The sequence below is a fragment of the Cetorhinus maximus genome, chromosome 11, assembly GCF_964194155.1.
Source record: "Cetorhinus maximus chromosome 11, sCetMax3.hap1.1, whole genome shotgun sequence".
In the NCBI taxonomy this organism is placed as follows: Eukaryota; Metazoa; Chordata; class Chondrichthyes; order Lamniformes; family Cetorhinidae; genus Cetorhinus; species Cetorhinus maximus.
The window spans coordinates 117,735,646-117,807,734 of record NC_135889.1 but is presented as its reverse complement, the minus strand read 5'-3'; the positions used below and the strand labels follow the sequence as shown (position 1 = coordinate 117,807,734).

Below are 72,089 nucleotides of genomic sequence, written 5' to 3'. Positions count from 1 at the left end.
CCAGGGATCGGTACCATGAATATAATGTACTTAAAGGGGTAGTAACACTAGGGGTATGTTCAATAAATAAATATCACATACTTAAAAGGAATGATAACTCCAGGGTTATGCTTTTTTTTTAAGTTCATTATCACAACATGGGAGTTGCTGGCAAAGCAGTCATTTACCACCCATTAGTAGTTGCCCCTCGAGATGGTGGAGATGAGCCACCCCTTGAACCACGACAGTCCGTGTGGTGAAGGTGCTCCCTCTCACAGTTGCTGTGAGGTCATGAGTTGCAGAATATTGACCCAATGAGGATGAAGGAACAGCTGATACACGTCGACATTGGGGTGGTGTGTGATTTGGAGGGAAATTTGCAAGCGGTGGTGTTCCCATGCACCTGCTGCCCTTATCCTTCTAATTGGAGGAAGATATCACCACATAATATTCATGGAACATGGAAAGCATTAAATCATTAAAGGTGAAGATAAAGTTAGCATCACTGAATTATAATTCTCAGAATGTTGTAGTATGTAATGTACAATGAACCTTAAATACTTAGAAGGCCAGATAACTCTTGGGGAATATAATGTACCTTTTTGTTTGATGAAGAGCAGTTAGCAATATTTCTTTAGGACCTACATATTCTTTTAAAAAGATATGGTGATGATATTTGCTCACTCATACTCCATTTAGGATGGATTAAATCTGCAAATTCGCTTTTAGACAGGCACTTTCTCCCTTTGGCTGAGATCGCATCTGCCCCCTCAGGTGGACATAAAAGACCCAATGGCCCTATTTCGAAGGAGAGCAGAGAGGTGATCCCCGGCATCCTGGCCAATATTCATTCCTCATTTGACATCACAAAAACAGGTGATCTGATCATTATCATATTGCTGCTTGTGGGAGCTTGCTGTGCACAAATGTGTTCCAATGTTTCCTACATTACAACCATTTTTCCCTATGTTTTTACGGTAAACTAACAAATTGTTCGGGGAACTTTTAAAATCCGATTTTTTAAATGCCCCTATGATCTTTCACCTGTGTCTATTATGCGCAATGTCCTGGAGATTAATCTTCAATTCCTGGAGACTCCAGAGCAATCCCTGGAGGGTTGGCAACCCCAGTGGGCACCCTTTAAATATAATCTTTTAATATAGTCTCTCCTTGGCTCGCCAATATGCTGTTGGGTACTGCCCTCTGGTGTTTTACAAGTGTCATGTCACCCAGCTAGTAAACTTGTCAAAGTAAGGAGACACAGTCTGTCTCTTTCTCTCTCTCTCCCTCTCAATCTGGGAAATCAAGACAAAAGACCATGCTTAGCCTGGATGACGTGCAGCAGAATCACTCCCTCAACAAACCTCCCTTCATTCATCCATCACACTTGCGAGTGTAGTAAATGCGACTGTCGCTGGGTTACACACTTTACAGATTGTCTCAGGATGGCGACATCCTGCCAGTTTAGAGAGCCTTCACAACAGAGCATAGCAGTTCATGGTACACATGTGGAAATAGGAAAAACTATTAACCCTCGCTGGAATTCTCCACTCACACTCTCTCTCTCTTCGGTCACTTTTCCAACCTTTTCCCTTTCTTTTCTGCAGGGAGTTGTTTCAGAGAATGGGGAAGTTTGTCACAAGAGGCAGTGGAGGCAATGATCTCTGCATCTTTTAAAGGGAGACTAGATACACTTTTGTTGCGACGACTTGCATTTACATAGCGCCTTTGACGTAGTAAAATGTCCTGACGGACTGCTCAGAAGCGTAATCAAACAGAGCTCGTCACCAAGCCCCACAAGGAGATAGTGGGACAGGTGACCAAAAGCTTGGTCAAAGAAGTAGGTTTTAAAGAGCCTCTTAGAGCACGGAGAGATGAAGAGGTTTAGGGAGGGTGTTCCAGAGCTTAGGGACCAAGCAGTTGAGAGCACGGTCGCCAGTGATGGAACGATTGAAATCAGGGATGCCATAGATGCCAGAAATGGAGGAGCGCAGAGATTTCAGAGTGTTGCAGGGTTGGAGATTACACAGATAGGGTGAGGATGAGGCCAGGGATTAGGGAAATCTGAAAACAAGAATGAGAGTTTTAATTTTGACTGGGTGCTTTCTTTTCTTAAATGTGGAGACCAAATCTGCACACAGTATTCCAGATGTTGGCCCAGATTTTCACCATGACGCAGAGGCTCTCCGTCATGGCAAAAATCCCAGATATGGCTAAAAACTCTAAGTCCCATCCTCAAACCTGGCATTTCCCATCTTCGCTGGTGGGGGGGGGGGGGGGGGGGGGTCCTAACCGGAGTCGGACCGAGATTCGCTCATCCACGATTCCAGCTGGCCATTTAACTCACCAGCTGCCACCACTGAAGTGGAATTTCGGAAAAACAGGAATGTGGAATCCAGAGAGTGCAGATTAGATCAGGTAAGGGGAGGTCTGAACTTGGTGGTTTCGTTTAGGTACTCCTTTGGATAAAGTGCCGGGACACCTTTGGAAGAGGTAAGGCACCCTTAGTGATTGTTAAAAGTGAACATGATTATGCATTTTTTACACATAAACTCATTGGAGCTGTCCAGCTGTCAAGGAGCTGTTATGGTTATGGGGGAAATGGGGGTGGGTGGAGGGGTGCTAAGTTGCCATAGGTAGCGTGGGGGCAATCGGGGTGGGTAGATGGGTATGGGTTGGCACAGAGGTGTGAGGAGCCATGGGGGTTGGTTGGGGAGCTTGGGTGGGCATCGATGGGCAGAGGGAGTTTGTGGGGGAGTGAGAGGTGGAGGAATTTTTTTTATTACTTTTTGTTTAAACACAGTTCGGGTGCACAGAGGCAGATCTTGCGTCCGGCCTACCTCCACATCCGACAGCCTGTGCATTCGTTTCGGGTCACCCATCTCAACTCCTATTTCGGGCCCGCCCCATCCGACCGAAAACCCAACTTGCGGGCAGCCATTTTTAAAGGTCAGCTTCCCCGAGCCTGGAAATCTACTGACTCTGCAAACCTGACCTGGTGACAGATATCTGGGCCCATGGTCTCACCAAAACCCTGTACAAGTGTAGCAGGACTTCTCTATTCTGTACTCCAATACTCTTGCAAAAAAGGCCAACTTGTCATTTGCATTCCTAATTGCTTTCTGTACCTGCACGCTAAATTTCCGCATTCCTTGTGCTAGCAGACCCAAGTCTCTTTGACCGTCAACACTTACAAGTTTCTCACCTTTTAAAAAAATACACTGCTTTACTCTCCTCTTTGCTAACTCTTTGGGGGAGACAGTGGTGTAGTGGTCATCCATCTGGTTCACTAATGCCCTTGAGGGAAGGAAATCTGCCATCCTTACCCGGTCTGACCTACATGTGACTCCAGACCCACAGCCATGTGGTTGACTCTTAACTGCCCTCTGAAATGGCCTAGCAAGGCATTCAGTTCAAGGGCAGTTAGGAACGGGCAACAAATGCTGGCCTCCAGCGACGCCCACACCCCATGAAAGAATATAAAAACTCTCTGGTGAAGTGCCTTGGGAAGTTTTACTTCATTGAAGGCACTATATAAAATGTAAGCCGTTATTGGTACCTGACTGGTCTGTGCAGCTCAACTATACACTGAGTGAGACCAATGAATCGGACAGAGCTCTGGGAAAAGTAATTATTAATGGTTTATTTAATGGACGTTTAGTCATACTGGAAAAACAAATTGGAAAGAGAATAACTGGCCATAACCTCCAACTAGCGTCGGAAATGCTGGCCCACAGAAATTAGAAGAAATAAATACCCACTTACCTGGTCTTGAAAATTAAGTTTCCACTTCCGTTCACTGAAGCTGCTTGGGGCCTGCATCATAACACTCCTCAAAGGCCGCAGTGAAGGCTAGCTCCGGCGTATTCAAGGAGGCCATGTCCCCTTTTTTACAGCACTTGATGCCGTAAAGCAGGTAAGTTTAAAGGGCCAGGAAAATTGACAGGCCAGGGGAAGGTAAGTGTCTAAGGTAAGTGGATAGGATTTGGGAGGTGGTCCAGGGGCAGTCTGCGTCGGGGGGGGGGGGGGGGGGTGTTAGTCGGAGGTTAAGGGGGCCGGCAGTCAGAAATCCGTGGGGGGTGTCGGGGTGGGTGGGGATGTCAGGGGTCGGAGGGGGGGGTGTCGGGGGTCAGGGAGTAGGGGGGTGTCAGGGTGGGGTTGGAGGGGGCTTCCGAGGTTGGAGGGGGTTTGGGGCGGTCCGAGGTCGGGTGAGGTGGAGGGGTGTCGGGGAGTGTCTGGAGTGAGGGGGGTCTGAGGTCGGTAGGGGGGTGTTTGGGGGTCTGATGTTTTGGCTGGGGGGTGGGGGAGGTCGGTGGTCTGGGGTGGGGAGGTCATGGGGAGGAACCCCAAGGTCCAGGGGGTTCGTGGCTCGAGGTCCGAGATCCAGGCCGGTCATGAGGGGGGTCTGAGGTCCAGAAGGAGCGTGGGAGTTGGAGGTCAGGGGGAGGGTTCGGAGTTTGGAGGGGTGGGGGTTGTCAGGGGGTGTGGGCGAGTCTGGTGGGGTTGGTCAGGGTCTTTAAAATAGTTACTCAGGAGTTAGAAGAGGCTTTAATTCTTCTAACTTTTTCTGAGCAACTATTGGTATAACCCCAGCAGGGCTGTCCAAAGTTTGGGATTTAAATCACATTTCAGATGGTTCCCAGTGCAGCGCAATTGTCCAGAGGAAGTGGGTAATTGCCGTGCAAACCCTTAACTGGGAACTTCCCAGAGGGATTCCCCAGCGCATCTTTGGGGTACCTCCCCAAATCCGACACTGGGGAGCTCAGAAGTTACAGGCCAACATGTCCTATTTGTGCAAATAAATAAGCACAGGCAAAGGGTCTGACACAAGCAGCAGCCCCTTAAGACTCAGGGAGCATAGACAGTAAAGAGGCACTGCTGGCCTTTAATTTTAGTAAGTTCTACCAATCAGCATTCAGAGAAGCAGACAGCAGTACCATTTCTTAGCCTGAGTGCTGGAGATGTTTATACAAAGAGATACCTGAGAGATTAGAAGCAAAAGAAAGGTGGTGAAGGGGAAGAAAAAGCAGCTGCAAGGTGATGGGGGGCCCAGGTGAAATTACTCTGAGGCTGGAGAGAGAAATGAAAGGGAGAATGGGCTCACTAACTGAAACTCTCTGTAGCTCTCTGGAGACTGGGCTGATGTATTGAAGCCTGAAAATAATGAACCTGATTTCCAGTGATCGAGAGAAGACAGCAGTATAACTATAAGCAAAGCCAGTTAGTTCAATATTAGATTGATTTATTGGAAAGTGAAGGAGGTGGAATGCAGCAATTTGGGGCCATACTGTAAAAAAGAAAAAAAAATAATTTATAGAAAGGTTGCTCTCACCAATTTATTACCCACATCTGTATTCTGTGGAAAGCAGATATGCAAAATAGCAAAAATTATATTCAGGGATGACTGGACCATAATGGGACAAATCTCTTTCTCCTCGCACACACAAACACTCAGCCGTCAGCAACTGGGACTGTTATTTATGTGCTTTGGTATTCATCACAAAGAAATTGCTGCACTTTATACATAAAGATGGATCTGTATAATTAATATGGAGTTAACCATCGCTTATCAAATTCTCACCTTCATTTTTAACCAAGCTATCTTTAGCCTTCCACATCTTGCTTGATCGTCCAAAAGCAGCATAAGTCCAATCCTGCTGTGGATGTCTTCATCCCATCCTCTGAAACTAACCTACAAGGGTGGACCAACTTTGCCAATTGTTCAACCGCATTGTCTCCAATTCCTATTTTGATAGAGTGACTCGGGGAAGTGCAGGGGGTGTCTGCTTATTCTGGTTGGAGAGTCTGTGACAAGGGAACAGCGTGTCATTAATTAAATATTGACCGTGGTTACAGTGTGTACCTTCTACAAGATCTACTGCAGTAACTCACCAAGGCTCCTTCAAGAGCACTTTCCAAACCCGCGACCTCTGCCACCTAGAAAGACAAAGGCAGCAGACATAAGGAAACCCCACCACCTGCAAGTTCCCCTCCAAATCTCACACCGTCCTGACATGGAAACATATCGCTGTCCTTTCACTGTCGCTGGGTCAAATTCCTAGTACTCCCACAGTAATAGCACTGTGGATGTACCTACACATAAGAATTCAAGAAGGCGGCTCACCACCTTTTCTCAAACGCAGTAAGGGGTGGACAATCCCAAGTACAAACTTTAAAAAAATTAGTTTAAGGGACTGCGTCTTTCTTTTAAGGGAAATCCATGTTTAAGCAAGAAAGATGCAGGACTATGTGAAACGAGCTGGGCTGTGGCATTAGTTTTGGATTTTCCTGACAAAGAGACAAATTACCTCTTTCTGTGCCATATGGTTCCATATTGAAATGGCCATTATCTGCTGTCAGCCTTGATGCTGACCATCAGCATACCCTTCAGGCAGGTATGGGGGTTGGGGGTAGGGGGGTTGGTGCGGTGTTGTGGTGAAGGGGCCAGGGTGATAGCAGGATTGATTTTGTGCATAATTTGAATTATAAGGGATGCATCTTATTGAATTACAGGACAGTAACTACCTTAGGAAACAAGATGACATTAGGGTCAAGCCTGTAATTGCCGAACACCCAGCCACAAGCATTTTCTGAAAGTCTGCACTGGATACACTGCTTCATCAATGACCTTCCTTCCATCATAAAAAGTGGGGAAGTTCGCTGATGATAGCACAATGTTCAGCATTGATAGGAATCAGGGGGAAAACTCTCCACTGGTTGGAGTCATACTTAGCACAAAGGAAAATGGCTGTGGTTGTTGGAGGTCAATCATTTCAGTTCCAGGGCATCACTACAGGGGTTCCTCAGGGAAGTGTCCTAGGCCCAACCATCTTACACTGCTTCATCAATGACCTTCCTTCCATCATAAGGTCAGAAGTGGGGATGTTCGCTGATGATTGCACAATGTTCAGCACCATTTGCGACTCCTCAGATACTGAAGCAGTCCATTTCCAAATGCAGCAAGACCTGGACAATATCCAAGCTTGGCTGACAAGTGACAGGCAACATTTGCGCCACACAAGTGCCAAGCAATGACCAACTCCAACAAGAGAGAATATAGCCATCTCCCCTTGACATTCAATGGCATTACCGTCACTGAATCCCCCACTATCAACATCCTGGGGGTACCATGAACCGGAAGCTGAACTGAACTAGCCATATAAATACTGTGGCTACAAGAGCAGGTCAAAGGCAGCAACTAACTCACCTTCTGACTCCCCAAAGCCCGCACATCATCTAAAATGCACAAGTCAGGAATGCGATGGAATACTCTCCACATGCCTGGTTGACTGCAGCTCCAACAACACTTAAGAACACTCGACATCATTCAGAACAAAGCAGTTTGCTTGATCAGCATCCCATCCACAAACATTCACTCCTTCCACCACCAACGCACAATGGCAGCAGTGTGTACCATTTACAAGATGCACTGCAGAAACTCACCAAGGCTCCTTAGGCAGCACCTTCCGAACCCACGACCTCTGCCATCTAGAAGGATGAGGACAGCAGACACGTGGAACACCACCACCTGCAAGTTCCCTTCCAAGCCACACACCATCCTGACTTGGAAATATATCACCGTTCCTTCACTGTCACTGGGTCAAAATCCTGGAACTCCCTCCCTAACAGCACTGTGGGTGCACCTACACCACATGGACTGCAGAGGGTTAAAGAAGGCAGCTCATCACCACCTTCTCAAGGGCAATTAGGGATAGGCAATAAATGCTGGCCTAGCCAGCAACGCTCACATCTCGTGAATGAATTTTTAAAAAAGCAAACCATCAGGAACAGGACCACTGGCTGATTTTTCCTCTCCCTAACCCTGGGCACTAAGCACAACTACAATATCCTCACGGCTGCTCCAACTGAGATCAAGATAACTCTTGGAAATGTGCTGGCCTGTATATAAGTCAGTCCCATTACATTTATCTACTGAGCAGTCATGTAGCACACGCACATTTTAATTACACAACTAATACATAATGCCAGTTTAACAAATTGCCATAGGAAATGATTCATACACCCAAAATAGAGAGCTGAAACCACGATTTCCTCAGCAATCACTGTGCCCTCCTCTCCCTCCCCTTTCCCCTTCCTTCTGTCTCTCTTTCCTTCATCATCCTTTTTATCTCCAACTCTTCTACCTTCCTCCCCTCTTCAGTCCTCCTCCTGTTTTGCTCCTTCCAAGTCCTTTTCAGTCTTCATTCATCCTCTTGATCCAAATCTTTTTTCTCTTCACCTTCTCCATTTCCCCTCCCTTCGAAGCCCCCCTCCTACTTTTCTTATTTCCCAGTCTTTCCCTCTTGCTTTCCCTCCCTTCTCATCATCCAATTTGTTCCTCTTTATTCCTGTGCTCCTCTATTCCTCCTCCAAGTGCTTCTCCCTAATCGCCATTTCTCTTCACCTTCTTCATTCTTCTTCCTCATCCCAAAGTTTTTTTCCAATGCTTCCTTTGCCATTTCTCCATCATTAATCCACAATCGTAGAATCAGAATGGTTACAGCACAGGAGGCGGCCATTTGGTTCATTGTCTCCGTGCCGGCTCTGCAAGAGCAGCTCAGCTAACCCGACTCCCTTGTCTTTTCCCCGCAGCTCTGCAAATTTCTCTTCAGATGCTTATCCAATTTCCTTGTAAAAAGCGCCAATAGAATCTGCCACCCTCACTCTCAGGCAAATCCAAACTACTCACTGTGTCACCCTTGGTTCTTCTGCAATTCACCTTAAATCAGTGTACTCTGATTCACGACTCTTCTGCCAATAGGGAGAGTTTGTCACTATCGATGCTGTCTGGACCCTTCATCATTTTGAACACCTCCATCATCTCGACTCAATCTTTTCTAGACTAAGGAGAACAGTCCCAGCTCCTCCAATCAGTCCATGTAACTGAAGTTCCTCATCTTTGGAACTAGTCCCATCAATATTTTCTGTACCCTCTCTAAACTTTTCAAACCTCTTCCCACATTCCCCTTCCAAATGCTTTTTCCTAGTCTTCCTTTAACATTCTTCATCCAAGTGCTTCTCACTGATTTTAATCCTTCCTCCCCCCGCCAAGCTACACTTCCCCAAATCCCCTCTGCCGTGTAAAGTCCCTCTTCCAAACCCCTCCTTCCCTATTAAAATCACTTTTCAGAACCTACTCCCCCTGTATCTCCATCAAATCCCTCTCCCTACAATCACCCTCCTCTATCTCTGTAAGGTCCCGATCCCTCAATCCCCCTCCTCCGTCTCTAGAATCTCCCTCAATCCCCCCCTCTGTCTCTAGAATCTCCCTCAACCCCCTCCTCTGTCTTTAGAATCTCCCTCAACCCTCCTCCTCTGTCTCTAGAATCTCCCTCAACCCCCCTCCTCTGTCTCTAGAATCTCCCTCAACCCCCCTCCTCTGTCTCTAGAATCTCCCTCAATCCCCCTCCTGTCTCTAGAATCTCCCTCAATCCCCCTCCTGTTTCTAGAATCTCGCTCAATCCCCCTCCTCTGTCTCTAGAATCCTCCTCAATCCCCCTCCTCTGTCCCTAGAATCTCCCTCAATCTCCCTGTCTCTAGAATCTCCCTCAATCCCCCTCCGCTGTTTCTAGAATTTCCCTCAATCCCCCTCCTCTATCTCTAGAATCTCCCTCAATCCCCCTCCTCTGCCATTCCCCCACCTTCTCCCCTTAACCCTGCACTTTCTTCCTTTTCAGATAATAATCCAATTACCTCTTGAATGCCTCAATTGAACCTGCCTTCACCATACTCTCTGACAGTGCATTCCAAATCCAAATCCCTCGTGTGAAAAAGTTCTTTCTCATATTGCTTTTGCTCCTTTCATCAATTACTTTAAATCTGCACCGTCTCGTTCTCGGTCCTTTTTGAAGCGTGGTCACTGTTGTAATGTAGGAACCACGGCAGCCAATTTGTGCACAGCAAGATCCCACAAACAGCAATGTGATAATCAGGGTGACCAACTACTATGTGTTCTTGTTGCCTTTTGAATCCCTGGAGTTAGTAATAATCAGTGTTTAAGCAGTTTAAGCAGAAAGATGAGAGCTCTTTACGTTTAATATCTGATATGCTGCCTTGTAAAAAGGAATGGCCATTTTGAACTGGTTTTGTCACAAACACGAGTCTCCAATTCAGCTGTGAAATATGGCCCCCGGAACACTTACCCATAACAATTAGTTCCTAGCTCTTTTCAGATATCTACAGATAATGCAACAATATATAACACCAGCCGTTCCAGGTTTTACAGGACCATCCTGTATTTGAGATGGTTGTCCCATGTCCTTGACTGTTTGCTGCTGGGAGGCTTTGGTCCCATATTTTTCATATTTGGCTTTTGCACAAGTGCTTTTGCACCGAGTCCCGTTCTGGTGGGCCATCCTCACAGGCTCATCAACAACCAACTCCCTCCACCGTTCTCACAGGCTCGGCAGCACCACCTACCCACTAACCCTGGTTGTACAATCCCTCATACCCAAACTGACCCTTCCAGGTTGTGGTGTTCCCATCTATCTGCTGCCCTTGTCCTTCTAGGTGGTAGTGGTCATGGGTTTGGAAGGTGCTGTCTAAGGAGCCTTGGTGAATTCCTGCAGTGCATCTTGTAGATGGTACACACTGTTGCTACTGTGTATCAGTGGTGGAGGGAGTGAATGTTTGTGGATGTGGTGCCAGTCAAGCGGGGCTGTTTTGTCCTGGATGGTGTCAAGCTTCTTGAGTGTTGTGGGAGCTGCACTCATCCAGGCAAGTGGAGAGTATTCCATCACATTCCTGACTTGTGCCTTGTAGATGGTGGACAAGCTTTGGGGAGTCAGGAGGTGAGTTACTCATCGCAGGACTCCTAGCCTCTGACCTGCTGTTGCAGCCACAGTATTTATATGGCTAGTCCAGTTCAGTTTCTGGTCAATGGTAACCCCCAGAATGTTGATAGTGGGGGGTTCAGAGATGGTAATGCCACTGAACATCAAGAATTGCACTATTGATCAAGGAGTCAATTACTGCAGTAAGGAAGGATGGTATCTTCGAAGGTTCCTCAAAGGAGGCCATATGGGTAGAACTTAAAAACAAAAAGAGGGTAATCACTTTGCTGGGAGTGTACTATAGGCCTGCAAATAGTCAGGGGGAGATAGATGAGCAGATATGTAGGCAAATCTCAAAGAACTGTAAAAATAATAGGATAATAATAGTAGGGAATTTCAACTTCCATAATATTAACTGGGATAATCTTAGTGTGAAAAGCTTAGAGGGGGCGGAATTCTTAAAGTGCATTCAGGAGGGTTTTTTGAGCCAACACGTAGAAAGTCCTACAAGAGAAGGGGTGGTATTGGAACTAATCTTAGGGAATGAAGCCAGGCAAGTGGTAGAAGTGTCAGTAGGGGAGCATTTCAGAGATAGTGACCATAACTCTAAGATTTAAGGTATTTATGGAAAAGGACAAAGATGGACCGGAAATAAAGGTCCTAAATTGGGGGAAGACCAATTTCCATATGATAAGACAGGATCTGGCCAAAGTGGACTGGGAGCAGCTACTTGTAGGAAAGTCTACATCAGACCAGTGGGAGTCATTCAAAAAGGAAATAGGGCCAATATGTTCCAATAAAGGTGAAGGTAGGACCAACAAGTCCAGGGAACCCTGGATGTCAAGGGATAAAGAGGATTGGATAAGGAAAAAAAAGGAGGCTTATGGCAGATACAGAGGGCTGAAAACAGCAGAAGCCCTAGTGAAGTATAGAAAGTGTGGGGGAGTACTTAAAAAAAGATAAAGGAAAATCCCAAGGCATTTTATAAATATACAAAGGTCAAGAGGATAACCAGGGAAAGAATAGGGCCCATTAGGGACCAAAGTGGCAATCTGTGCATGGAGCCAGAGGACGTGAGTGAGGGTTAGAATAATTACTTTTCATCTCTGTTCACTATGGAGAAGGACAATTTAGGTGTAAAAATCAGAGAGGTGGACTGTGATATACTTGAACAAATTAGTATTGAAAGGGAGGAGGTATTAGCGGTTTTAGTGGGCTTAAGAGTGGATAAATCCCCAAGCCCAGATGAGATGTATCCCAGGCTGCTATGTGAGGCAAGTGAGGAGATTGCAGGGGTTCTGACACGAATTTTCAAATCCTCTCTGGCCACAGGAGAGGTGCCAGAGGACTGGAGGACAGTGAATGTGGTACCATTATTCAAGAAGAGTAGTAGGGATAAACCAGGTAATTACAGGCCAGTGAGTCTAACACCAGTGGTAGGGAAACTATTGGAAAAAATTCTGAGGGACAGGATTAATCTCCACTTGTAGAGACAGGGATTAATCAGGGATAGTCAGCATGGCTTTGTCAGGGGGAGATCATGTCTAACAAATTTGATTGAATTTTTCAAGGAAGTGATTAGCTGTGTAGATGAGGGTAGGGCAGTTGTTGTAGTCTACATGGACTTCAGTAAGGCTTTTGACAAGGTCCCGCATGGGAGAATGGTCAAGAAGGTAAGAAACCATGGGATCCAGGGCAATTTGGCAAATTGGATCCATAACTGACTTAGTGGCAGGAGGCAGAGGGTGATGGTCGAAGGTTGTTTTTTGTGATTGGAGGCCTGTGACCAGTGGTGTATCACAGGGATTAGTACTGGGACCCTTGCTGTTTGTAGTGTACATTAATGATTTAGACATGAATATAGGAGGTATGATCAGTAAGTTTGCAGATGACACGAAAATTGGTGGTGTCATAAATAGTGAGGAGGAAAGCCTTAGATTACAGGACGATATAGATGGGCTGGTAAGATGGGCAGAGCAGTGGCAAATAGAATTTAATCCAGAGAAGTGTGAGGTGATGCATTTTGGGAGAACTAACACGGCAAAGGAATACACAATGAACGGTAGGACCCTAGGAAGTACAGAGGATCAGAGGGACCTTCATGTACATGACCATAGACCCCTGAAGGCAGCAGCACAGGTAGATAAGGTGGTTAAGAAGGCATGTGGGATACTTTGTCTTTATTAGCCGAGGCATAGAATATAAAAGAAGGGAGGTTATGTCGGAGCTGTATAAAACGCTGGTTAGGCCACACCTGGAGTACCGTGTGCAGTTCTGGTCGCCACTCTATAAGAAGGATGTGATTGCACTGGAGAGGGTGCAGAGGAGATTCACTAGGATGTTGCCTGGGCTGGAGCGTTTCAGCTATGAAGAGGGACTGGATAGGCTAGGGTTTGTTTTCCTTAGAGCAGAGAAGGCTGAGGGGGGACCTGATAGAGGTGTACAAAATTATGAGGGGCACAGATAGGAAGAAACTTTTCCCCTTAGCGGAGGTGTCAATAACCAGGGGGCATAAATTTAAGGTAGGGGGCAGGAAGTTTAGAGGGAAGATTTTTTTCACTCAGAAGGTGGTGGGAATCTGGAACACGCTGCCTGAGGGGGTGGTAGAGGCAGGAACCCTCACAACATTTAAGAAGTATTTAGATGAGCACTTGAAACGCCGTAGCATACGGGCCCAGTGCTTGAAAATGGGATTAGAGTAGACAGGTGCTTGATGGCCGCCATGGACACGATGGGCCGAAGGACCAGTTTCTGTGCTGTATAACTCTCTGACTCTATAATTACTACAAACCTCTCCTTGGTATGATCCAGCTCACTTCAATAACTCGGCTTTCAAAATCCCCGCCGCCGATTCGTCAGTCGCTCAGCCTTCTTTTGTAATCAGTAATCTATTAGCCTAGTTTTATATATAAAAAAAATAAAGTGTCAATAGCTTACCTCGGAGGGTGTGTTTATGTTTTGGCTGTCGGCGGGTGGAGGATGTGTCGAATGTGCTGATGTGAAGCCGAGGGTTTGGCGTTGCCCTGGGAAACCGGCTGCGGTTCTCGAGGGGCCTGGGGGAAGGATGGCTGGAGCGGGCCGGCGGTCAGACCCCGGCCTGGACACCGGGTAGGGCAAGGGAGAGGGTTTCCCAGGCTCGTTCGCCGCGGGATGATTTTTATCCCCCCCACCCCTCCGCCTCTAGGACCGTCTGGCCCGAGTTTCACTGCGAATTTCGGGCGTTTCTTTTAGGCGGGATTATCATCTCCTCCTCCTCCTCCTCCTCCTGTGTTGATAGAAACAAATCCGGCTTTTTCCCTTTGCAAATCTACCCCGCAAATATTTAACACTTTGCTGTTATGTTTATGGTGGAGGCGGATTCAACCTTGGTTTTCAAATTAAGGGTATTGGATAAGCCCCTGCCTAAATAAAGAGAGAAGAATCTGGCAGGGTCAGAGGAAGAGTGCGACCAGCTAATTTGGTCTTCGGGTGGAGCTGGAATGGGCTCGATGGCCCAAATGGCCTGCTGGACCTCTATTATTGTACATAGTACATCCTCAGCATGCCCCAAAACATCCAGCCTGTGTGGGAAGGTCATACGTTCCCTCCGTGATCTCAGTGCGGAATCTGGAAGGGGAGACTTGCATTAGTATGACCACAGGATGTCCCAAGGAGCTTTACAGCCAATTAAGTACTTTTTGAAGTGTAGTCACTGTTGTAATGTAGGAAACACGTCAGCCAATATGTACACAGCGGGCTCCCATTATCACATGATGTTGATAATGGCCAGATAATCTATTTTTTTGTTGTGTTGATTGAGGGATAAATATTGCTCAGGCGAGTGGAGATAATTCCCCTGCTCTTCTTTGAAATAGTATCATGAGATCTGAGAGGACAGACAGCATCTCAATGCAATGTTTCATCCAAAAGATAGCTCCTCAGACCGTGCAGCACCCCCTCCAGTACTGCACGGGAGTGTCAGTATAGATTTTGTTCTCAAGTTTTGGGACTCAGACAAGAGCCTGCCTACTGAGTCTACTCCTGACTCCGAGAAGAGAGTCTACCCTCAGAGCTAAGGATAGGCATTCCAGCCAATTATCCATGGCGTTGCTGGAGGCGAGCCCAAGTCCAAGAAGGAAAGGATTTGCATTTATATAGAGCCTTTCACATCCTCAAGAAATCCTCAAGACGATTCGTGCCTAAACGGGAAGATCATAGGTTTGATGCCTTTTGAGCATGGTTGGCATCAGAAGTCCTTGCAAAATGCAAATGTTAAATTACCTGGGAAATTATTTTGCTTTAGGTGGTTCAACCAGAACCCATGAGGAGAATGTTTAGTGCTGTCCAATGTCACCCCCACTGGCCTATGTCAAATGGATTAGAGACATAGGGCTTTTAGAACACAGAAGGAGGTCATTTGGCCCATCGAGTCCATGCCAGCTCTCTAGAGCAATCCAGTCTATCCCAATCCCTCGCTCTTTCCCCATAATCCTGCAAGTTCATTTCCCTCAAGTGCTCATCCAATTTCCTTTTCAAATCAAGAATTGTCTGTGCTTCCACCAACCTTGTAGGCTGTCTATTCCTGGCCATTAGTACTTGTTGTGATTAAAAAAGAAACGGTTCTTTTTCACATACCCCCTGCATCTCTTGCCCAAAACTTTAAATCTATGTCCCCAGTAGAATATATAGTTTGGAATGACCAGGAATCAAACCCAGGTCTCCCATGTGGTGGGAGGGAGGGTGAGAATTCTAACCCCAAACCACTAATTCTTCCAGCTCATATGATGGATAAGGAATCATTAAGTATTATGTTTTGGATTTTATGCTGTGAACATTTATACTGAATTTTTCACTGAACATAGTATCTCTCTTATTTTGTGCTAAATGATTAGGGGTGCAGCCACAGATAGTTTGGATGAAGGAGTGAATTCCCAAATTTTTAACTTGGCAGCTGAAGTTGCAGAAAGCTCAAATGATAAGATCCCAACCCTGCTGCTCAAGTTGAAAGGTAGGAAATTGTTTAAATTATTACAGAATCAAGCATCCTTGGGTCTTCTTATATCTTTAACCCTTCAATTGCCCTTCCTTCAGCTCTCCAGGAATTGCTGCCTCTAGCTGGAGTAAGGTGAAGACCTTGACATTACCTTCCAGTGTGGTATCCAAGTATGGCAGCTTTCATTCATATGTGAGTGCAAATAGTGGGTGTAGTCCTATCTATTTAGTAGGATAATGATAGATTTTAAGAGGACATTACAGGCTGGTGGAATGGGCGGACACATGGCAGATGAAAGTTAATACAGAGAAGTGGTACATTTTGGAAGTTTGAGGGGAAGCAATATAAAATAAAGGATGCAATTCTAAAAGGTGTGCATGAACAGAAAGACCTGGGGATAAATGTGCACAAATCATTGAAGTTGGCAGGGCAGTTTGAGAAAGTGGTTAAAAAAGGCACACAGGATCCTGAGCTTCATAAATAAAGGCATAGAGTACAAAAACGGGGAAGTTATGCTAAACCTTTATCCTCCATTGAAATCTTGTGTCCAATTCTGGGAACAGGACAGGTTTGGAGGCAGGTTAGGAGAAGTGGCAGATGGAATACAACATGGGGAAGTGTGAGGTCATGCACTTTGGTAGGAAGAATAGAGGAATAGACTATTTTCTAAATGGGGAGAGAATTCAGAAATCTGGAGTGCAAAGGGACTTGGGAGTCCTAGTCCAGGATTCTCTTAAGGTTAACTTGCAGGTGGAATTGGTAGTTAGGAAGGCAAATGCAATGTTGGCATTTATTTCGTGAGGACTAGAATATAAAAGCAGGGATGTGCTGCTGAGGCTTTATAAGGCTCTGGTCAGACCACATTTAGAATATCGTGAGCAATTTTGGGCCCCGTATCTCAGGAAGGATGTGCTGGCCCTGGAGAGGGTCCAGAGGAGGTTCACGAGAACGATCCCAGGAATGAAAGGCTTAACATATGAGGAACGTTTGAGGACTCTGGGTCTATACTCGATGGAGTTTAGAAGGATGAGAGGGGATCTGATTGAAAGTTACAGAATACTGAAAGGCCTGGATAGAGTGGACGTGGGGAAGATGTTTCCATTAGTAGGAGAAACTAGGTCCTTTAGAGTAAAGGGAAGACCTTTTAGAACAGAGATGAGGAGAAACTTCTTTAGCCAGAGAGTGGTGAATCTATGGAATTCATTGCCACAGAAGGCTGTGGAGGCCAGGTCATTGAGTGTATTTAAGACCGAGATAGATAGGTTCTTGATTGGGAAGGGGATCAAAGGTTACGGGGAGAAGGCGGGAGAATGGGGTTGAGAAACTTATCAGCCATGATTGAATGGCGGAGCAGACTCGATGGGCTGAATGGCCTAATTTCTGTTCCTATGTCTTATGGTCTAACTGCACTTGAGAACATGAAGGCTTCAGAGGGGGTGCGGAAAAGATTTACAAGAATGGTTCCAGGGATGAGGGGCTTTAGTTATGTGGATAGATTGGAGAAGTTGGGGTTGCTCTCGTTGGAGAAGAGAAGACTGAGAGGAAATTTGATAGAGGTGTTCAAAATCATGAGGGTAGATAGGGAGAAACTGTTCTCACTGACGGAAGTTTTTGTAGCAGTAAAACAGGTACGGTGTCAATCAGCCTCCAGGCCATTTTGTAGTTAGGATGATGTCATAGTCTGTGTAGTTGAAGCCTTATTTGAAATTAAAAACTGAAAAATGCTGGATCTATTCAGAATCTGCCAAACATCAACCTGTCTTTTTACTCTGCAGGTGTAATTTAAGCATTTGCATGTTTTGCAATGTATTCTTGCCTCAACCCAATGCTAATTTGGAACATACTCTACCATATATGATTAAAATGAAATGCTGGAGATTCAAAATTTAAAAAAAGAGAAAATGCTGCAAATGTAAAGCTGGGCCATCAGCAACAATAAAGACAAAAGGCAATAACTTGCATTTATATAATGCCTTTAAAGCAGTGCTATGTTCCAAAAATGCTTCACAGGAGCATTATCAAACAAAATTTTGACACTGAGTCACCTTTTTCAGCTCAAAGAGTCATATGAGCTCAAAACATTAGCTCTGTTTCTCTCTCCACAGATGCTGCCAGTGTTATGACACAGCAGTTTGTAAAGGCTGAGTTATTTAAAATCCCAGAGGGAAGCTTTAAACAACTGTCATAACCTATATTTTCAATTGGTATGTTTGAGGTGCAACTCTGAATTCAAAAATGAACCCACCAAGCCTCCAGAGGTTTTTATATCAAACTAAATGAGACATTTATTAATTTACAACAAATTAAACACATATAGATGGCTACAAATTACTACTATCATAACTTTTTAACAAATTTCTAGATTAATCTCTGCTAAGGCAACAATAACCAATAGACTTAAACAGACACCAGGCAAAGCATTTTTCACCTTACGAACTCAAAACGAGGTTCCTTTCAATTTGTTCCTTTGCAGACAGTTGTAAGCTTACAGGCATAGATCTTACATGCCTCTGACCTGTACACACAAAACTCACACCCCTTCCACCTTTTGTTTATGATGTCTTTTGCGATCTCTCCTTTGCCTCCACCTATCACTGGCCTTCTATCCAGCTTCATCTGTCCCACGCCCCTTAAACAGTATATATTTCAACACATTTCTACTTCTCTTTAGTTCTTAAGAAGAGTCATCTGGACTCAAAACGTTAACTCTGTCCTTCTCTCCACAGATGCTGTCAGACCTGCAGAGTTTTTCCAGCAATTTTTGTTTTTGTTTCAGATATCCAGCATCCACAGTATTTAGCTTTTATCCTTTCTGTTATACCTAGCCTTCCCTTTGAATGCAAATTCTCACTGTATCACCAGGCCCTTTAAACTCCATCTCTTCTAACAATAAAACCCCTTTCAATTTTATCAGTAATGTAAACATCTTGCTTGGTGCAAGATTTCACCCCCAGTCTTTGAATGCTCTATTTAAAAATGCAAATTGCCTCCATGTTATCTAATTACCATTTCAAACCTACTTCTTTCTATGCCTCAAAGCACCCAGACTAACTGGCTTTAATCCAATTAATACACCACACACACTAAACCTCTATTAAAAAAATATTCCAATAACATTATATATATTAATATAATTTCTTGACAGCAGACCTGCTGAATTTTTCCAGCATTTTCTGTTTTTATTTCAGATTTCCAGCATCCGCAGTATTTTGCTTTTATTCCAGAGCTCAAGGTCTAGGCAACCATAAACACAGCCGCCAATAGTGCAGTAATGAAAATCGGGTGCACAAGAGGCCAAAATTGGAGCAGCATAAAGATGTCAAAGCGTTGTCGGGCTAGAGGAGGTTACAGAAATAAGGAGGAATGAGGCCATTGCAGGGAAGAGAATTTTAGGATTGAGGCATTGCTCGAGCGGAATGGGAACCAAGTAAGTGAATAAACACAGGGGATGATGGGTAAACAGGACTTGGTGTGAGTTTGGCTAGCAGCAGAATTTTGATGAGCTCAAGTTTATGATAGGTGGAATGCTTACATCTGGAGATAATAGAGGCATGAGTGAAAGTTTCAGCAGCAGATGGGCTGAGACAATGTTATGGAGGTGGAAGTCAATGGCCTTGGTGATGGAAGGGATATGTGGATGAAAGTTTAATTTAGGTGTATTGATGCTGTGCCTGAACTCATCTTTCCTATGATAATTTGTCATAATTTCTCATCATGAAGTGAAAGGTGTGCTGTTTTAAAACAGGCAGCAGGTACACCATCATACATGGCCATTTTCTGTATCTAGTGCCAGCAGTCCAGGGAGGTGTCAGCTGTGGCTCAGTTCATAGCACCTTCGCCTTTGAATCAGAGGGTTGTGGGTTCATGTCCCACTCCTGGAAACCAAGAACTGCGATTGTACTCGAAAAGAGTTGCAATCTGTGACTCAGAAGAGTTTCTAATGCAGCAATGCCAGCTGCATAGTAAAGCCTTTTCTACTGTGCTTATTTAAGGTCCTGTCAGAATGACTCACCCTTACCATCATAAAACTGCCTTGCCCTGTAGCAACATGACATTTTCTTTATCCTCACCAGCCATTCATGTGGCTTCTCAGATTGCCAGTTTACATCCAATTTGTGTCAGATGAGTGGCAACTTCCTGCCAGACACTCGGGTTACTAAAAGGTTGACTGGGACCATTCAGGCTCATTTCACTTACAATTGCTGCGGCCGACAGAAAGAGGAGAGCTTTCAACACTTGAGTCTAAATTGAAACTGAGACCTGCGCTCTATTCCTAAATTTCTAATCCTTCAGCTTCCCTGAACCGGAATTTTCCAGCCCCTCATGCCAATGGGATCTTCCGGTTCCACCGATGTGAACGGAGATTTCAATGGCTCACCGGCCCTGCCACAGGGGATTGGAAAATTCCGGCCTATGTCTTTGAACTTTGTCTATAGCTGTATTTATTGGGTTTTCAAGGGAGTTAATTCATTTTTCCAATGCTCTCTGACTGGCCTCTCACCTTGCACCTGTGGTAAACTTAAGCTTATTCAATCTAATGCAGACGGAGTCCTGTTCATCCATTGCCTGTTGTGCTTGCTGGCATATTTGCTCCCCGTCTGGCAGTTTTTAAAATTCTCCTTGTTTTAAATTCCCTCCATCACCTTACCCTTTCCATTTCTTTGTAGCCTTCTCCAGCCCTACATCCCTCTGAGATCTCTTCGCTGCTTCAATTGTGGCCTCTTGTACATCCCAAATTTTCATCCGTCCATCATTGCTGGCTGTGCAACCAGCTGCTGAGGTCCCAAGCTTTGAAATTCCCTCTCTGCCTCTCTCAACCTCTCTATACTCCTTTGAGATACCCCTTTCAATCTGCCTCTTTGACCAAAAGCTTTTGGTCACCTCTCCAGACGTATATAGTGTATAGAGACTTCAGTGCAACAAACCAACTGAAGTGCGGATGAAATCAGTATTGCAGGAACCTTAAATTTTGGGGTCCAATTAGTATTAGTTCAGAACTAAGACCAGATTACTAAGTACAGTGCAGTTTCAAATATAAATCTTTATTGCAGGTAGCACTGATGGAAGGCTTACTGCAGCTTTTTTTTCAAGTTACAGCAAGATATTGAGACAAATTCTACTGGATAAATGCTACTTTTGAAAGTATTTTAATAATTTGATGTGGCTTAGAGATAAATATATTTTATTTCAATCCTGCGATGTTTTACTATGTTAAAGGTGCTATATAAATGCTAGTTTTGATGTTTATTTGAAATGCCACTTAGCACATTTACATACATATTTTATGAAGCCATTGTATGTCTAACTGCATTTGTTATACTTAATGAGTCAATTGTCTTTTCTGGAATGCATTCAGGTTTTTACTTGAAATGTGCATTTCCAGAATATTTTAGGCAGTCATTATACCTTTGAATTTCAGTGCTGGCGGGAATATGCATTCAGGGGCTGGATTTTCCCCAGCTGCCATGTTTGAAGGCAGGAAGGGGCTCATAAAATGCATCATGAGCTTCCCACTGCCTTCCCGTCCGCCACCGACCTGCCTGCCATTTTACGGGGAGCAGTGGAGGTGTCAGATGGCCAGCCCGTCCTTGGGCCTATTGAGCCCTTGTGGCCACTTAAATGCCTCACCCGCCCCCACTGCTATTTTATCAGCAACCGGGGGAGGCTCACACCACATGGGAAGCCTGGCAGCTTTTACTAGGTGAGCTAGTGTCGGACAAAGTGGGGGAGGAGGAACCTCCCTGTGCCCATTGGAGCCACCCCTGCCCCTGCACCACAAGTTCATACCCTCCCCCTTTAACCCTCTACTCCTGGCCCTCTCAAACCCAGCCCACCACCCACCTTGCTGGGGTCTGCCAGCCAGGGCCTGCAGATACACTTACCGGCCTCCATAACCTCCTCTTCTTTGGGGACTGGCCCCTTCTTTGCGTGGCTATTCTTGGACAGGGAGCAATGCATGTCAGGAAGGTTTGAGGCAGTTTTGACCTTGGATTCTAGACATCACAAAGACCTGGAATGGGTGGTGAGAAGGCCCTGCTAATGAGTTGTCAGGTCAGTTGAGGTTGATGGAGATGAGTACAAGTAAAGTATAGACTTCAAGGTTTTGCTGTGAAAGCTGCAATAATAGTGCTCAGGGCAACAAACTTATTTTTAATAGCCTTCTGAATCTGTTAAGATCAAATCAAAGTTAAGATGTTTTTTAAATTGTGTTGAGATATTGTTTCTGGTGTTACATTTAACCCATTCTCCTTTCAACTTTGTCATGTGTCTTTTACAGAAATCCTGAACGGACCTCCCTTAGGGAGCAAAGAGTTACAGAAGTTAAAAGAGGATATTTATTATTATGACCTAATTCAATATTGTGTACTCGTGCTTAGACAGGACTACAACAACATCCCAGGAAGCTGGTCCACGGCTGTAGAGTTGGCGGAGATAGTCAGGTAAAGCCACAATCGCTATTCCGCTCAACATTGCTTTTGTCGTTCTGGTTCAGAAGAAGGTAATTCTGTTCCAACACGTTTCCACAGAAAGAATTTAAGAGAATGTTTCAGATAAATGTTTAAACCAAAGTGCTTTCTTTCAAAAAAAAAATCACTGAAACGTAAGATCTTTTCAAATACAAAGGAGGTAAAAATTAGCACCTCACCAAAGACTGAAAACTGTAATAAAAACAGAAAATGCTGGAAAAACTCAGCAGGCCTGGCAGCATCTGTGGAAAGAGGAACAGAGTTAACGTTTCGAGTCCGTATGGCTCTTCTTCAGAACTGAAAACTGTCAGTGATTTATTGGATTCAGTAACCATTGAATACCTCACACCCATTATGTCAGGAAGTCTTGGATGTTTTGCAGTGGGTGTCTTTTTTTCATTCTATCATGGGTTGTGGGCATCTCTGTCAATGCCAGCATTTGTTGCCCATCCCTAATTGCCATTGAGAAAGTGGTGAGCCACCTTCTTGAACCGCTGCAGTCCATGTGGTGCAGGTACAATCCACAGTGCTGCTGAGAAGGGAGTTCCAGGAGTTTGATGCCATGACAGCGAAGGAACGACGATATGTTTCCAAGTCAGGATGGTGAGTGACTTGGAGGGTAACGTCCAGGTGTTGGTGTTCTCATGTATCTGCTGCCCTTGTCCTTCTCGATGGTAGTGGTCATGAGTTTGGAAGGTACTGTCGAAAGAGGCATAGTGAATTCCAGCAGTTCACCTTGTAAATGGTACACACCGCTGCCACTGTGCGTCAGTGGGGAAGGGAGTGAATGTTTGTGGATGGGATGCTAATCAAGCAGGCTGCTTTGTTCTGGATGGTGCCGAGCTTCTTGAGTGTTGTTGGAGCTGCAGTCTTCCAGGCAAGTGGAGAGTATTCCATCGCACTCCTGACTTGTGCCTTTTTGATGATGGGCGGGCTTTGGGGAGTCAGGAGATGAGTTACTCGCTGAGGATCCCTAGCCTCCGACCTGCTCTTGTAGCTACCGTATTTATATGGCTAGTCCAGTTCAATTTCTGGTTCATATTATCCCCAGGATGTTGATAGTGGGGGATTCAGTGATGGTAATGCCATTGAATATCATGGGGAGATGGTTAGATTCTCTCTTGTCGGAGTTGGTCATTGCCTGGCACTTGTATGGCACGAATGTTACTTGCCACTTGTCAACCCAAGCCTGGATATTGTCCAGGTCTTGCTGCATTTGGAAATGGACTGCTTCAGTTTCTGAGGAGTCGCGAATGATGCTGAACATTGTGCAATCATCAGCGAACATCCCCACTTCTGACCTTATGATGGAAGGAAGGTCACTGATGAAGCAATGGAAAATAATTGGGTCTAGAACACTACCATGAGGAACTCCTATAGCGATGTCCTGGAACTGAGATGATTGACCTCCAACAACCACAACCATTTTCCTTTGTGCTAGGTATGACTCCAACCAGCGGAGAGTTTTCCCCCGATTCCCGTTGACTCCAGTTTTGCTAGGGCTCTTTGATGCCACACTCGGTCAAATCTGCCTTGATGTCCAAGGCAGTCACCCTCACCTCACCTCTGGAGTTCAGCTCTTTTGTCTGTATTTGAACCAAGGCTATAATGTGGTCAGGAGCTAAGTGACCCTGGCAGAACCCAGGCTGAGCATCAGTGAGCAGATTATTGCTAAGCAAGTGCCGCTTGATAGCACTGTTGATGATCCCTTCTGTTACTTTACTGATGACCGAAAGTAGACTAATGGGGTGGTAAGTTGCTGAGTTGGACTTGTCCTGCTTTTCGTCTACAGGACATACCTGGACAATTTACCACATTGCTATTGTTGTAGCTGCACTGGAACAGCTTGGTTAGGGGCGCGGCAAGTTCTGAAGCACAAGTTTTCAGTATTATTGCTGGAATAGTGTCAGGGCCAATAGCCTATGCAGCATCCAGTGCCTTCAGCCATTTCCTGACATCACATGGAGTGAATCTAATTGGCTGAAGACTGGCACCTGTGATGCTGGGGATCTCTGGAGGAGGCCGAGATGGATCATCCACTGAGTTTCCATTAAGCTTCATAGGTACAATGTAGTAGGCCATAGTGGGAGTGGGGCAGTGAATTAAAATGACAAGCAACAGAAGCTCAGGGTCACACTTGCACAGAGGTGTTTAGTAGAAAAGGTCACTCAACTTGTGTTTAGTCCCCCAACGTAGGAGCACAGGTGGTTTTCTTGCTACTTGTCAAGTTACCTCAGCCAGTGGTTGTAAAGAGCTTTAACTTATATTCTTTTGATTTATAATATTGCTTGAAACTCTCTGATAGATTCATCAGCTAAACCCCTAGCTCTTAATGCTCACAGATAACCACTTGTACCATCTGAACTCTTCATTTCTGGGTCTACATTATTTCATGTAAAAAACTTGAGACTTTTGACGATAGATTACATTGTTTTTATCATTGTTAACTATCCAACTTGTCAACCTATCTGATTGCCAGAGCTAAAGATTCTTATTTGGCATAAATATCTAGTTGGATATCTAGGTTTTGCTGGATAGACACGATGCAGTGTTAAGAGCATCTATTGGAATATTTTGTAGTTTAGAGCTAACAGTAAATTGACTTGCTCCCTTTCAGCACCGCCTGTGTGGATCTGGATCCAAAGGAAGATGCTGAAGAGTTTTATGACAAAGTGCTGCCATCAGCTGCAGACAATCTGATGCTGCTGGCACGACGTCTGCAGGCTCGTTTCCTCAAGGCTGTTGAGGTAATTTATGCATATAGATTCTCTCTGTCTGCCATATTTGCATGAACTCTATTTATAAACATTCCCCACTAGTGTACAAGCTAAAGGTTTTGCTTCTGATAACGGTTTATAAGATGTGGAGCATGTAGATTGGCTGAAATTTTGTATTCACTTAGAAACAACTACAAGACAAAAAGCAGGACAAGTCCAACAACAGCACACACACACACACATCTGTCAGAAAATTCACATTCTCAAACAGAATCACACCTCTCAAGAAATATTTTACAACATCTTTTCAGTGGTTAGGAGTTTCTCCAACCTTCCTACAGCAGAGAAGGCTGAGGGGTGCCCTTATGAAAGGTTTGATAGATTAGACACAGAGCAAATGTTTCCACTTGTGGGGAAGTGTCAAACTAGAGGCCATCAATATAAGATGGTCATCAAGAAATCAAATATGGAATTCAGAAGAAACTTCTTTATCCGGAGAGTGTTGAGAATGTGGAAATCACTGCCATGTAGAGTTATTAAGGCAAATAGTATAGTTGCTTCTAAGGGGAAACCAGATAAGCATGTGAGGGAGCAGTGAATTGAGGTTTATGCTGAAAGAATTAGATAAGGAAGGATGGGAGCGGGCTCAAATGGAACATAAATGCTGGCATGGACTTGTTCGGCTGAATGACCTATTTCTGTCCTGTGTATTAGGAACATAGGAACAGGAGAAGGCCACTCAGCCTGTCGAGCCTGCTCCGCCATGCAATACGATCATGGCTGATCGAACACTTCAATCAATGGTAGCCTTTTACCTACACTATCCCCATAACCCTTTATGTTATTGTTAATCAGAAGTCTATCAACCTCTACCTTAAACATACTCAATGACTGAGCTTCCACGGCCCTCTGGGGTAGAGAATTCCAAAGATTCACAACCCACTGAGTAAAGAAATTTCTCCTCGTCTCGGTCCTAAGTGGCTTCCCTCTTATTTTGAAATTGTGTCCCCTGGTTCTAGAATCCCCAACCAGGGGAAACATTTTACCTGCGTGTACCCTGTCTATTCCTTTAAGGATTTTGTAGACTTCAATGCAATCACCTCTCATTCTTCAAAACTCTGGAGAATACAGGCCCAGTTTGGCCAATCTCTCTTCATAAGACAGTCCTGCCATCCCCGGAACAAGTCTGGTGAACCTTTGTTGCTATTCTGCATGAGCATCTTATTACTCGTTGATACTGAACTGCAATGTATGATCTGAAACAACGTTATAGAGATCACATGGAAGGAGAATGTTTTTGAGAAGTTGAATGCATCTTTCAGTGCTTGAAAAGGTTTAAAAAATTGTTCTTAATTCAAGGATAACAGCAAACAAGATTTTCTGTACTATTTCCACAATGTGACTAACTCCCTTTCCTGGCTTCTTGGTGGCCACATTCAGCTAATTCAACATGGTAAGTCAACCAGAGGTTTTGTTTTAATTGTCTTTGTAAATTGTTACTAACAGTTAAAACTTGCATATGTATAGTACTCTTAACGTAGAAAAATGTCCCAATGGATATTGTAGAAGCTTAATTGGACAAAAATGAAAAAGAGACAATAAAGGAGATATTAGGAAGAAAAATCATTTTTAGCAGTTAACGAAAGTGCAAGTTTCAAAAGATGTTTGGTACTCAAAAAGACCAATCTGCTCTGCTCCACCTCAGAGACCTGAGGCAAAACACATGCCCTGGCTGTCGCCCTTACTGCAGTTCACTGCTGTTGTGCCTGGTTTACTAATTTGGTTCATAGTGTGTTTTCATAGAATGGTTACAGCACAGAAAGAGGCAATTCAGCCCATTGTGTCTGTGCCAAATCTCTCCAAGAGCAGTTCATTCAGTGCCACTCCCCCTGCATTTTCCCCTGTAGCCCTGTAAATGTTTACACTTCAGATAATAATCCAATTCTCTTTTGGACTGAATCTGTCTCCACCATACTATCAGAATGGGGTTCAGCACTGTGCCCTTTTCTGTTTTGTGGGAAATTATGTATTAACAATTTGGACTTAAATGTAGGCATATGATTAAGATGTTTGCAGGTGATATGACAATTGGCCAAATGGTTGATAGTGAAGGAGGAAACTAGACTTCAAGAAAATATCAATGAACTGAGCAGAATTGTCAATTCAATCTGGAGATGTGTGAGTTAATGCAGCTGGGGAGGACAAAGAAGGCAAGGGAATACACAATAGATTTTTTTTCATTCATTCATGGGATGTGGGCATCGCTGGCTAGGCAAGCATTTATTGCCCATCCCCAATTGTCCTTGTTCAGAGGGCATTGCTGTGGGTCTGGAGCCAAATGTAGGCCAGACCAGGTAAGGATGGCAGATTTTCCTTCCTTAAAGGACATTAGTGAACCAGATGGATTTTTATGACAATTGGCAATGGTTTCATGGTCATCAATAGACTTAATTCCAGATTTTTATTGAATTCAAATTTCACCATTTGAACCCAGGTCCCCAGAACATTACCCTGGGTCTCTGGAATACCAGTCTAGTGATAATACCACTGTGCCTCCACCTCCCCTGAATAGGATTATAAAAGGTGAAGAGAAACAGAGGTTCAAGAAATGCATATCTATACATTTCTGAAGGTAGCAGGAGAGGTAGGTTAGGCCTTCAAGAAAGTATACGAGATATTTCCCTTTATTTGGCTGAGGCCTACAATATAAGATCAGGAAGGTTATGCTCGAGCGGTATAAAAGACTAGTTCGGCCACAGCTAGAGTACTGAATATGGTTCTGATCATCCCATTACAGGAAGGGTGTGATCACATGAGAGAGGTTACAGAAGTATGAACTATAGTGGAGTCAAGGGTTATGCGAGATAGGCAGGAAAGTGGAATTGAGGCCAAGATCAGATTTGCAATGATCTTATTGAATTGCAGAGCAGGCTTGAGGGGCCTATTCCTATTTCTTATGTTCTCATAAGAAATTTGTAATGATGGAGCCAGGATTGGAGAATTTTAGCTATGGGGAAAGAGTGGATAGACTGCATTTGTTTTCTTTGGAACAAAGGACATGGAACAGAGATTTAGGGCAGGATTTTTCAGATGGTAGGGTTTCCCCCATCGCCCAAAAATGTCAGCAGAGAGTACGTTCCTGCTGATACCGGCTGCCCCACAGCAGGTTAATGTTTGGCGGGGCATTAATTGGCTAAGGGCGAGTCTTCCACCCCCTTCTGGGGACGAGGTCCTGCCTCTATAGTCCCAGATGTGCCAGGTTCGAGGAAGAGGAGATTTTGGAAATTGGTCCTGAGTATCAGCAGGGCCTGGCTGACAGGCCCCAGGGAGGGGAGAACTGAAGGGATGGGAGTCTGTGTTTGAGAGGCCAAGGTGGGTGTTATAGGGCAGGTATGACCTGGGGGTAGGTGATTGGTGAAGTGGGATCCCGCTGATGGGTACAGGGGCCCCCAAGAGGACATCCTCCTCCCCACCCCCACTTGCCTCACACTAGCACACTGGCAGATTTGAGTGAGAGTCCTGGCCAGATTTTGACTGAAACTACCTGGGCAAGACTTTAACCTGTAGGCAATGGGTCAGAGCTTGATTGGAAAAACAATGTCTATACCCATCCTTACCTGGTCTAGCCTACATGTGACTCCAGACCCACCACAATGTCCTTAAAAATGCCCTCTAAACGAGGGCAATTAGGGATGGGCAACAAATGCTGGCCGAGCCAGTGACGCCCATATCCCATGAACAAATTTTTTTAAAAAACATATGTTTGAATAGTGCCTAAAACCTAAAAAATACGCCCCAAGTCACTTCACAGGAGCATTATAAAACAAAATACAACAGTGGCCACATAAGGAGATATTAGGTCAGATGACCAAAAGCTTGGTCAGTGAGGTAGGTTTGAAGTAGTGTCTTAAAGGCGGAAAGTGAGATAAAGAGGTGTAGAGCGTGTAAACCAAAGCTTGGAGCCTAGGCAACTGAAGGTACAACCACTAATAGCGGAGCGATTAAAATCAAAATTGCTCAATATTCCAGAATTAGAGGAGTGCAGATACCTCGGACATTGTGGGGCTGAAGGGCATTACACATAGGTTTGAGTGAGGCCATGGAGGGATTTCAAAATAAGGATGAGAATGTTGAAATCAATATGTTGCTTGACCAGGATGTTGACATTAAAATACTGGCAGCAGAGTTTCAGATGACCTCAAGTTTATGGAGGGTGCAATGTGGGTGAGTGGCCAGGAGTACATTGGCATAGTCAAGTCTGGATGTAACAAAGGCGTGAATGGGAGTTTCAGCTGCAGATGAGCTGAGAACATAAGAAATAGGAGCAGGAATAGGACATTCAGCCCATCGAGCCTGCTCCGCCATTCAATAAGATCATGATTGATCTGATTGTGGCCTTAACTGCACTTTCCTGCCTACACCCCATAACCTTTAACTTCCTTGTATATCAAAAGCCTGTCTAAATCAGCCTTGAGTATATTTAATGATCCAGCCTCCACAACTCTCGTTGGAAAAGAATTCCAAAGACTAATGACCCTCTGAGAGAAGAAATTCCTCCTCAATTCCATCTTATATGGGAGATCCTTTATTTTGAAACTATGCCCCTTAGTTCTAGATTCTCCCACTTGGGGAAACATCCTTTCAGCACCACCCTGTCAAGTCCCTTCAGAATCTTATATGTTTCAATCACATCACGACTCATTCTTCTAAACTCCAATCAGTGTAAGCCCAACCTGATCAACCTTTCCTTATAAGACAGCTCATTAAAAGAAGTAGCTACAGAGATAGTGCATGCACTGGTAGTAATCTTCCAGGAATCCTCATATTCTGGAAAGGTCCCAAACGATTGGAGAATGGCCAATGTAACAGCCTTATTCAAAAAGGGAGGGAAACAAAAAGCAAGTAACTATAGGCCAGTTAGCTTAACATCTGTCATTGGAGTCTATTATAAAGGATGTAATAGCAGAGCATTTAGAAATACATAATCTAATCAGAGTCAGCATGGCTTCATGAAGGAGAATGCCTAACAAATTTATTAGAATTCTTTGAGGAGGTAGCAAGCAGGATAGATAAAGGGGAACCAGTAGATATAATATATTTGGATTTCCAAAAGGCGTTCGATAAGGTACCATACATAAGGCTACTTAATAAGATAAGAGCCCATGGTGTTGGGGGTAGTATATTAGCATGGATAGAGGATTGGCTAACTAATAGAAGACAGAGAGTTGGGATAAGAGAGGGTACTTTCAGGATGGCAACCTGTAACTAGTGGAGTGCCACAGGGATCAGTGCTGGGGCTTCAATTATTTACAATATATATTAATGACTTGGATGAGGGAAGCGAATGTACTATCGCCAAGTTTGCGGATGACACATAAATAGGTGGGAAGGCAAGTGGTGAGGATGAAGCAAGAAGTCTACAGAGGGATATAAACAGGTTAAGTGAGTGGGCAAAAACTTGGCAGATGGAATATAATGTGGGGAAATGTGAGGTTATGCACTTTGGCAGGAAGAATAGAGGAGCTGAGTATTATTTAAATAGAAAAAGACTGCAGAAAGCCGTAGCACAGAGGGATTTGGGAGTCCTTATGCATGAATCCCAAAAAGCTAACATAGAAGTTCAGCAGGTAATAGGGAAGGCAAATGGAATGTTGACCTTTATTTCAAAGGGAATGGAGTATAAAGACAGGGAAGTCTTGCTAAAACTATACAAGGCACTAGTTAGACCACTCCTAGAATACTGTGAACAATTTTGGTCCCCTTATCTAAGGAAAGATATACTGGCATTGGAGGCAGTCCAGAGAAGGTTCACTAGGTTGATCCTGGGGATGGAGGGATTTTATGAAGAGAGGTTGAGTAGGTTGGGTCTGTACTCATTAGAGTTTAGAAGAATGAGAGGCGCCCTTATTGAAACACATAAGGTTCTTAGGGGGCTTGACAGGGTAGATGCTGAGAGATTGTTTCTCCTTGTGGGAGAGTCTAGGACTAGAGGACATAATCTCAGAGTAAGGGATCGCCCATTCAAAACAAATGGGGAGGAATTTCTTCTCTCAGAGGGCAGTGAATCGGTGGAATTCTTTACCGCAGAGGGTTGTAGAGTCTGGGTTGTTAAGTATATTCAAGGCTGAGATAGACAGATTTTTAATCAGTAAGGGAATCAAGGGAAAAGGCAGGAAAGTGGAGTTGAGGGTTATCAGATCAGCCATGATCTCATTGAATGGCGGAGCAGACTCAATGGGCCAAATAGCCTACTTCTGCTCCTGCGTCTTATGGTCATCCCAGGAATCAGCCTAGTGAACCTTCCCTGGAACTGCTTCCAATGCAAGTATATCCTTCCTTAAGTAAGGAGACCAAAACTATACACAGTACTCTAGGGGAGGTCTTACCAATACCCTGTATACTTGTAGCAAGACTTCCCTACTTTTATACTCAATACGCTTTTCAATAAAGGCCAATATTCTATTTGCCTTCCTAATTACTTGATATACCTGCATGTTAACTTTCTGTGATTCATGTACAAGGACACCCAGATCCCTCTGTACCACAGCATTCTGTAGTCTCCATTTCAATAATATTCTGATTTTCTATTCTTCCTGCCATAGTGGACAACCTCACATTTTCCCACACTATACTCCATCTGCCAAATTGTTGCCCGCTTACTTAACCTATCTAATCTCTCTGTAGACTCTTTGTATCCTCCTCACAACTTGCTTTCTTACCTATCTTTGTATCATCTGCAAATTTGGCTACAATACTTACCTTTCATCCAAGTTATTAATATAGATTGTAAGTAGCTGAGGCCCTAGCACTGATCACTGTAGCACTCTATACAATACAGCTTGCCAAAGTGAAGACGATCCATTTATCCCAACTCTCTGAGGTGAGACAGAGAGAAGTTGGGCGATGTTACCGGGGTGGAAATAGGCGGTCTTAGTGTTGGTGCAAATATGTGGTCGGAAACTCATCTTGGGGTCAAATATGACATCAAGATTGCGAACAGACTGGTTTAGTTTTAGACTGTGGCCAGGGATAGGGATGGAGTCAGCAGCTAGGGAACAGAGCTTTTTTTTTAGGAAATTGCAGCTCATCCAGTATTAAATGCCAGAGAAGCTTGATAATTTGGCAACAGTGGAGGAGTCAAGAGAGGCGATGGTGGGTAGATCTGGACATTGTCAGCATACATGATACCAGGACTTAAAGTTGTATTCCCCTGAGTTTAGGTTGAGAGATAATAGAGATTCAGTAGGCTGGGGACAGGTACTATAGCTTGGATTTTCATCCTCAAGGTGGGTGGCGAGATTCTTGAAAATGCCCAGCTAGGCCCGCCTACCTCTGGAGAAAGTGCCTGCAAAGGCAGGATTTTCATTGTCGGGGGGCGGGTGTGGGCTGCAATTGGGCCAGCTGACCTGGGAGAAAGTTTGGAGGAAGCCACGGTCTGCCAGCTGCCAAGGCAAGCTATTTAAAAGGCCTGCCTTGGTGCTGTGGGACTTTGTCCGAGTTAAAGTAAAAGCAGGAAGGCCCCCCGGTTCTCTCTCCCCACACCCCCTCATTCCATACACACTCCCCATGCACCTCCTGCTGCCACCCACACCCTGTGGCCCCTCATGCCCCCCATTCCAAGCCATGCCCTCTACCCACCCCCCTTTAGCCTTCATGCCCCCATGCCAAGCTATGTCCCCCAACTCACCCCCTTTGTCCCCTCATACCCTGCATGCCAAGCCATGGCACTCCCATGCCCATTCACCCACTATATATTGTATAGAAGCAACAAACACTATAGTGACAGTAGGATGTATAAAAGAGCTGTTAAAAAACAGTAATTCATTGATAACTTTTCTCTTACTTAAAAAAAGTAACCCCTTTTACTACAGGGCAAATTTAGACCATTTAAGGTATGAATACCTGAAACTGCAAGCACTAGAAACCTTCTAATCTTTAGTAAATAAACGTTGTGAAATTGACAGCAAAAATCAGAGAGTCAGAGCTGTCAATCGAGCAATGTTTTCTCTGGGGCTTAGGTGTTTTAGTACTCTACTGAGTGCCTGGGCTCTCAACCAAGAATACATAATGAGGCTTGGCTGGGAGCCCAGGATTCCATTAGCCTTTTGAAACACCAGCCCGCACCCTTTAAAGGCCCTGTTATAAATTGGAAAACCCAAAATGGAATCGGGAATCCCATATCAGGTCCCGGCCACCATTTTTATAGGGTTCCCAAGTCATCTCTTCTCAATGAAAAGTTATGCTATGCCCTGAGTGGGAAATTTCAGAACAAGAGAACGTAACTTTAAAATGAGAGCTAAACCATTTAGGAGTTAACTTACATAAAGGGTAATAGAAATCTTGAACTCTATTCCCTAAAAACCTGTGACCTGTGGGACATTTTGAACTTGAAATTATTAGATTTTTGTTGGGGTAAGGATGTTAATGGATATGGAGTTTGAATGCACTTCAACCATGATTAAATGATGGAACGGGCCTACTGTTTCTGAGTCCCATTTATCCAGCCTTCAGATGGTCACAGGCCTGGTTACATGTATATGCAGAAGGATTTAAATAGAAGGACGTTTGCAGTGGTAGCCCCCATGGGGCAAACGCAGTCACCCTTCTCAGCCACACTTAGTCCTGCTGCTTTAAAGACATCAGTATACCATAGTCTCTGTTAGGTCTCTGCTCCATGTTGCTAATTGCACTGAAATCTTGTCCTCCAAAATGACCTCCCCTTTAAAAAAGTGTTAAGGATCTTTAAACTCTTGCATCAACATCAGATGCCCTATTTGTAAACAGCAAGCTCTCAGTGTTGAGCATTTTCATGCCAAGGGCTGAATGTAAACCCATAAGTAGGCTTGACCTGGTGAATGCAGTGGGTCAAGCATTTTATATTGCAACAGAACAACCACAGACCTTTGAGTCCCTGTGAATATTTGCTGAGGAAACTGGAAAAAATTAAGAAGAAAGGGCCTGTATTTGGTCTGCAATAAACAACCCTAGTGCACATTGGTGTTACTAAACGGCATAGCAAGAGATTCCCAACCCCAAATCATTTATTACCTTTACTGATGTTCAGAGAAGCAGCAGAGCCTGTATAAATCAAAAATATATTTTTAAACGCCAGTTTACACTTCCACCTACCCAGATGACCTTATTCCTTTTAAGTTAATAAAAAGCTTGACTGTCAGAAAGAACACAGTAAAATCTTTATGATCCAGCATGTGGTGGGAATGGGTGGTGGCCATTAATGAAAAATGCCGGTTAACAGAAAGTTCCATTTCCCAATGGAATAGAGTGCAATATTTGCAGCATGAACTAATATGCAAGTATTCAAGAATACTTCTAAATCTTAACAGTACATTACAGCATAAATTAAAGTATAAAATAATACAGTATACAGGTATGGGTTCCCGATGACTTTGTAATTGTTTCTAGTTGTTAGAGTGATGATTCATATTAGGAGAATATGAGAAATTCCAGTTAATGGAGAATGCTCAGTAAGATAAGAGCCCGTGGTGTTAGAGGCAAGGTACTAGCATGGATAGAAGATTGGCTATCTGGCAGGAGGCAGAGAGTGGGGATAAGGGGGTCCTTCTCAGGATGGCGGCTAGTGATTAGTGGAGTTCCGCAGGGGTCAGTGTTGGGACCACAACTTTTCACTTTATACATTAATGATCTAGATGAAGGGACTGAGGGCATCCTGGCTAAGTTTGCAGATGATACAAAGATAGGTGGAGGGACGGGTAGTATTGAGGAGGCGGGGAGGCTGCAGAAGGATTTGGACAGGTTAGGAGAATGGGCAAAGAAGTGGCAGATGGAATACAACGTGGGGAAGTGTGAGGTCATGCACTTTGGTAGGAAGAATAGAGGAATAGACTATTTTCTAAATGGGGAGAGAATTCAGAAATCTGGAGTGTAAAGGGACTTGGGAGTCCTAGTCCAGGATTCTCTTAAGGTTAACTTGCAGGTTGAGTCGGTAGTTAGGAAGGCAAATGCAATGTTGGCATTTATTTCGCGAGGACTAGAATATAAAAGCAGGGATGTGCTGCTGAGGCTTTATAAAGCTCTGGTCAGACCATATTTAGAATATTGTGAGCAATTTTGGGCCCCGTATCTCAGGAAGGATGTGCTGGCCCTGGAGAGGGTCCAGAGGAGGTTCACGAGAATGATCCCAGGAATGAAAGGCTTAACATATGAGGAACGTTTGAGGACTCTGGGTCTATATTCGATGGAGTTTAGAAGGATGAGGGGGGATCTGATTGAAACTTACAGAATACTGAAAGGCCTGGATAGAGTGGACGTGGGGAAGATGTTTCCATTAGTAGGAGAGACTAGGACCCGAGGGCACAGCCTCAGAGTAAAGGGAAGACCTTTTAGAACAGAGATGAGGAGAAACTTCTTGTGCCAGAGAGTGGTGAATCTATGGAATTCATTGCCACAGAAGGCTGTGAAAGCCAGGTCATTAAGTGTATTTAAGACCGAGAAAGATAGGTTCTTGATTGGTAAGGGGATCAAAGGTTACGGGGAGAAGGCGGGAGAATGGGGTTGAGAAACTTATCAGCCATGATTGAATGGCGGAGCAGACTCGATGGGCCGAATGGCCTAATTTCTGCTCTGTCTATGTCTTATGGTCTTAATTCCGATTGGCAAAGTGCGGAATAACATAAAGTTTTCTATACAAGGAAGTTATGGAATCTTAAAGTTATTTACGGCATAAAAGGAGGCCATTCAGCCCTTCGAGTATATTTATGAAGAGCCTTTCATGTTTTCGGGTTATCTCCAAGTAGTTCACAAGCAATAAATTAATTTTTGAAGTCTGGTGGTTATTGTTGTTGAAAATTAGAAGTCAGTTTGCACACAGCAAGGTTCTACAAACAGCAATGCGGTCAATGATTTGGTAAAATTGTTCTAGGGACACATATTAGCTGGGACACGAGGAGAACACTCAGCTTGTTGAAAAAGCGCATTGACCTCTCTTGCAGCCACCGATACAAGCAGATGAGGCTTTATGTTTTTATACTTCATTGAAAGATTATAGCATATTGAAGTCCTGGAACAAACAAAAGCAGCACAATATTTGCAGGATCTAGGCTGTGGTGTCTTCTGCTAATTGTCTTTCCCTTTTCAATGTAGTGTTTCAGTCTGATCACCTCCTGCAATTGTTGCTCACTGACGATATTGAAACTGGAGCTATCATGGTATCTGTCCTGCTCGGTATCCTGCAGGTGAACAGGTGAGATGCTCAAGTCAAGTCTGTTCTATAACATTCAACTGCAATACATTCACCCGTTTAGTGATTTATGCTGCTAAAGAATATGTATTAACACTGTTTTACACCAACATGGTTGTCCGTAACTATGTATATTACCACGGGCACCAATTTGGAATCAACTACCAAACAATTGAACTGTCACATTTATCTTGCATGTAGTACAATGCTAACGTAACCTTATTTTCACTTGTTTTTTTTAAGTTGAAGTTCAAATCCCTTCACTGCCATAAAGTTTCTGCACAAGTAACCTCTTGATCAGGGACCAGTCTTAGGTGGGCTGCAGTCTACTCCGTAAATGGATACAATCACTACAAGAAAGTCAGCAGGAGTCCTGTCCTGTAAAACTGCAGGAATTTCATAATCCTGGCTTTGGACCAGTACAAGAGAGATGTGCACTCTACCTTTTGATTGTAGATGTAAAAATGTAGGAAAAGCCCATGAACACTCATCCATCCTATCCATTCCGTAATGCACCCTCGTGTACCATCCTCCACAATCACTAGTTATGCCAACTCTTGGAAACACCAAAGATGGAGAAAATCTTGGGGAAATTCCTCGACAGCTTCCAGGAGACCAGGATTAAGGAACCAAGTTCCAAGAGACTATGATTACCCAGACCCATCGCTAGGCCTGGTTAAACTAGCACCTTTCCCACCACTTGGTCTAATTTCCTTAGGAACTTAGGGCTATCTAAGACAGGAAAAGAACCACTCTATCCATCAGCCTAATCCTAAGGTCATGGAATTCTTAGTACATTTTACCTCTGACATACTTGTTTATCCCTTTTAAAAATTGTAACATTCCCTGTGATCACGTTATACATGACAGTCTATTCCACACATGTATGACCTTTCATATGAAAAGGAATGGTTATATCTTTTTGCATTCACCTTTAATTATACCGTATTTAATTTTTTGGTGAGGGTGGGAGGACTATGAAAATTTCTACTCTTCTGCCACTCTCTATGGAATATAAGTGGATTCAAAATGCGCAGTTGGATAACATTGTCCAGTACTTGAGTTAATCCAGCCCCGAAAGAGAAAGTGTGCAACTGCAACTTTAGATGTACCCATGCTGCAATTTAGTTTTCCTATCGGAAGGCAGACACCATTGCTCTGTACTTCCTCACAGTGTTAGGAAATAGAGACAGTTTAAGTAAGTTATATTTGTATTTGTGGGTGTTCGGAATGAGTTTTAGCTTTAAAGTTTGATTTGTATTTCTGTATTTGTATGCTAAGAAAAGGTCAAGTTGAGTTTTAGTTTCACTTTAAAAGGCGCCTGCATTTCTAATGAGAGTTTATGACTGTAAGAGAAGTTAAGCAAACACAAGAGTAGAAAAACTGGGCTGTTGCCTCGCAACAGGAGTCCAGAGAGGCAGGACCCTCCCACAGACACACACACAAGAAACTAGAAACAGCAGTTTTTGAGTTCAGTTTTGAAGACAGCTGCCAGGCAGAAGCAGCATAGGAGGCTCAGATAGCCAGTTCCAAGCTAAAGTTGGTTGAAAGTAGCTGCCAGGGGCAGATTAGAGCAAAGGGGACAGATAGCCAGTCCCAAGCTAAAGAAGAAAGTCCCCAAAAATCCAGGGGAGTGGAACAGGAGAAAGCCCCAAGCAGATCTTCTAGCCAAAGGAAGGACAGGACCTGGAAACGGTCTTGTTAAGTGAAGTTAAAACTGACCAGCAGAGAAAGGTTTCAAGCTTAAAGTGGCAAAGGCTTGTGAGAAGCCAGAAGGTCCAAAGAGACAACTGAAGGTCTGTAACTCCTTGCAATGAGCATGTGAAGCAGTGGGGTACTGTTGACAGTTGAGTTAGTGAGAAGAGTGCGTGGAAGACAGCTTGAATGCATGTGTGACCCAGGGGAGAGGAACATCGGAAGGAGAGTTCGAAACCCTAGAGGTGAACCCTTGCGGAAAGCGCCTGAGAGAAAGCCTTGGTTTGGGAGAAGATTCCAAGGCGAGTTCTTGGAAAATGGAGATTGGAAACCTTCATGTGAAAGACAGAGTGCAGTGAGACCGGTTGGCTCACGGTGTAACAAGTGTCAGGCAGGGTGGGGGTGGGGACGGCAATTGAGGAGAGATCCATAGCCTCTGTCTGGGGTGGCACCTATCACTTGGTTTCAGAGTGTAGTGTGTCTGATCACAGGTTGCCAGTTTACATAGACGGTACTTATTGTGAACATTAGAATATACGATAGCTTTTGTAACTTGTGCTATCCTTCCAAATCTATATATCTGTAAAGGTAAAGTTGTGGTGAAGGAGTATTGTAATATAGTTCATCTTTTCTTGTTTAATAAATGTTTTATGCTTTTATTAAAAGTTCATTAGCTGACTCCAGTGACTCTGTTCAGTAGCCCCTCCCCACGTATCTAAACAAACAAATAAAAGTTAGGATCTATCAAGCTGGGTTCCACCCTGGGATCTGGTTTGTCCAGTGATAACCTCAGCAGGGGATCATAACAACTGTCATGTATCTGAAATCAGGAACCCAGCAGATTTGGGAATCAAATCTTTGTCCCACCCTATTCTATGGGACGCCTTCTCTTATCCATCAATTTCCACCTCACTCCTGCCCTCCTCTCACAAAGTGCTATAATTACATGAGTACTAGATGTTCTGCAAATCTCACCCAAATAGCCATTCTTCATGCATGATCTTAGGTAGTGAATGTCGCAGGCTTTCCTGTCACTGGCGCGTAACAGTCAAGCTAAGTTCTCTCATTCAGTGTCCGCACAGGGCCACTTTATTGTATAGTTTTCAGGAGCAGGAACTCTGGCGAATTCCTCCATCAGTAACCCAAGCGTACTGAGGCCAATTGTAGTGCCACCTGATTGAGATCAGTAAACACTGGACAGCACCAGGAATGTCAAACACTGAACTGTAGAAATCATTTCCATTTCCATTTCAGGACAGTATTGTTCTCTGTGGAAGAGAAAAACATCCGCATAATTCTGGATGAATTAATTTACAAGCTTTTTGCAACCAGCAATCCAGTTATAGGAAGCACGTCTATCAAAGTCATGCTATTGATAGTGGAGTCCCATCCTCCCACCTTGAAGATACTTTGCACTTCCTACAAAGGTATGTGAAGTACTAATTATTTACAGTATTGTTCTAATTAACGCTCAGAGCAATTGCATTTTGTAAGGGTGTCCCTGGTACCTGGCACTTCTCAAGGGCAAAAACTAAACTGGTCTAATTTCTTCTCAAAAAATCTTTTAACAAGAATTTCCCAAACTGATAAGTTGATAACAGCAGTGGGCGGTGTGGTATGACGTCAAACAAATCCAGTATATTCAGTTTCTGGTTGTGATTAGTAATGATGAATGTTCTATGTCCTGCACAATCCTGTGTGTGGCTTCAAACCCCATATGTTTTCAATTGGCATTTTCTTGTCACTTCAGTAATATCACAGGGCATTTACCCTTTTGTCACCCCCAGCCCCCTCACTACTGCAGCTGATATCTTTCCCCATGGTTTCATTACATCCAGAATTATTTTTTCTGATATAAAACCAAAATGCTGGAAATGCTCAGCAGGTCTGTAGCATGTGTGGAGTTAATGTTTCAGGTCGTTGATCTTTCATCAGAACTGAATTGGTTCTTCTGATGCTCTCTTTCCTTAGCCAGCCACGGTCCACCTAGCAAAAGCTCCCCCTTCATATCCTGCTCGTTCATTAATCCCATCCTCCAAATTCTATTGGTTTCAACACTAAAATACTCATTCTCGTTTGTAGTATTCTGCTTGTCTGTGAGAAGCCATAAAAGTTCTGTACTGAATCTCTCTTGCCCGTTTGCTCCTGAGGCTATGACCCCTGCTGGCTGCAGGTTGGTAAGCCATGGTGGTACCAGTACAGCTGCATTTAATCCAACTTGCATTTATATAGCACCTTTTGTGACCGCCATGTGTCTCAAAATGTTTCACAACCATTGAAATACTTTTGAAGTTTAGTGACTGCTGTAATACAGGAAACATAGCAGCCAATTTGTGCACAGCAAACTCCCAGAAACAGCAATGTGATAATGACTAGATAATTGGTTTTTGTTATGTTGATTGAGGGACGATTATTGATCAGGAGACCCCTAGTTCTTCTTTGAAATAGTGCAATGGAATTTTTTACATCCACCTGAGAGTGTTTCATGTCTCACCTTTGACAGTGCAGCAATCCCTCAATACTGCACAGGAGTTGGGCTTGATTATTATTGCTGAAGTCCAAGAGCTGAAAACTTGTGACTCAAAGTGCTGAGAGTGCTACCAAATGAGCCACAGTGAACACTTTAGTGGACACTTAAGCAATGAGCTTTGAGAGACTATTCCACTGTGGAGAGCATCCCAGTCAAGCTGATGTCCTCACTTGACTTTCACACTTTACAGCCGACATCACTGGATAATGATCAGGAGCAGAAAGCCTTGCCATTCTTTTTCCCCCTCCCCTAACCCAGGGAAACAAAAGGCCATTTGTAGCATTCATGCCACCTCCCAATCTGAGGTAACTATCTCAGCAGAGACCGTGAGCAAACCTGGGACCTTTCCGTGCTTCACCCTTTGTGCCACTATCAACTGAGCTTCAGAGCAGCAAATTTCAAATTGAAAGACTAAGCAAATAAGACCGCCGCTAGAAATTACCATTACCTGCAGAAAAATTGAACCATGAGTTACTTGCGGGTTCAGAACCCGACTCTTTTCTCCATTCCTGCCTACTTCCCCCCCCACCCCCAAATCTCCAGTGTTAAGCTGCAGGCAGATGATGTACCCGCCTAAGCTGGCAGAAGCCTCATGAATTGATGTGAATTGGGGCCCTGTTGCATCAGTAGGACCACCAGTAACAATTTAACTGGAGCAGGGAAGCTGCCGCAGCTTTCCCACCAGACTGAAGCAGGTTGGCAACTGGTGGAAAGGGTGGAGGGACCATCCAGGATTATTAAAATATTTCCTCTGAAGGGCTAGTGCTCCTTCAAGCTCCACTGGGCAGCCTCACTTGCTCCCTCCATCCCCACCCCTCCCACAACACCCCTACTCATGGTTAACCTGAAAACCTGCATCTAACCAAGAGTCATAGAATCATTTATGACACAGAAGAAGGCCATTTGGTCCATCAAGTCCATGTCATCTCTCCATGGAGTAACCCAGTGAGTCCCATTCCCCCTAATCCAACCTAATAGAATTCCCACCTAATCATTCCCTGTTGTGTCGCTGTGCGCCGTCCTACAGTGAATTACCTTCCAAAAGTATTTCTTTAGCTGCAAAGCTCATTGGGATGTTCTATGGTTGTGAAAGAGGCTATATAAATGCAAGTTTTCTTTTCTTCTCACCTGTTCCACCTAAGAAGCGAGCAACAACATTTAATTGAAGCCTGGCTCTGTCTCTCGGAAGAAGTATTAATTCCCCACGAGAAAGGTGGCCTGTGTTAAAATCCAGCAGGTCTGGAAAATGTAGCCATTCTGTGAACATTTGCAAAGAGAAAAGAAACAGTTCAACATTTCATTGCAGATATTGATTGTCTGCCTGTGTTTTTCCTGAATTTACTGTGAACTTTACAGATGTTCAGCTTTTGTATTTTTATTCTTTTATCTCAAGTTGTGATCATAAGCCTTAAGCCTGTCTTACTATAATTTAAAAACAGAAAGTGCTGGAAATACTCAGCAGGTCTGGCAGTATCTGTGGAGAGAGGAACAGAGTTGTCGTTTCAAGTGGAATATGACTCCTCTTCAGAACTTCTTCAGAACATTCTTCAAAGTGCTCTAAAGAACAATCATATTCGACTTGAAACATTAACTCTGTCCTTTTCCTCCACAGACGCTGCCAGACCTGCTGAGTATTTCCAGCACTTTGTGATTTTTTTTCAGATTTCCGGCATCTGCAGTATTTTATTTTTATATATTGTAATTTAACCTTGGAGCAATATTCTTGAACAAAACTATCCCACAACATGTTTTAAAAAATTGTTTTCCTGCATTCAGTGTCTGCATTTAAAAAAAACACTTGGGCTATCCAATGGCCGTGGTGCCCTGCTTTGTAAATGCAAGCTCTTTCTTTTAATAGTTTACCTGAATGTCCTATAGTATGAGAAGAAAGTTGCTTCTTAATCTGTTTTTCTAGCTTCCTAAAAGCTTCATTCAGATTTATTGAAACATTTCACTAATATATTCAAAAGAACGCTGTGACCTGCTTAAAATCAGTACAGCTTTACTGCAGGGGAACCGATCTTCCAGGGAATTTTGTTGGAACAGATTTTGTTTTTTGACATGTCACGATGACTTTTCAGGCCCCTCTGTACTTTCCTGACCAGATTTGGATGGCTCCTCTGACTGACTTCCAAAACACACCTTATAGCCAGTAGTTTCTTTGCAGTGAGGAACCTGGAGCTGAATTTCTAGTCCCCAATGGGGGTGAACATTTAGGCAGGTGGGTGCTTATAACTTTGCGCTGTAGTCCAGTATGATGGTTTTCCTGGCTCCATCCCAGCCCAGGACCATTTACCCAGACACGGGGAGGGGGTGCTGGGACGACTTGCCAGATTAACCTTGTTAATGGCCGATGAAGGCCCATTGACTGGAATTTTTCAGTTGGTCTTCAGGTTCCTTGAGGCATCAGGGAAGAGTGTAGCGGCTGGATGTGTCCTGCTGGCATAAGACCAGGGGGTCAACGCTCCAGGCAGGCAGGGGTCTGCCCGGCTACAGGTGCAGCTACAAGCTGCCTCGTGGAGGGGTTCCTAAGGGCTTATTTTATTTGAAATTTAAATAAGTTGGAGAGAGGGTGCCCCCATCTTGGGGTGCCCTCTCTCTATTACCTTGAAAGGCCAGCATCTGCTTCTTAAGCACTTGACGGCCTCCTATTGGTCTTCCAACTTTGAGAGCCCATAAAGGATGGGGAACCCGCCCTCTGGCCACTAATTTGGGAAAAATCATTGCTAGGTGACTGTTTCCTACACAACACGGACTTCTGACCCCATTTTAGCCTGACGGCAGGGTCCTGAAGTCTGTGAAAAAATCCTGTCCCTGCCGTGGGCCACAAATTCATTTCTACTACATTCTGATGATAACATGACCGCAGCGAAGGTCAAGGAGAGGTTTGAGTGACTGGAAGTTTTTAAGCGTGAAAGGCATATATTATTACTTCAGCCTGCAGCTATCTAACTTGCAGGATCCCACCTTTCTCAGATGGCTAGGTCAAGAATACCGTCCATTCTTTATAGTGACAATGGAGGCAGGAGTCACTCTGCAATATTTGCTATCCATTTGCTATCATAAAAATCAAGAATTATTGATTCACTTTTTGGCATTGGGACAAGTGAGATCCATCGGAGTGCATTGCCTGAACAGGTGGTGGAAGCAAGTTCAATCCCAACTGTTGGGCCTTCCCCTCAATTGAGGTCCCCGATGGCAGGAGCAGTGGCAGTTGGTGGCAATGCACCAACAGAATGTCCAGGATGATCATAGGACCCTAGATCAAAGGTGAGCGAAGGCAGGATGGGGATTGTGGGGTTGGGGTCACGAGGGGGAGGCAGTGGTGTCAAGGTAAGGGCAGGGCGGTGGCTTTCAGCAGCTGTCCCCTTCCCAAAGCCTGATCCATCGATGAGTTACTGAGTGCCTGACTACCAGGAACCCCCACCCCCCACTGGAAAACCTGGCAGGGCTTACTGAACAGCCTTTGAGAGGCGAGGGAAAGCTGTGTAGCCTACATTTAAACCCTGAGCTACTGCCAATTGTGATGGGCTCAGGGATAATGGCTCGTTAATGAGCCTAATTAACATCCTGCTGGCGGTGTCCAGGCATCTGGTATCTGCCCCTTCCACCCTCCAACATGATCGGGAGAGGATTTGCTACTGCTGGGAGACAGATGCGGGACCTCTCTTGCGCTTAAGTGGACCGGGTCTCCATCTTTCCTCCCATGATGAGCTACACGAAACCCAGCTCTTTATGTCAGCTTAGAGGAATATCATTCTTTGCCTCCAAAATAGCAGGCCAACTTTCTTAAATATCAACCAACATTGCAATATAAAAATAGTTCATTGTGTAAAGCATTATGAGATGTTACAACCTTATCAGGGGCTCTGTATCTTAAAGTGTCACTAATATTAGTCTCAGTGTGTAGCCACAGAAGCTAAGTAGAATACATAGATGGCTATGAATTGACGGAGGGAGCAGTACTTCACCTTGTTGAATCCATTTGAATGGATCTGTTGTAAGCTTTGGAGTAAAACATGCCAATTTTCATAATTCTGGAGAGACATTTTGGAATGTTGTGTTCCCAGCCCAGCCTACTTGAGTTTTAAATTTTGAGGCATTTGTGATTTTTGCTCATTAAAGGATGATTTTCATATCTTCTTTTATTATTAATCATATTCTGGATATTCTGTCCAACCGTTTGGGGCATCATTTTTTGATATATTCTTTTTGATTCTGTTGTTCTGATTTGCACAGTTTCAACACTATCTTGACTGTAAAAGGAAGCAATGTGACATTAATGCAACCAAGTGAAGACCTGAGCATGCTGGTTTAACGTGTAAAGGTTGGGTTGAGGAAGGAGCATCAATCACACAGATTAACATTAGAATTTAATGGAATTATTCTTGCTCCAAGGAATTGGAATCCTGAAAAATCCAAAAGCAGCACCGTTGGCACAGTCTGGATTTGGAAGTAACTTTCTGACTCAATCCGGTCAACTCGCCAGTGAATTTGTAGCAGGAGTGGTACTGCTTCAGTATTGTAGATGTAACATTGATCACAAGTATATTTTTGGCAGCATAATATTTCACACTTATGAAACTAAAGAAGGTTAAACTTACAGCACACGCCCATACCCAGCCCTATCATACCCATGTACACTCACCCCATCTCCACCCAGCAGGATTTGTGTATCACCTCATACAGGGCTATGTGTCATTGCAGCCCACAACACTTCTTTCCCAAGGGAACGAAGTTCACACAGAGGTAAAAGCTCTAAAGTTCAGAAAAGATACAAACAGTTGTTAACTACCCTTACTTAATAGTGATCGGTGTTTAAAAATAGTCCCACGTATCTATATTTTTGTTTTACCAAAAACCACAAAACAATAAGTCTGTATGAAATTTATATACACTTCAGCCACTGTTGCATCTTAACCACAAAGGCAGGCTGGAAGGTTTGGAAATGCAGACTAATCAACTATCTCTCATTTCTGAATAGTCGTCCGGGATTTTGAACATGGCTTAACTTCTTTCTTACCTCTAATCTCACTATACACATTCAAAAGTGTACACAGATTTTAAAAATATAAATGTTTGTGAGATTATGTAATGCAGTTTCACTCTGCAATCATAATGAGAGCTACATTTCTTCCTCTCTTCCACAATATAGTCAGTATACAGGAAGCTAAAGTTTGCAGCAGTCCTAGTTACACAGTATTTTGTCACATTGTCAAATCTTTCCTGCACTGCCTTATTGAAGAGGAGTCTCACCATCAGTAACGTGCTTTTTTAACGGATTTTTCCCCCTTTTACTCCCGCTGTAGTGAAGGCACTGGCTCCACCCAGTACCTTAGTCAAGGGTCCACTTTTGGCAATGAGTTGCCTGGGATGGGGTGCACTCACAGCCAAGCCAATCATAATCTCACCCAGAGTCCATCAGGGAGTCACTGGATGGTGATCAGGGGTGCTGAAGCAAATTGTATCACCTGCTGCCCCAGCTGAGCTCAGCTAATCACACATAGGTAGGGCATGGGACCTTTGTGGCCTGTATAGCTCAGTAATGGTGCATTTACTCACTAGGCCATCGGCAAAACTTAGTATTCAATTTTAGAAATAAATTACAATTAATTAATTTCAATGTCCTCTTTGTTTCAATATGTTATATTTCCAACTAAATGCCGTTGACATTGTCATTGTTGCAGAACTGGTTATGGTTTGGCGTTGTGCCTCATAGTGAGAAGGAGTGAACTTTTCATTCAGTTGCTTTCCATGGTGTGTCAGCCATCATTCATTTGGTTAAACATTTGCCTCTGAATCACAAGGCTCTGGGTTTAAGTCCCACTCCAGGTCTTGAGCACCAAAATCAAGGCTGACACTCCAGTGCAATATTGGGGGAGTGCTGCACTGTCAGAGGTACCCTCTTTCCGATGAGTTGTTAAAGCTAGGCCCCATCTGCCTGCTCAGGTGGATGTAAAAAATTCCATAACACTATTTTGAAGATGAGCAGAGGAGTTACCTCCTTTGTCCTGGCCAATATTTATCCCTCAATCAACATCACAAAAAGCAGATTATCTGGTCATTATCACGTTGCTCTTTGTTGGAGTTTGCTGAGCACTAATTAGCTGGTGCATTTGCTACATTACAGTACTTCAAAAAGTACTTCATTGTAAAGTGCTATGAAATGTCCACAGAGATAAAAACAAAAAACTGCGGATGCTGGAAATCCAAAACAAAAACAGAAACAGAAATACCTGGAAAAACTCAGCAGGTCTGGCAGCATTTCACTCCTTTCCTATTTTTACTTAGTTCTGTTGAAGGGTCATGAGGACTTGAAACGTCAACTGTGCTCTCCTCCGCCGATGCTGCCAGACCTGCTGAGTTTTTCCAGGTATTTCTGTTTCTGTTTTTGCTATGAAATGTCCGGTGGTTGTGAAAACCACTACAAAAATGCAAATATTTTGTTTTCTTTTGCTGTGGGACGTTTTCAGAGCAAAATAGTGATAATGCCAATTGTATACTATCTGTTGGCAGGAATGGGTTTGGCTCATTTCTTGCTTTCCAGGTTTCATTGAGCTAGGATTACAAGCATTCTTCTCATCATTTGCCAGAATCTGAGCTGCAGCCAATAGTGCTAATGTACCCATGCCTACCACCTACACCTTGCATTTGACATGCAAGATGTCCCCCAAGGCACTTTACAGGGTACTACTGACGAATGAGGCGAGAGGGAGAGAACTTACAAGCTAAGAGGAAAAGCTTAGGTAAAGGATGATTTTGGAAAGACTTTTTAAGGAAGAGAGGAAACTGTAAGGCTTTAGGGATGGGTTTCCAAACAACTGGGCCTGAACAACTGATCTTCCACCAAAGAAGGGGGTGGTAGATGTTGCTGACAGGAAGGTGATAGATGTACAAGGCATCCATCCAAAAGGTCAACCAACAACAATTGGAGAATAGACAACAATGGCCTACGGTACATGTGCCCATCAGTATACTTTGTATGTTGGTCTGTGGAGTTATTTCCACAAACACTGCTGACTATAACTACTTGCCTGTGTCATAAACATCTTTGTTTCAACGTGACTTGGATTGTTGGCTTGGATTGTAACTAGGAACTCCCTATCTAACAGCACTATGGGAACACAAGGACTGTTGCACTGCAAGAAGGCGATTCGCCATCACCACCTTCTAAGGTGGCAATTAGTGATGAAATCTGAAAATTCATATTTAAAAGTATAATTAATCTTGAATTTTTCCAAAGGTTCTATTGCTTTTTGTTTGGTTTAAATTTGGATTTAATCATGGGAAGAATTTTCTGGTCGGCGAGCAGGGGTGGGGCCCACTCGCCGACGCGTAAAATGACGCACGGTGACATCGGGCAGGCATCCCAACATCACCGCACGTCATTTAGATTTTCAGTTCGGCCTATTAAGGCCTGTTAAAAATGAATTAAAACAGTTAAATAAGCTGCCCGTCCAACCTTAAGGCCTTTGCGTTTTTCATGAAACCTCATCCACGGGCGGGATGAGGTTTCATGAAGTGTTTTAAAATTCAATAAAAATTATTGAAAAGATTCATTGACATGTCCCAGCTTATGTGACACTGTCACATGAGGGGACATGTTTTAAAAGTTTTTTTTTCCTTTATTTAAATTTTAAAACCTTAAACTGATCTCCCTGAGGGACCTCTGTGCCTCAGGGAGATTTCTGCGCTCTTTTGCGCCCTGACTCAGGGAACCGCATCCCCCCATGCCGCACAGGGAGCGCTCATGATCTGGGCGAGCGTCATGCTGGGTGGGCCTTAATTGGCCCTCCCATGTGAAATGGTGGCGCTGACTCAATCGGGGGTGCAGATCGGGTTTGCGCTCGCTCCTGCTGGGCACCACACAACCCCCCTGCCGGGGGAGGGGGAGAAATTCAGTCCCATGTTCCACAGGCACTTGTACCGTCATACTCAGGACGAACATGACCTTAAGTTAATGATAAAACTGTGCATTACAGAACAGTTATTATTTTAATGCAGTCAAAGAAAAGAAAGAACTTGGATTTATATAGGTAATATAACAGATAATTTGTAATTCCCAGCATTCTGTTTTGCACTTTTAAAATTAATGCTTGTGAAAGTAGTTGTCAAGCAATGTCTGAAAAATAATCTGTCAGACGTTTGTTCCCCAGGTTTACGTTCGCTCTTGAGCAAACAGTGGACAGGAAGAGGCTTTGACAAGGAGTTGAGTCAGCTATTGGATCTCCTCTATGCCGGGTCCACCCAAGGAGTAAGCCAGCAGGCACGTATTATTAACCTACTTAGTGGCATAGAGTTGATAATTTTGTGAGAATTAAACTATCCTGCATTCCACTGGTTTTGGCAATAGCAATTTTCAAAAAGTAATTAGATGTACACTAACAAAGGAAATGTGGTATCTAAGTTTCCTGACTATGCAAGGCTAGGTTGTAAAGTAAGCTGTGAGGAGGACGCAAAGAGGCTACGCAGGGATATAGAAAGGTTAAGTGATTGTGCAAGAGCGTGGCAGATGGAATATAATGTGGAGAAGTGTTAAGTTATCAATTTTGCTAGAAAAAATAGAAAAGCAGAATATTTTTTAGAAGGTGCAAGACTGAGAAATGTTGGCAGAGAGGCTTTGGTGTTTCGTACACAAATCACCGAGAGCTAGCATGCAGGTACGGCATGGGAAAATAAATGGCATGTTAGCCTTCATTAAAAAGGGATTACAGTAAAAGAGTAAAGAAGTCTTACTACAATTATATAAGGCCTTGGTGAGACCATATCTTGAGTTCTGTGTACAGCTTTGGTCTCCTTACTCAAGGAATGATGTACTTGCTTAGCGAGAGTGCAACATATCTTTATTCAATTGATTCTTGGACGAGTGCATCCTCCTATGAGGAAATGTTGAGTAGACTCAGCATATATCCTCAAAATGAATGAGAGGTGATCTCATTGAAACATATAAAATTCTTAAGGGGCTTGACAGGGTTGATGCTGGATGGATGGTTTTCCTGGCTACGGATTCAAGTACATGGGATCACAATACATCTCAGCCATTTAGGACTGAGATGAGAAGGAATTTCTTCACTGAGAGAGTTGTGAATCTTTGGAATTCTCTACCCCAGAATTTGTAGATGTTTATTCAGTGAGTATATTTAAGATAGAGATCGATTAGATTTAAAGGAATCAAGGGACATGGGATAGGGCGAGAAGATTGAGTTCAGGTAGAAATCAGCCATGACCTTATTGGATGGCAGAGCCAAGTTGAACCGTATGGTCTACTCCTGCGCCTATTTCCTATGTTCTTACCTCCTTATGATCAAAATATTTTTAAGGCTATAAGGGAAAGAACAGGGATGTTGGACCGATTGGATAGCTTTTTCAAAGAGCCACAATAGGCCAAATGCAAGATTTTATGAACACTTTTTATTGTAAGGAGAAAGGTTGATAAAAGTTTTGAACAATTTACTGTGTAAAGTAGTGAAATCAAAAACTGTGGAGGAATCAATACATTTGTATGCTAGGCTGGGTGAGTTGAAACTCTGGATCGTTGGATGATTTTATTGGGTTCAGTGGCCTTTCCTCATCATTTGTTTTCATATTTCTTACTATTTTAAGTTTACGCAATTTAGCTCAAAAATAAAGCCATGATTCTTGGCGTTTTTAGAAGTTCTACAGAGCTGCGTGCTTGATCCAAGCAGCGTGGAGAGCATATCAGACAAGAAAGCGGGTGAAGAATCTTCCAAAAGTGGTGACAACTTTACAAAGGAGTTTCAGGTAAAGCTTTTGATCCTCCTCTGCCTTATGTGAAAATTGATATATTGCCTGTAGATCCAATAAATCCTTTGAATGCAAGACTTGGAAAAGGATATTGCACTTCCCTGATTTCTTTGCTCCACCATGGGCAGCTGTAGGTACAGCTGTCAATGCCTTAATCTCTGGAATTCACTCCCTAAATCTCTTTGCCTCCCTCTCCACCTTTAAGATGCTCTATGACCAAGCTTTAGATTACCTGCCCTAATAACTCCTTATGTGGCGCCATATAAAAGTTGTTGTTGATACTAAGGGACTCGGTTAGCTCAGTTGACTAGATGGCTAGAGTGTGATGCAGAATGATGCCAGCGGTACGAGCTCAATCTCCGTACCAGCTGTGGTAGCTCATGGAGGCCTTTCTCCTCTCCTTGCCCCATGCTTATGGAGTGGTGCCCCTCAAGTAATAGAACCAATTGTCTGTCTCCAATAGAGAGAGATGCCTATGGTCCTTTGTGAACTATGGCTAATTACCAACTACCTGTTGATTTTGTAGCATGGATGACTGGAGCAGTCTACAATGGTGATGTTGCCCACGATAAGGCAAATATGTGTCATCTTACAAGGTGGCTTTTCCTCCTTACAGTTGTCTTATTATACTAAGAAAAAATGACTGCTAGAGCACACATTTTCTGTCAGTCACATTTTATGTTTCACAATTCCTGACAATTTCTGCGTCAAGTAATTATAGGCAAATTTATTTTGTCATAGATAATTTCTCCCCACTAATTAGCTCATTTGAATTTTTATATATCATCAACTTGTCTGAACCGCCTAGATTTTAATCCTCAATAAATTTTGGCATGTTTTTGACTGATGGGTGAATATAAGCCATTTTAAAAGTGTAATCCATATTTAATGATAAAGCACCATCACAGTCTATTTAAAGCCTCAAAGGTCTTATTTAATTAATACTTATATTTATTTCATCATCGTTGGCAATCCCTCATGTCGAGGATGATTCTTTCTTGCAAAAGACTGGATGGAAGTGAGATGCCAGTGTTGGCTGTGGTTTGCAGATGTTTAAGAGGCCCACCTTAGCCTTGCATAAGCTCCCACAGTGAGGACATGGTTTGTCAGCTGATAGGGGTGGTGATGGATTGTTGGCTTGAGCGGCCGCCCTCTTTCCATCTCTTTCACTTCTGATGGGCCACCATTTTGGTCACGATTGGACATTGCTTCCTAAGTTAATGGAGCAGACTTGCTTGGAGGCTTTGAGATTGTCTTTGAAACTTTTCCTTTGGACCCCTGTGGGAATGGACTCCCTCAAGTAGCTCTGAGTAGAGCACCTTTATGGGCATTCTTAAGTTGGGCATTTTGACGACATATCCTGTGAACCTCAGCTGATGTGAGATTATCATGGCCTCTATACTTGGCATCTCTGTGTTTTAGAGGATGCTCCTATATTTATATATATTGAATTCCAAACACTTGTTCGTTAACAACAATTGTAAGGTAATTAACTGTGGTCCACATGGAACCATAGGCATCTCTCTCTATTAGAGAGAGACAAATAGTTATGTAGCTTGAGGGGCACCTCTCCCCACTAAACATGGGCAAGACTAGGAAGCAGCCCTCCATGAACTACAACATCCAGTGCAGGGATTGAACCTCACCATTGGCATCGTTCTGCATCACATTCTAACCATCTAGCCAACTGAGCGAACTGACCTCCACAACAACAGTTTTGTTTTTTATTCATTCATTCATGTGGGTGTCGCTGGCTAGGCCAGCATTTATTGCCCATCCCTAATTGCCCTTGAGAAGGTGATGGTGAGCTGTCGTCTTGAACTGCTACAGTCCATGTGGTGTAAGTACACTTACAGTGCTGTTAGGGAGGGAGGTCAAGGATTTTGACCCAACAGCAGTGAAGGAAAGTCAGGGTGTGTGCGGTTTGGAAGGGAACCTTCAGGTGGTACAGTAGGGGATATTGCCGGGCCATGAGTTTACTGATTTGGTTGAGTACAATTCTGCTGCTGCTGATGGCCCACAGCGCCTCATGGATGCCCAGTCTTGAGTTGCTAGATCTATCCCATTTGGCACGATGGCAGTACCACAACACGATGGAGGTAATCCTCAATGTTAAGAAGGGACTTCATCTCCATAAGGACTGTGCAGTGATCACTCCAATCGATACTGCCATGGACAGATGCATCTGCAGCAGGCAAATTGGTGAGGATGTGGTGAAGTATGGTTTTCCCTCTGGTTGGTTCCCTCACCATCTACCACAGCTACAGTCTAGCAGCTATGTTCTCTGGGGCTCGGCCAGTAGTGGGGTGCTACCGAGCCACTCTTGGGTTCAACGTGGAGGAGTACTGATTCATCAGCTGAGGGGGTGGCAGTATGTGGTAATGGGCATGCTCATGTTTGATCTGATGCCATGAAACTCATGGGGTCCGGAGTCAATGTCGAGGACTCCCAGAACAACTCCCTCCCAACTGTATATCACTGTGCTGCCTCCCCTGCTGGGTCTGTCTTGCCAGTGGGACAGGACCCAGGGATGGCAATGTTGGTGTCTAGGACATTAACTGTAAATTATGATTCTGTGAGTATGACTATGTCAGGCTGTTGTTTGACTAGTCTGTGGGACAGCTCTCCCAATTTTGGCACAAGCCCCAGATGTTAGTAAGGAGGACTTTGCAGGGTCGAGAGGGCTGAGTTTGCTATTGTTACTTCCGGGTACACTGTCCGTCCAGTTTCATACCTTATAGGCTTTGTAGCGGTTTGATACAACTGAGTGCTTGCTAGCCCATTTCAGAGGGCAGTTAACAGCATTGCTTTGGGTTGGGAGTCATTAGGCCTGACCAGGTAAAGATGGCAGATTTCCTTCCCTAAAGGGTTTGTACAAAAATGGTTTCACGGACAATGGTTTAATTCCAGATTTTTTTTGATTTAATTCAAATTTCACCATCTGCCATGGTGGAATTCGAACCCGGGTCCCCAGAGCATTATCCTGGGTCTCTGGATCACTAGTCCAGTGACAATACCACTATACCATCACTTCCCCCTTTACTTTATGCTTTAAGCTGACACAACTTCAAAATAGTACATCTCCATTATCCTGTCTAATACTTCTATCCTTGTTAAAGATCATTTCATTTCATTTACAAACAGCAATGTCCCAGGACATCTGGCAACACCTATTAGACACCAGATCCCCCATGTCATTACAGTTGTAAAATTAACTTTTTAAAAAACCGAAAGACAAGCATTGACCCAGAGCCTTAAATTTACAAGCGTTTTCTAATTTGCCCTCATCAAACAGCAATTAAATTACATTTGACCTGAATCTATCGACTTAACAACAGTTAGATTTTGTGGCATTTATAAAACCACCATTAGCAGCAATAGCACTGTGCATTTCATAGTGTATAATCTCTCTGACCTTAAAAAAAAAGCATATTGTCTTATCTTCGGTTAGAAACACCACCTGAAATCTACTAATATTTGAATTGTTTTGTGAGGAAGTTGATGATGAGCAATGTAGCAACACAGCAGTGTGTGCTTTACCCTTTAACCTTGTGCTGTGCACCACAGAATTTGCTCTGAGGAGTCATTGTTCACTTACTAGTATCCGACTGACATCCCCACCTGTAGGCTGATGCATATAAATCAGGTGCAGATCAACTTTTCAATTTATTTTTGCCAGTAAATTTGGTGTAGATATAGTAAGACACTGCAACGGGCAATAGATAATATAGGCAATAGACACTGAGGTAAGTACAACATAAAATCATCATGGCCAAAGTGACCCCCTCAAATGGTTTTGACTGCCTAAGGGAGTTGGAGAGGAATTACCCTGATTTTCCTCTCTCGTGGCCCCCACTAACCGCCCCCGCCCCCCAACCACCACCACTCCCATTTGGCCTGGGCTTTTATCTGTTTTTTTGCCTCTCAACAGATCACATTTTTTTAGGTGGGGTGGGGAGTGATATACATGTCTGTGTGTGTATATATAATGCACCAGCTCCCACAATTACGTAGGAGAGCCTGGATGGACCCAGAGGGTCTTCCCCTGTCTGTCATTGTTCGTATGTTTGTTACGTCCGATGGAAAAAAACAGAATAAAGAGGTCACTGAGCTTTTGGACACACAAAGTGTTGTGTATTTAGTTAGCTCATAAAGGATTCCAGCTTCTGGATGAAAGCAGCAAAAAACAGAGAAGAGAGTAAAATACATGACTGGGAACACTCTTTGGGGGCAGAGATACGACCAAGAAAGATGAGAGATGGCTGAGAAAAGGGACCATTAGAGAAACAGAGAAATAAAGGGGAAGGGGAGGAGAGAGACCTGGCCAGAGGGAAATGGACGACGAGACAGAGAGAGACAGGAAACAGAGAGAGTCAGTAGTCACTGCAGCAAATAAGCACTGAGCATCAAGCTTACATACCTTTGCCGAATTTTAATTCTGCTGGTAGGGTATTAAGGACAGGAAATTCTAAGAAGAAAGACTTGCATTTCTTTAGCGCCTTCCGTGACCATAGGATTTTCTAATGCCAAAGAAATACTTTTGAAGTGTTGCTGTTGTGATGTAGGAAATTCTATACTTTATATGTGAAATAAAAGCCAAATATTCATGTAGGTGCAAAAGTAATTTTTAAAAGTAAAGTTTAATAAAGTGAAGGGGGAAATTGGGAAGCATTTTTCACACAAAAGGCTAGTCAAAATCTGGTACTATATTCCCTAAAAGCTGTTGATGCTGTGCCAGTGGAACTTTTTAAGACTGAGATCAGTAAATTTCTGTTAGGTAAGGGTATCGAGAGATATGAAGAAATGAAATTGAGATAGCATGATCTAATAATCTGGCAGAACAGCTTGAGGAATTGATAACCTTCTCCTGTTCCTATCTCCCTTGAATCTGTATTCTGTGACATATTTAGTAACTGTATGGGACTGTATGGAAACAGTGTGGCTATGTTTGATGAGAATTGATGGTAATCACATGCAATGCCATTTAGAGCAAAACGTGAAAAGGAAATGCAACGGCTGGAGAAGATGAGAGAGGAGGAGGAGCTTAAACGCCAGCTACAGCTACGGCGACATCGAGCTCTACGAGAGTTCCGACAGCGGCAACTGAGCTTACTGGAAATAGTCCCTGCAAGTAAGTGAGTTTTCAAAAATTTGGTGCACTTGTCCTCATTCTACTGGGGACCAAACTACTTAAGTTTGCAAATTCTTCCTTCAAAATCCACTTTCAAAAACCTGTTTCTTTCCTTTAAACTTTTTGGTCACCTGCTCGTCACCTTCCCTGTGCAGTTGTGTTCACTGACCAGCATTGCCTCCCATTCCAGCATCACCTCGCTATTAAAATTTTCATCCTTCTTTTCAAATCACTCCATGGCCTTGCCTCTCCCTATCTCTGGAACCTCCTCCAGCCCCACAATCCTCTCATATCTCTGCACTCCTCCAACTCTGGCTCTTGCATGTCCCCAGTTTCCATCACTCCGCCATCGGTGGCCATGCTTTGAGCTGTCTAGGCCTCTTTGTTTCTCTAGCTCTCTCTTCTTTAAGATGGTCCTAAAATTCTACCCCTTTGACCAAGCTTTTGGCCACCCATCCTAATATCTTCTTTTGTGGCTTCCTGTCAGAATTTGCCTGATAAATCTCCTGAGAAGGGCCTTGGGACATTTAACTACATTAGAGGCTCTGTATAAATAAATGTAAGTTGTTATTGTTGTGACGTACTCTGAGCTATTGTTCTGCATGAGCAGCTTTATGTAATGGCATATTGTTGTCCTTTGGGAGGTTCATTGAGGAGTATGACTCTTTAGAACTCCCTTCAGCTGGAAGAACAAGAAGTAACACACAGATTTCCAAAGTACATCGGGCAGAATTCTTTGGGTCAAAGGATCATATATTTGCAGGACAAGTCACATGTTCAAAGATAGGTAATCGAAATGAGCCATAAAAACAGCTCCAACTAACTCTGAATTCAGCAAAAGTTACAAGCTCCCTAGGGTTACGAAACATCGTAGGGAATTTTAGATACCTACATTGGGGATCTTACTCAATCCAGGGCTCTTCATTACCACTAAACATTGAGCATTGATGAAGCTGAGTTACTTCCCAGCAGAGAGGCCTAGTTAATGTTATTGCAACTTTTTTACAAGTCTCAGAACAGACTATATATGAATGCTGTGTAGTTTTAGGGATTCTTTGATGTTTTTAGCATTTCTGTAATGGAAATCAAATTCTTGGTACCGTTTTTGTATTTAGAAAATGTGTATCAGGTGAGATTTGAGAACAGCATGGTGCCACATGATTTAAACTGTGGTGAATTCTTCAACATTCTACTAACTGTTCCTGACCCATTGCCAGCAACTGGCAGGCAAATCAGTTGCAGTTCCCATTCATGGTCACATATCAACCACCTAGAGCATGTTCCACACCCAGCTATTGTGGGGGAGAAAAAAAAACAAGCTGCCTTACTGTCAGACCCCAGTGACAAAACCATAACGCACCAAGGACCAATGCAACAGGCAAGTACTAGCTCCCTGGATCATTCATGAACCTGAATACTTAGTGAAGCGCACTTACTACCATAATGCTGCTTGTGCACTGTGTAGTATTCAGTGTATTTTAATTAATAAATTGTTTAATCCAAATCTGATGTGACATCAGAATTATTTCACATCATTTTGCAGGCCAATGTCATACATTATGTGTTCCTGCCAATTTATTGTTCAGTAGTGTTTCGATCTGACCATTGCTTTGATCTTGTATGTAATGTTTGGAGGTGCATTACCTGGCAGGGGAGAAACAATGATCATGAAGGTTGTGCTCCCAGGATGAGGCTATCCCATTGCACTCTGAGTGTGCAGACGCCTGTGATGTCCCCAAATGCAGGATACTTGACTGCAAAATTTGTGGTAGTGGGGGACTGCATTCGCACTTTGCCCTGATTTACAAATCATAAAACTATTTAGAATGCCTTGTACCGCCCCCAATTCTGCTTATTCTCTTGGCGCACAGTGTAATACTTGTCATCCTCTGCAGGCGAGATGGACAAATACCTACAGGAAGAGAGAGCGCAGTCAGCACTGCTGATCCAGAAGGTCTGGTTCGGACACAGGCAGAGAAAGGCCTTCAACAAGCAAAAGCAGGCCCTTAAGGAATTCAGGGCAGCTGTTACTATCCAGAGAGCTGTGAGTGCTTTCCTGATGTGTTGAAATGTAAAACTTTGGTGGAGAGGAGAAAAAATACAGAATTGTAATGTTGGAGCAGCATTTTAGGGTGACTTGCTATGCACCATTTTGCCTCCACGATCTGCACTGGAGAAACCTGGAGAGATCAAGGAATGGGGGTAACAAAGATGCCATCTTAATCTGAAATGTTTAAAACATTGGCAAATGTACACCCTGAAAAATTATTTACTTTAAAATGATGAAAAGACTATTTTGACAAGTGGATTGGTTGAATGTATAATATATTTACATTGAGAAAAGACTACTGGGTAGTTAGATTTTGTATCCTAAAAATAAACTGGAGGGATGTTTCATAAATGTTGCTCAACTTGAGAATCGTATTTTGTGACTGTAAAGGAATGTTGTACATGAATGAGGAATTCTGTACAATCAGAATCACATTTCATGTCTGGGAATTTAATGTTTATCTTAAATTGTTATTGAGAGAGAAAAGGGGCATTAACCTTATTAGTGGAGAACTAGAATTTTAGAAGAGCTTCGTGAAATGTTTTTCTGGTTGTAGGTCTTGAAGTTCTTGAATAAGCGTCGAAACCTGAGATCATGCATCACACCCTGGCAGGGACCAAAGGGCCTGACAGACACACAGAGACTAGAACTGCGTGCTAAAGTAGATGCACATGTCAAACTTCATCCAGTGAGTATGCCGCACCAGAGATGTGACCTGGTCTCCCAAAAATCACTTCTAAATCTGAATTTCATGTTTTCAAACATAAGGTTATGCGGATTGAGAAAAGGTCTTTCAACCCATCGAACCAACCCTATCCAGAACCCAATTCTGATTATTCTAGCAAGGACTCCTTACACCATCTGCTGATCACCCGCTTCATTGAATGTAAATTCCCTTGCTGAAAAATAAGCAGTGGATATTAATACCTATACATCCTACAGTCCACTTTAGAATAGGGTTCCCCCAGGTCATGGAAAGCCTGGAAAAGTCATTGAAATTTCTAAAAAAAAACAAAGGCTGTAAGCTTTTGAAAAGTCATAGAATTTTATAAAGACAGGGGTGAGACTTTTGTGACTTAGGGCAGAATTCCAACCTTTTCCAATGTTTTTCTGACGACCACTGCCTCCCCTCCAATCACTTGCTTCACATTGCATGTATGGAATCCAGTACAGGTAAGTAGATTGATGACCCCATAAGCTCTTTTCATGGAACACAAAATTTCTACAAAACAAGATACTTTTGTGAGAAATTGAGGTTATTGGATAACTGACACACAATGCAAGGTTCCAATGCTTGTGTAAAAGTACAAATGCCAGAGTTCGTGATGTATTTGAAAGAAAAAATGGTCTTGAAGTATTTGGTTATGGAAAAGCCATCGAATTTTAATTTACGAAAGGTGCAGGAGCCCTGTTAGAATTGAGTTAATCCCAAATGGCCTGAGTTTTGATGATACCAACGACATCTTACTGTGTAGTTTAGGTAACTGAGATCTTACATTTAGGAGCCTGAGTGTTGCAGATGAAAAGTTAAGTTTCAGAGAGATCTGAAAGATTCATACTCACACTGTTATCGACTGTCTTACAATACCTAGCATTTAATTGGTAAACGATCCATTCATTTTCTTGTACAATTTTATTGTTGATTATAATAAGTACGTTTCCAAACTGACTTCTATGAAACCGTCCCTGTGTTTCTTTAAATACTGGCTTTGCGTTGACTAATAATTGGATCCATGGTAGATATTCTCTGGAGTTCAACATCATTGATCACTCTCATGATTGGATCTCAGACCCCCTATAATCTGAGGAAACCCATCACTGCAGCTAGTCTGATCCAAGGACCAGAACACTAGGATCCTCTGCTGTGTGTACTGCATAGAAAAATATGGCAGACAAAACTGGCACAACATATTAACCCACAATTCCCCTCAGGTTTCTCAAGAGTCCAAGGAGAGAACAAATGAGCGACATTCTCATGCTCAGGAGATGTTGGGCCAGTATCTCATGAGGAGAAACTTGGAGCGGAAGTCGGAACAGCGGCAGGAGGCACTGCTTGCCCAGATCAACACAGACATTGAGCTGCTGATGAGTAAGTCAGCTGATGGGCTACCTGTTAACCTTTTAAGCAGTGAGTGTCCTTTCACATTGTACACATTGAGCACAGTTACCCCCTGAGCACCACCTCAATATTGGACTCGGGAGAGGCCGAGGGTCAGTTCTTCCAAGTGTTCTCTCAAACCAGAGAACAAAAGAACATTCAGTTGCTTGGTAGTACAGAGCTTGAGCATTGCTGGAAAAAGAGACGCGCTTTTGAAACTTTTTGTCTTGCACTCAAGAATGCCAAATTTCAAAGGGAGCAGCAATTTATATTGCATCAGACAAGAGTACTGATTGGGGCTTTGCCACGGAGAATGTACCAATGAACTGTTGTTCCCCATGTTTTTGTCGACTTGCCAACTAATCAGCATCCTTTCTCATTGAGTGTAAATTGTTGCTCCCTTTGAAATTTGGCATTCTTGCGTCTGTCCGGATGCGTGCAGGACAAAAAACTTTAACAGCATGTCTCTTTTTTCAGCAAAAGAATTTGGGGCAAGAAAATGAATTTACAATGCAGGTTGCTCTGATGACTCACTGAACTTAATGGGCAAGTGCTGTATAATTCAATGAATATGTCTTTATCCAGCTGTTTGAGACCTATCAAAAGGCACTCAGCCAAGCAAGTAAACTTGAATGACTGTGAAGCCCAAAGACCTGAGCCTCTGGCCCTGCAACTGGGGCTCAGTCATCCTACCAGCAGGAGTTACCACTACTTGAAGCCCTTTGTTTAAAGTGCATAAGCCAACCTTCAGATTAGATTAATATCACAGAGAATGTGAAAGAGATTTCCTGTATTTGACCACTTTGCAATACCAGCTTTATTCCTGACCTACTTCCACAACTTCTTCATCAATGTGCTCCTGATTAATCTTGCTACCATATGGCAGCAATTTACCGTCAGTGAATAACGGCTTGAAATGCCGATGTGAGTTTGCTTTTATTAAACTGCCCATGGAAGGTGGTTGTAACAAATTACAATGGCCTTGGATGAGCTTTAAGCTATCCTGAAAACAAAATAAAGAATGGTGCAAGCTGGAAAGTCTGAAATAAAAGGAAAATGTTGGGTGTGGAGAGTCAGAGAGGGACGGAAAGGAAAAGGTAGCATGTAACTTACCTCTGAGTCACCTTTCAAAGCATTTTCTAAAAAAAAACATAAAATGGGTGTGGCCCATTTGTGATTTTAATTATTCTCAGCGAGCGAGTTTGAGTTTGGCCTTATCATGGAGCTTTGCCTGTGTCTGTAAATCAAAACGACAGGCAAAGTTCGAGATCTGAGAGAAGATTCAGTCTAAAATGCTAACCTGTCTTTCTGTCTGACGCTGATACGTCTGCAGTGTACCTCCAGCATGTTCACTTCTGATCTACTTCTGACGTTCAACTAATGTTCCTGTACCATCCAATTCGAATTATCGCCTTGTGTAGTCGCCTGCATTCTTATTTTTCCTTTTAAACTGGCTTTTTTTTTTTGTCTTGTAACGTCCAGACGCTCCAGGTTTGAAAGCGGCCACAAAGGAGGATACAGCGGTGTTTAGCAGCAGGTCTGTTCCTGTCGCAGCCAGAGCCAGGCAGTCCCACAACACCATGCTGCAGTTCACACGGGGGCCCTGGTGGAAGAAACTGGGAGATGAGTTCCAGGATCCAGAAATGATCTACACCCAGGACCTGGATTTTGATCTTGTGCTGTGATATAAGTGACAGTGCCATAAAAACGCTGGCAGGGAGCACGAGGTGTCAGCCGAGTGGCAGGTGTGTGGCCAACGGTTTCATGATTTGTGTAGTCAACAGGCAAGAGTCCCCTTTGGTAGAACATATTCATAACACCAATGCTCGAATGCTTTCTTCGGGTGCGTGAAGAGCCCTAAGAAGGGAAGATAGAGCTTGATATGTAAAGCACTTTTTTTGAGGCACAGCCAGTGTTGTAGGAAAAGTAGAGGCCAATTTGCATGTAGCAAGATCCCAAAATCAGTGATGTTCTTCTGTTTTAGTGGTGATGGCTGAGTGATACATGTTAACTAGGAGAACTCCCTTGCATTTCTTCCACTAGTGACAGGAGGTATTGTTTTATAGCCACCTGAACCGGCATTTGGGAATTCAGTTCATGTCTCATCCAAAAGTCGGCATCTCTGACAATGCAGCACTCCCTGAAGGTCCCACAGACGGCCACGAGATAAATGGCCAGTTAATCTGTTTCAGTGGTGTTGACTGAGAGATAAATGTTGATCCCTAGTGTTAGGGGGTTGCGGAGGGCATTAAGCTTTAAGCAAAGACTGGAGAAGTGTAATTTTTCAGCCCTGAAAGGCCACTAAGAGGGAAGGCTTGTTAAAGGAACATAAGGCACGCAGCACCGAAAAGGCAAATACAGGACACTACTTCAAGATAAAAATACATACCGAGACAAGTGAAAGGTAAAACTTGAACTGATATCAGAATGTTTCAGACATAGTGATGAAAATCTGAAGTGAACTTCCAGATGGGATAGCAGATGCAAAAACCTTGAATATTTTAAGGAAAAATTAGGTGCCGTAAATGGGGAAATTATATTTTTTTCTAGATGGGTAGCCTACGATGAGCCGATTGGCCTCCCATATCCATATGATATTTCATAGCTTAACTATTTTAAAAACATATTTATTTATTAAACTTCAACCTGTTTTTCCTACCTGTGCTGATCCTGAGTTTATTTGGTAGACCTAATTACTTACTCCATGGTTTTCTAACAGGGAGCTTTAGTTAAAGCACCCTGCTGAAAAGGCTTTGTACAGTCCGCCCAGGAAGCTGTCAATCCCTGCAGCAATTTACTTTTCTGTACCAGTGTGAGTAAAGCTCTGCATTTTCACAATTTCCAGGTAATCAGCAGAGAGAACATTCTAGGAGGCAAATTAGGTCTTTACCAGTGCTAGGTAGATGTTAAACTTGCAGCTGAATGACGTGCAAGAGAAAGAGGAAAGAGCGCTGCTGATATCTCCCTCTCCCTTTTTGTGTGGTAAAGGGCACGCAGGACTTAGTCACTCCTCTACTTGGTACCTCCACCTTCTTAACATTAGCCCTGTTTCTGAACTCTTGTGCAGCCAATCCTCCAACTGGCCGGTCACTGGGAATTTCTGCCTAGGCTGAACTACCGCTGTCTAATTTTTCTTCACTATTCTGCTGCAGCTTAAATCAAGAACTGAAACATCAGAGTGAGGAATTGAACATACTCCACCCCAACTCAGCATTAACAGCATCACCATGACATATATCGACGGTTCCTTCATTGTCGCTGGCCCAAAGTTCTAGAACTCTCTAGCACTCTTGTGGGAGCGCCTCATAGAGTCATTACTGCACGGAAGAAGGCCGCTCGGTCTATCAAGTCCATGTGCTCCATACAGAAATCCAGTCAGCCCCCTTCGTCCTGCTCTATCCCATAGCCCTACAAGTTTATTTCCCTCAGGTGCTCATCCAGTTTTCTTTTGAAATCATTGAATGTCACCACTCTCATCGGCAGCAAGTTCCAGGTCATTACTACTCGCTGCATAAAAATGTTCTTCCTCACATTCCCCCCTGCATCTCTTGCCCAAAACCTTAAATCTGTGACCCCCTAGTCCTTGTACCATGAACTGATGGAAACAGCTTTTCTTTGTCTACCTTATCTAAACCTGTCATAATCTTGTACACCTCTTATTAAATCTCACCTCAAACTACTTTGTTCCAAAGAGAACAACCCCATTTTCTTTTACCTAACCATGAGCTAAAATCCTTCATCCCTGGAACCATTGTGATAAATCTTCTCTGCACCCTCATCCTTTCAAAAGCTTCCTAAAGCATCCTTCATAAAGTTTAAGGGGAGATGGTGGAGTAGTGGTAATGTCACTGGACCAATAATCCAGAGGCCCAGGCTAATGCACTGGGGACATGGGTTCAAATCCCACCACATTAATTAATTAAAAAATTAATAATTTTGCTATGATATGGCAGGTGATATGTACCAGAAGGACCAAACCCCCAAGGGAAAATTGGCCACGCTATCACAATGGTTCTGCAATTTGTATTTATTACGAGAAGATTTGTATACTGAATTCAGAAGTAGTGAGTCCACTAACATCTTTAGTGATTTAAAAAATTAAATTAAAACATTTATTAACAAAAGAAAAGAATTCAAACACATACATAAGATTACAGTCACTTGATATTATAACAAATCCCAAAATTCCTAATTAACCTCACTCCCAACTACACACTCTCTTTAAGGCAACAGTCCAAAATAGATTTTAAATTTAAATAGGCAATACAGCAAGGTTAGCACACACACCCACTCAACAGTGGAATTCCAAAGGCTTTTAACACAACTTTAGTTACTGGCCACGGCAGACTTCTACAAAAGTGGCTAGAGGCTTTTCCCCAAGGCTGCTTTACACAGTGTACCTTTCAAGATTTTACATGGCCACCCACACAAAGCCTTCCATCTCTGTTTATATATGTTTCCTCTCTTTATAAAATCCCATTGTTCTACATGACCATGGAAGTTTACTTTTCCCATAATATAAAAATCTTTCATGTTGCCAATATGGTCAGTACCTTTGGGAAGAATAAATATACTGCTTGGCCTTGCTTACCTTGTTAGTTGTAAGCATCCTATCATCCCTTTGAAGCCCAAACACCTTTCTACTTATCTTAAAATACAAGTTTCATTCACATTTTATCTATTGACTCTTAGACTCTAGTTCACTCATTAGCATTTCAAATACCCTTTCTACACCTGACTCTTCTGATAATTTGAACCTTGCAGTCTACCTGACTAAACAATTAAATCAGTCACACAGATAGAACCATCCACACTCAACCTTACAATATCCCATAATACTGTTATGAAAAATATGATAGTTGCGTTACAATCTGGATTTGAAAAGCTAGTGTTTGTGATGGTGACCCCCATTGTGGATTTCTGTAAAAAAAAAAACCATCTGATTCCCTAATGTCCTTTAGGGAAGGAAACCTGCTGTCCTTACCTGGTCTGGCCCACACGTAACTCCAGACCCACAACAAAGTGGTTGATTCTTAACTGCCCTCTGAAATGGCCTAGCAAGTCTCTCAGGTCAAGGGCAATTAGGGATGGACAACAAATGCTGGCCTTGCAAGTGACGCCCACATCCCTTGAAATATTTTTTTTTAATCCTTCATAAAGAGGTGGGAGCAGAACTGGGCACAATACTCTACTTGTGGCCTAACTAGAGCTTTATAAAGGTTCAACAAAACTTCACCACATGAACTCCAGCATTCAAGAAAAAGACCCATCACCACCTTCTGAAGGGCAGCTAAGGATGGGTAATAAATTCCAGCTTTGCTAGTGACACCCATATCCCAAGAATGGATTTTTCAAATGACCCAGATGACCTATAGATGCACACAATTTATTCTCTTGCAATTTTGCTTTATGGCATTGTGTGTGTTTCCCAATGTCTGCTCCCACTTTGTTTATGAAAGGAAATAGTAGATCTTAAATTCATATAGGAAATGCAGTAGCTAAATTGAGCACAGCAAAGTACCACAAACAGCAATAAGATAATGACCAGAATTTTTTTTTCAGAGATGTTGGTTGCGGCGTAAGAATTAAGCAGGACACCAACAGCAACATCTTACATTCATAGCGTCTTTAATGAACTAAAACATCACAAGGCACTTCACATGAGCATTACTAGACAAAATTAAACACTGAGCCACCTAAGGTGATATTCGGGCAGATAACCAAAAATTTAGTCAAAGAGAGCAACGAAAATTTGGGATGCGCAAGAGGCCAGAACTGGGGGAGCGCAGATATCTTGGAGGGTTCAAGGGCTGGCGAAGATTACAGAGTTAGGAAGGTGAAAGGCCATAGAGGGATTTGAAAACAAGAGTGAGAATTTGAAAATTGAAACATTACTAGACCTGGTACCAATCAAGGTCAGCGAACACATGGATTTGCAGATAATAAGGCCATAAACGCAGAGTTTTGGATGATGAATAGGAAAATAAAGAGAGATTTTGTCACTTGAAAGTGATTAGATTGTGGAACTCGCTAACACAGGAAGCGGTTAAGGCAAATAGGTTAGATGCTTTCAAAAAGAAAATTGACAAGTACGAGAGGCAAAGGAATAGAAAGATATGCTGAAATGAGGCAGGCTGAATGGGAGGAGCCTCATCTGAAGCATAAATACCAGCAGAGATTAGTTGGGCCGAATGGCCTGCTTTTGTGCTGTACATTCTGTGTAGTGCTGCATTCCTTATATACCGCACAGGAGAGTCAGCCTAGATTCTGTGCTCAACAGGCCCTAGTGAGCCTCACAGTGAGTTACAGGATACGGTGTAAGTCCAGTATATGAGAAACAAGAGGAAGGAGCTGGTGGGCAAACCTGGGATTTGAGGGAAGAAAATGTGGATTGGTGATTGCAGCAAATCGATCTGAGAACAGACTAGAGTGAGAGATGTCAGTTCAGGGCAGCCTAGCACTTGGAGCCACTAACCACACAAGATGAGAGTGTTTAAATATTCATGCGCGGAATGCCTGTCCTGACAGCTGTTGTTGACTTTGTTTATACTCAGATACAAAACAAGAAATACTTAGCTGTCATTTGCTAGCTGCAGCAACATCTGACTTTGAAGAGCAAAGCCACTGCATTAAGGGTGACTTACATACAAACTGATAAACCGTCTGGAATATATAAAGAGGTAAACAGTAGTTTAAGAGTATAATGCAACTTTAATGCAGCAAGCCGTCACAGGGATTGAGGGAGGAAAATATAGAAAGGTAGGAGGATTTCCGAGATGTAAAGGGGGTAAGGAGGGAGGGGGTTAGCAGTGAGCTCCAGACTATAGGGTGAATTTATATTGTAGAGCTCAACATCCATTATTAAAATAACCTGATAGATTTTGAGACAGACTTTAGCAGTGTATAGTGGGAAACGGGTATGACACACAGGATTTTTTTTTTACATAGCATAAAAAGCACAGAAACATGCCATTCTGCCCAACTAGTCCATACCAGTTTTTAGACTCCACTTGAACCTCCTCTCATCTTTCCTCATACTCCCTTCTCCCTCATATGCTTGTCTCTCTTCCTCTTAAACACTATATCATGCTGACGTTATACTCTAAATGAACCTCCTCCAACCCATCTTCTCACCGTATCAGCATAGCCTTCTATTCCTTCCTTCGTTATCTGTCTTCCTATTAAATGTATTGATCGACAACGGAGTCAAGAGTTATGAGGGGTGGACATGAGAGTGGAATTGAGGCCACAATCGGAGCAGCCATGATCTTGTCAAGTGGGGCAGCAGGGTCAAGGGCTGAATGGCCTACTCCTGATCCTAATTCTTGTGTTATTGTATCATTGCAATTTTCCTTCACCACTCCCTGTGGTAGTGAGTTCCACATTTGGACATATTAATTGCTAACTTATATTTATGGCCTCTTGTTTTGCTCCTGTCCAACAAATGGAAATATTTTCCCTCCATCTGTCCTATCAGTCACTTTCAGACTTTTAAATACCTCTCTCAGGTCATCCTTCAAACTTCTCTTTTCTAGAGAAAAACCTGTTCAGCCTTTCCTGATCAGTAAAAGACAAAGGTTAAGTTATTTGGGAAGCAACAGGAAGATGTATGTACACATAGGAGTTGGAGGGAATGTGGTCGAGCAATTGGCAAAGTTTGTCCACCTTTGTAGGTTAGTTTCGGAGAATGGGATGAAGACATCAACAGAAGGATTAGACTTATGCTGCTTTTGGACGATCAAGCAAGATGTGGAAGGCTAAATATATTTTGGTTAAAAATGAAGGTGAGAATTTTATCATTATACAATCCATCAGTATGTACAAAGTGCAGCAATTTCCCTGTAATAAAGACAAAGCCACAGAAATAGCAGTCCCAGTTGCTGACGTCTGAGTGTTTGTGAGTGTGAGGGGGAAGAGATTCGTTCCATTGTGGTCCAGTCACTTCTGAATATAATTTTTGATATTCTGCATATCTGCTTTCAACAGAAATACATACGCAGGTAAAAAAATTGGTAAGAGCCACCTTTCTATTCATTACTTTTTTCCTTTATTACAATATGACCCCAAATTGCTGCATTCCACCTCTCTCACTCCCCAATAAATCAGTCCGGTATTGAACTAACTGGCTTTGATTATAGTCATACTGCTGTCTTCCCTCGATCACTGGAAATCAGGTTCATTATTTTCAGGCTTCCATGCATCAGCCCAGTCTCCAGAGAGCTACAGAGAATTTCAGTTAGTGAGCCCATTCTCCCTTTAATTTCTCTCTCCAGCCTTAGCTGTGGCTCAGTTCATAGCACCCTCGCCTTTGAATCAGAGGGTTGTGGGTTCATGCCCCACTCCCGGAAACCAAGAACTGTGATTGTACTCGAAAGAGTTGCAATCTGTGACTGTTGATAACTCGAAAGAGTTTCACCATCTTTTTTTTTTGCTTCCAATCTCTCAGGTATCTCTTTGTATAAACATCTCCAGCACTCAGGCTAAGAAATGGTACTGCTGACTGCTTCTCTGAATGCTGATTGGTAGAACTTACTAAAAGAAAAGGTCAGCAGTGCCTCTTTACTGTCTATGCTCCCTGAGTCTTAAGGGGCTCCCACTAGTGGCAGCTCCTTTGCCTGTGCTTATTTACTTTCACAAATAAGGACATGTTATTATTTTTCAATTCTTGTTCTAATTTGTTTTTCCAATGCCTAACTGTCCACTAAATAAACCATTAATAATTATTTTTTGCAGATCTCTGTCCGATTCATTGGTCTCACTCAGTGTATAGTTGAGCTGCACAGACCAGGCCGCTACCAATAACGGCTTGCATTTTATATAGTGCCTTTAATAAAGTAAAACTTCCCAAGGTACTTCACCAGAGAGTTTTTAAAAATTCTTTCATGGGCTATAGGCATCATTGGCAAGGCCTGCATTTGTTGCCCATCCCTAATTGCCCTTGAACTGAGCGACTTGCTAGGCCATTTCAGAGGGCTGTTAAGAGTCAACCACATTGCTGCGGGTCTGGAATCACATGTAGGTCAGACCGGGTAAGGATGGCGGATTTCCTTCCCTGAAGGGCACTAGTGAACCAGATGGATTTCTACTACATCACCGTCTCGCCCTAAAGAATTAGCAAACAAAAGAGTAAAGCAGAATATTTTTTAAAAGATGAGAAACTTGTAAGTGTTGATGTTCAAAGAGACTTGGATGTGCTCGCACAAGGAATGCAGAAAGTTAGCATGCAGGTACAGCATGTAATTAGGAATGCAAGTGGAATTTGGCATTCATTGCAAGGGTACTTAAGGAAGGATATACTTGCATTGGAGGCAGTACAGTGAAGGTTCACTAAATTAGTCCCTGGGATGGAGGGGGTTGTCCTACGATGAGAGATTGAGTAAATTGGGCTCATATTCTCTGGAGTTTTGAAGAATGAGAAGCAATTTCATTGAAACATACAAGAGGATGAAGGGGCTCGACAGGATGGACACTGGGAAATTGTTTCCGCTGGTTGGGGAATCTAAAACATGGGGGCACAGTCTCGGGATAAAGGCTGATCATTTAGGACTGAGATGAGGAAAATTGCTTCATTCAAAGGATTGTGAACCTTTGGAATTCTCTACCCCAGAGGTTGGTGGATGGGCCATCGCTGAATACTTTTAAGGCTAGGATAGACAGATTTTTGGTCTCTCAGGGAATCAAGGGATATAGGGAGCGGGTGGGAAAGTGGAGTTGAAACCCATGATTGTATTGAATGGCGGAGCAGGCTCGATGGGCTATGTGGTCTACTTGTGCTCCTATTTCTTGTGTTCTTGTGAGCCACATAAGGAAATATTAAGACAGTTGACCAAAAGGTGTGCCTCTTTTAAGCAGCATCTTAAAAGAGAAGAGAGGTAGAGGCATAAGTTTAAAGAGGATATTCCAGAGCTTGTGGACTAAATGGTTGAAAGCACAACTTCCAATCGTAGGATGAATGAACTCAGTGGGAGGCTGGGGATATACACAAAAAACCAGAGAAAGTGGAATGCAAAGTTCTCAGAAGGTCGTAGGACTGGAAGAGGTTACAGAAATAGGGAGGGAGGAGGTCACAGAGGGATCAAATTCACATCACAGCCACATTAGTAGTATGGGTTTGAAGTTGTCTTGATACTTTTGCCTGAGGCTTCCCACTCCTGGCCACTCTCCAGTGACCCTCCTCCCTACTGCAAATGTACAACTGTTTTCGCAGGGCAAGACATGACTTTTGTGCAACAAAAACAAAAAATGTTGAAAACGTTAGCAGGTCAGGTAGCATGTATAGAGATGGAAACAAGGTTAACAATACAGGAACAGAGCTCCGGGCAGGGGGGTGATGGCCTAGTGGTATTGACTAGTAATCCATAGACCCAGGGTAACGCTCTGGGGACCCAGATTCAAATCCCACCGTGGCAGAATTCAATCAAATTAAAACAGGTTGTATCTGAACCAGAATGGGACCAACATCCTTGTAGCGAGTTTGCTAGTGCTGTTGGGGAAGGCTTAAACTAACTTGGCAGGGGGTTGGGATCCTGAGAGGAGTTTCAGCAGGAGGAGATGCACAGCCAAAATTAGAAGGGAGAGCAGGTGAGCCTGGAAGGCATAGAAATTATAGGCCAGTTAAGGCACAAGGGAGTTTGGCAAGGTTGGATGGTATTTATTTTAATGAAAGGAGTCTGATGAATAAGGCAGATGAGTTGAGGGCACAAATTAACACATAGAAGTATGACGTCATTGCTGTCACAGAGACATGGTTGAGAGAGGACAGGATTGGCAATTCAATAGTCCAGGATATAGGGTCTTCAGGCGAGACAGGGAAGGAGGTAAAAGAGGAGGGGGGATCGCAATATTGATCAAGGAATTAATTACAGCCGTAAGGAGGGATGACATCTTCGAAGGCTCTGCAAATGAAGCAGGTAGAACTTAAAAACAAAAATGGAGCAATCACATTGCTGGGAGTGTACCATAGGCCCCCAAAGAGTCAGAGAGAAATAGAAGAGCAGATATGTAGGCAAATTTCAGAGAAGTGCAAAAATAATAGGGTAGTGGGGGATTTCAACTTCCCCAACGTTAACTGGATTAGTCATAGTTTGATAGGTTTAGAGAGAGAAGAATTCTTAAAATGCATCCAGGAGAGCTTTTTAAGCCAGTACTTAGAAAGTCCTACAAGAGAGGGGGCGGTCCTGGACTTAATTTTAGGGAATGAAGCCGGGCAAGTGGTAGAGGTATCAGTGGGGGAGCATTTTGCAGATAGTGATCATAACTCCATTAGATTCAAGGTTGTTATGGAAAAGGACAAGGATGGGCCAGAAATCAGAGTTCTAAATTGGGGGAAGGCCAATTTTAATAAGATCAGATATGATTTGGCCAGAGTGGACTGGGAGCAGCTTTTAGGTAAATCTGCGTCAGAGTAGTGGGACAGATTCAAGAGGGAAATAGGGAGAGTACAGGGCCAACATATTCCAGTAAAGACAAAGGGTGGGACCAGCAAATCCAGGGAACCCTGGATGTCAGGAGATATACAGGATTGATGAAGAGTCATACAGATTCGAACATTGACTCTGACTTCCTTTCCACAGATGCTGTCAGATCTGCTGAGTTTTTCCAGCTATTTTTGTTTTGGCTGAGGGATATACAGGATTGGATAAAGATAAAAAAGGAGACTTATGGCAGATACCGAGGGCTCAAAACAGCAGAAGCCCTCGAGGAGTATCGAATGTGTAGGGGGGAAGGAAATTAGGAGAGCAAAAAGGGGGCATGAAGAAACATTGGCAGGTAAAATAAAGGACAATCCAAAGTTATTTTACAAATACATTAAGCGGATAACTAGGGAAAGAGTAGGGCCCATTAAGGACCATCGTGGTAATTTGTGTGTGGAGCCGGAAGACATAGGTAGGGTTCTAAATGAATACTTTGTGTCGGTGTTCCCAAGTGAGGGACGAAGTGGGTATGGAAATCAGGCAGAAGGACTGTGATACAATTAAAGAAATTAGCATAGAAAGGAAGGAGGTTCTAAGTGGTCTGGCAAGTAGATAAATCTTCGGGCCCGGATGAAATGTATCCCAGGCTGTTGAGTGACGCAAGGGAGGAGATAGCAGGGGCGTTGGCAATAATTTTCAATATCTCTCTGGCCACAGGAGAGGTGCCATAGGACTGAAGGACAGCCAATGTGGTACAGTTATTCAAGAAGGGAGGAAGGGATAAACCAGGGAACTACAAGCCAGTCAACCTAACCTCAGTGGTGAGGAAACTATTGGAAGCAATCCTGAGGGACAGAATTAATCTACACTTGGAGAGGCAGGGATTAATCAAGGACAGCCAGCATAGTTTTGTTAAGGGGAGGTCATGTCTGACCAATCTGATTGAATTTTTCGAAGAGGTGATCAGGTGTGTAGATGAGGGCAATGCATTTGACGTAGTCTACTTGGACTTCAGCAAGGCTTTTGATAAGGTCCCGCATGGGAGACTGATAACAAAGGTAAGAGCCCATGGGATCCAAAGCAATTTGGCATATTGAATCCAGAATTGGCTGAGTGGCAGGAAACAGAGGGTGATGGTCGAGGAGTGTTTTTGTGACTGGCTGCCTGTGTCCAGTGGGTTCCACAGGGATCAGTGTTGGGTCCCTTGCAGTTTGTGGTATATATAAACGATTTAGACTTAAATGTAGGAGGGTTGATCAGTAAGTTCGCGGATGACACAAA

General features: G+C 43.3%; 1 protein-coding gene and 1 non-coding gene across 3 annotated transcripts; both read left to right on the top strand.

The window, feature by feature from the left end:
* Nucleotides 1-13,812: 13,812 nt before the first annotated feature.
* On the top strand, nt 13,813-62,379 carry iqcb1 (IQ motif containing B1). 2 transcript variants are annotated; one of them, XM_078552647.1, is made up of 14 exons: nt 13,813-13,859; nt 15,623-15,738; nt 22,001-22,163; nt 24,808-24,937; nt 26,267-26,360; nt 36,029-36,128; nt 39,075-39,247; nt 48,507-48,616; nt 50,003-50,112; nt 55,104-55,246; nt 57,142-57,290; nt 57,853-57,984; nt 59,229-59,385; nt 60,877-62,373. In XM_078552647.1, the coding sequence occupies exons 1-14, from the start codon at nt 13,816-13,818 to the stop codon at nt 61,077-61,079; spliced, it is 1,824 nt and encodes a 607-aa protein (XP_078408773.1). In that variant the 5' UTR covers nt 13,813-13,815; the 3' UTR covers nt 61,080-62,373. The 2 variants fall into 2 exon arrangements, with proteins under 2 accessions (XP_078408773.1, XP_078408772.1); XM_078552646.1 differs by having other exon boundaries at nt 13,814-13,859; nt 59,229-59,424; nt 60,877-62,379.
* On the top strand, nt 56,883-57,046 carry LOC144686989 (U1 spliceosomal RNA). Its single transcript, XR_013578030.1, has one exon. It is a non-coding gene; the product is annotated as a U1 spliceosomal RNA (small nuclear RNA).
* Nucleotides 62,380-72,089: the final 9,710 nt, after the last annotated feature.

What these genes read in the sequence shown, in the direction of transcription:
- iqcb1 (XM_078552646.1), top strand. Translation starts at nt 13,816, where the DNA reads ATGGCTGGAGCGGGCCGGCGGTCAGACCCCGGCCTGGACACCGG. An exon ending in CCTGCTGCTCAAGTTGAAAG is followed by an intron (nt 15,739 to 22,000) that starts GTAGGAAATTGT and finishes TGTCTTTTACAG; the next exon opens with AAATCCTGAACGGACCTCCC. An exon ending in GAGTTGGCGGAGATAGTCAG is followed by an intron (nt 22,164 to 24,807) that starts GTAAAGCCACAA and finishes GCTCCCTTTCAG; the next exon opens with CACCGCCTGTGTGGATCTGG.